Here is a 72,089-nt window from a genome sequence, read left to right on the forward strand (position 1 = left end):
GGCTGGGTATTTGGGCCCGGACTCATAAGAGCACTAATCCTCTGTGGTGTCATGAAGATGGATCAAATGAAAACACAAAAACACCCGTCCTGCCCCCAACCTGAAGCCCCCGAGACTGACAGCAACAGGTTGGAGAGGAGACAGGGGTGACTACCTCAAGAGGCCAACTCACCAACCCCCCACCTCAGCCTGTACCCCCATGATCTGTGTGCTCATGGGAACACGCACACACACACACACACACACACACACATACACACACACACACACACACACACACACACACACACACACACACACACACAGACACACACACATGTGCTCACATACAGAGATAAAAACTGAAATATGCACAGACTTGGAGCACAAACAAACACATGCATGCAAGCGCACAAACACACACACATACACACATACACACACACACACACACACACACATATACACACACACACCCACACATACACGCACACACACACACACACACACACATACACACACACACACGCACACGCACACGCACACACACAAACACAGACATACACAGTCAATTGTGGTAACAGAGGTTAACAAGCTAGTGTCTGCGTTAGTATTGCAGTTTGTAAACCTATGAAGTATTCCACATGGGTTTTTCTATTACTAAATAATAGATATGCACCAAACATAAAAAAGTATGTCTGCAATTTGTGGTTTTCCTTTCACTTTTTCTCTGCCTTTCTTTCTCTCATAAACACAAACACACACACACAGACACAGCACTTTCTCCCTCTCTTTCTCTCACTAGTCTCACACAGAGAGAGAGAGAGAGAAAGACTCTCAAGCACTTTCTCCCTCTCTTTCTCTCACTAGTCTCACACACACACACACACACACACACACACACACACACACACACACACACACACACACACTCACACACACACTCACAGATGGCCCCCAGTAACCACAAATGCTGCCTAACCCCCGGCACCCTGTGGTTGAGCCCCGGTGCAGATTGCCAGTAAAGAAGGGATGCTTCATGGCTCAACTATTCGCTGGGTAAATGGAAAGGATTTCAGGCTGACCTCAGCCTCTTCACGCTCTCACTGGCTCAACACACCGTGGAGGTGAGCCCTCTCCCTCAGAGGAAGAGAGACAGAGAGAGAGAGAAATACTCCATATATGACAGAGAAAGTGAGTAAATGAAGGAGGAGACTAAAAATGAGAGAGAAAGAGAGAGAGAGACAGAGTGTAACAGAGGAAGAAAGGGAATAAGAGGAAAAGAGGTTATGATAGAGTGAAGTGGTTGAACAGAGAAGAAGAGAGTATCAAAGAGAGTAACAAAGTAAGATGTGAGAAAGACATGAACAGAATTAAAGAACAGAAGACCGACAGCCGGACACAAAGATGGAGTATGAGAGAATGAGAGAATGAACGAGTGAATGAGGGGAAAACAGAGAGGTCAGAAGCAGCTTGAGGACAGATTCCCTGAGAGCAGAGCTCAACTCCACTGGCGATTCGTCCGCAGAAACTCGATGTGTTCAGACATAATTCCCACCAACGCAATCAAAACAGACTTTCTCTCCCCCCTGAGCAGTACTGCATTAAGATGAATGTATTCAGCAGCATGATCTGCCTTGCTTCAGCCCCATTGGCCGTGCTGAGCATTTGAGTGGCACGTAAATGGATACAAATCACTGCTGAACCCAGAACAGGCTGATTATACACCAGAGGTCTGCGTAGAGTTATTTGGGAGAGGTCATTCAAGGCCTGTTTGAAGAGGAGGGTGGGGGGATCAGTTTCGGAAGTGAGAGTGAAAAGTTCAGAAAACTGACTGGAAACCAAGAAACATTACTAATGGTCCGTGTCGCACTGATGTGTACTTAACAAAACATTCTGAAAGGCTTCATTTGTTTCAATATTAATTTTGTACTTGACATAAAGTAGGTGTATCACATTTAAATGATTATTTGTAAACAAAATAGTATAATATGTCATTTAAGGAAAGTAAAATAAACTATTAGAAAATAATTTTAATTCATGAAGTTTGGGAATTTGGAATTGTTTACTAGAGTTAGGTCACCTTAACTAAATACAATTTTTATTTTAAAGCTGTTGGTCATGGTATGGTATTACTCACCAGCCCTCTCAATCCATAGTCTTACTAATGTAATATGTTTTGTTTTTTGTTGCATTTTCACTTTCGTTTTGCTATGTGTTTTGTTTCGCTCTGTTTTGTGTACAGTAGAGGTGTGTGAAAAGGCACCGTAGCCTCTGCTCTCCTCACCTTAGAAACACAAGCAGACCACGTCAGCCTGTTTCTGACAAGCTGTCTCCAGCCAAAACACCCCTGACAGACGTAATAAGCCTCCCAGCCGCAGCTGAGTGTGCCCTGACGAGCCAGGTTGGTCAGGCGTGCCACAAGAAACGGGGTGGAGGTTCCTCTAAGTATGTCAAGGCACTGTACACATATGTGACAACAACAAAAAAAAAACAGAAAGGGGCGAGTGAGTGAAAATCACAGGGGTGAGAGATAAAAAAGACAGGGCAGAGGAGAGAAAGGTGAGAAAGAGAGAAAGAGAGATAGACACAAAAGAGCGAGAAAGAGACAGACTTGGAACCCTTCCCCGTGTGGGTGTTCGTTTTTCTATTTTACAGACAGTGTTCCTTTAAACGCCCGTGCCTGGAAATCCCATCAGATGTGCATATAAAATTTCCCTCGTGATTAATAGTAGATGAGGCAGGGCAGGGCTGGGCTGGGCTGGGCTGGGCTGGTCTAGGGCCGGGGCTGGAGGGTACCAACATGTGGCCGGGGCCCCGACGCCTGAGCTCCTCCTCCGCTGGCTCACGTTACACTCCATAAACTTGCCACTCTTTCCCACCTAAGCGTTTAAAAGGGAGGAGGGAGCGCTTGTCAAGGAATGCCTCAGAGCTGTGAAAACAGGCAGCCCAGAGCAAGCCCAGAGAGCGTGGATGTGAGTGGAGAGAAAGAAAAAGAGAGAGTAAGAGAGAAAGAGAGAGAGAGCTAAAAGCTAACGCCTCAGTCTGTGCGTGAGGGAGGGTGTGCTTGTGTGTGTGTGGGTCTGGGTCTGAGAGAAGGAAAGAGGACCAGGGAGGCCGCCTCACACGTCACACCTCAGAGAGAGAGGGAGAGGGAAGGAGGGAGGGAGAGAGAGAGACAAAGTTACACCACAACTGGAGAGTGTGTGCTCATACACTCACCACTCAGGCAAAACTTCAGAGTTCAGAGTCTCAGTCAGACAGGGAGAGAGAGAGAGAGAGAGAGAGAGAGAAATAGAGAGGGGGAGAGAGGAGGAAAAAAAGAAAGCGAGAGCGAAAGCGATATTTCCACAGGTGGACACAAGCTTGCCCAGTGATGTGCGTTTAAAAACCCGATAAGGCGAAGCGGATACTCCCAGCGCTGCATTACCTCAGAGCCACCACCGACCAGCTGATCTTCTGCACACCGCCGTCTCTCTCTCACTCGTCCTTGCACAGAGCCCTCTGGCTTGCTTGCTTGCGTGCGAGCGCATGTGCGTGTGAGAGGGTGAGTTTTCTTGTGCCCCCCCTTTGTCGTCCGCCTGAGCCTGCGTGCGAAAAAAGAACCTGTCTATTTTCCCAACCACCACCACCACCAGCCATGGATCAGCCAGCCAGCAGCTGCATGCGGAGCTCCCACCCGGCCAACCCCATCTGGGGCTGCGTGAGGAGCCCGCACTCGGGAGTGCCGACCGGCGGGCTGCAGCCCTACCAGCAGGCCCCCTTCTCCCTGCACCAGAAGCCTGACTTCCTGGCCTACACAGACTTCTCCAGCTCCTGCCTGGTGCCTTCGCCGCACGCGTACCCGCGCGACGACAGACTCTACCCCGAGGCCCACGGCGGCTACCAGTCCAGGCCCGAGTGGCAGTTTGGGCCCTGCGAGCCCAGGGGCCGCGGCCAGGAGCCGTGCCAGGCGGCCACGGTGGGCACGGGCGTGGGGCCCGGAGTGGCAGGAGGCCCCGAGATGGACAGTGCGGGAGGGGACAGGCTGCCAGGCGGAGGGCCTGTGAGTGGGGGTCTGGAGGGGGACTACTCCCCACAGAGCCTGGGAGCAGGAGACACAGAGAAGAAGACAGCCAAGCGGAAGAGGGACATCACAGGTGAGCAAGAGTGTGTGTGTGTGTATGTGCTGACTTGATCTGACATGGCCTGTGATATTGTGTGTGTGAGCTGACTTGATCTGACATAGACTGATATTGTGTGTGGGTGTGTGTGCTGACTTGATCTGACATGGACTGTGATATTATCTGTGTGTGTGTGTGTGTGTGGGATGAAAACATAGAGACAATACAAAGACAAAGTAAAAAACAGAAGAGCAAAAAAATCATTGTCGTGTTTCCATGCCAAGTTCTGGTCTAAGTGTCGTGTTTTGTCTGATTTGCATTATGTACAGTAGCTGTCACAAGGGTGTGTGCTGAACTTAAGACAGCAGGCTTTCCAACTGTGTGTTTTAACACTTCATAAATGTCTTGATTTTGGACTGGTGTGAGAGTTGATACAACATAATTAATCACAGACAGTGAGTGCGCCTCTGATTGTGAAGTCACTTCATCTGCCAAATCCTTCTGCTTTCATATTGAAACAGATTAGTTGCTGAGTTCTGCAAGCCTATTTGCAGAGCGTGCTGTAGATTTCTCAATGCAGATTCCTATTCAATATTTTTTCCCTTAGAAAACAGAATGTCATTTTAGTGGGGTAACGATTTTGGATTTTGTTCCAGTGAATAGTGATAAAAAGCCCACAAATTATTTCAAACGTGAAAAATGTTGCACTACATAAATGTAGATTTTCAATTACTCCACTCTGAGACAAGTGAACAGGCATAAGATATACACACACTCAGACACATGCATTCACTTACACGTGCATGCATAAAGGTACGCACACACACACACACAAACACACACACACAGACACACAGACACACGCACACACACAGACACATAGAGACACACAAACACGCACACACACACACAGACACACACACACACACACACACACACACACACACACACACACACACACACACACACACACACAGACTACAGCAGTTGTTTCCCTCTATTGTTTTTAGCCTCTTAAAAGCTTCAAATAAATGAGGTAAAATGTGATTACTCACAGCGTCCTCTGCCCCACTTACTGTAAGTCAAACTCTATTGTGTTGAAAGAATGTTGCTCATCTCCACTTCCAAATCCAAGGGGGCCGCTGTGTCAACTCAAGGACTTGCCTGTTTGCGACTGAACTTTTCTTAAAGAACAAGCAAATCCAACAGCACCCATTTATGACCCATAAGTTAGTAACTAGTGAAAGAGTCAGCGAATGGGTGAGCGGTATACTATTTTGAAACAGGGAGATGTAGCGGATTTTATCAAATTTAATGACTTCACATTTAACTACACTGGAGTCGCTGAGGCCATCAGCCCAATACTGTAAAGCCCAAATGAAGTATCTAAAAAATGAAATAGTATTTACAGTGAATTGTGGACTAGATTTTGAAACGTGTATATAAACTCAGTATAGTATAAAATAACTATAACGACGTATGCAATAGCGCTTAAGCGTACGTCAAAACCTTAAGTTTGGGTCGAGTTCTGATATACCTGAATCCATTTCACACCATGAGCACTCTACACAAAACCGTAGAATTTGCGACCCCATGGGATTACGATATTCGCACAGTTGTGTGTCCTAACAGACCTGCAGCCTAACCACCCCTGCAGTTTGGGCTAATGGTCGCCGGAAATGATTAAATCACTATAATAGCTATAGATCCATGCTCTTTGCATACTTCCAATTTCATGCTGCTCAGAGCAGAGGAAAAGTGAACCTCCAGTATTGTGGGACATCTGGTGCATGCATTAATTTCCAGCCCTCCGCCATGCTATGGAAACTGAGCTCGCTTTTTCGCCCTTGCTGGGATGGGGGAGAAACATTTTCTTGAAGATAAATATATTTCCCCCAATAGTGCTTGAGTGGGCTTTGTGTTTCAACATCCGAAAACGCGAATATTCACTCGACGCAAAAAAAAAAACTTTCTAAATTGTAGTCTCAAAAGAAAGGACCAGACAACCATGTCTCTCATGAGAGGTTGTTATTTAAGTGCCGCACACACACACACACACACACACACACACACACACACACACACACACACACGCCGAGAGACCTTCATGCTTAATTAGGGAAACATATACGCCTATATATGTCCATGCACGGTTCATTTTCCTGCTTTCTTTGGGTTACCTTATTGTAACCCTCACCCACTTGTGGGGAGAACATGCCAGACCCCAGTCTGTAATAGAGCTTGCCTGCGATCCCACTCTCACATTCTTATCCATTGACATTTTCCTGTTGTTAAGCGGTAACAAAATCCCTGCAGATCAATGTGTTATTCCTGCTGGAAAAGCTGCTGATACAAGCGCAGGAGAACCCGAGGCCTTCAGCTGCGAGCCCAACAAGCTGAATATGGAGCAGATAGACGCATAACTTGCGTGTAGAGAAAATGCCTTGGAGACGTTTGCCTTAAAAAAACACTGCAGTGAGGGTGCATTGGGCGAAAGTGTTGGGTGCTGACAGTCTAATCGGGCCCAACTGCATTCACTCACACAGGCCTTTCACCTGGAGCTCGGAATATGACTAACACGTAATAGTTATTGTCGTGACAATTATGGATAATGGTTAGCAGATAGGATGGTCGCTGCCAAGGGAGATTCAACACAATGCGAAGGAGCCCAGTTGTCCAAACCTTACATGACAAAAGCAAGGCCAGAAAAAAAGCTGATGTCTTTTTCAATGTTTGAGTGCGATTTTGAGATTTATCAGTGTTGACCAAGCCATTTTCTGGTTTGCAGAACTGCAGGAGAAAAACATTTCAGCCGTCCAGGTTTCTTTTGTTTTTTTTATCACACAAGACAAACAAAATTCATCAGGTTTTTTTTTCTCTCCCAAAAATGAATACAGCAGGTCAGCCATATTACAAAGTAGCATCATCTGAGTTTTATTATTATTATTTTATTCAAAACAAACAAGTGAACAAAAAAAAACAACATTAGGTTTCCAGACAGGCTGAGGCCCATGTGTTTGATTTAACGCGGGTGATGGTGTTTGCATCTGTGTTTTGTTTTTGTGGTGGCTAATTTACATACGGTGCGACATAATAGCTGACTGGTTTTGGCGAGTAAATTAAGACAAATGACTTTAGCACCCCACTCTGAACATGCCAAATGCTGTTTGTGTTCCAGACACCCCGCTGGGCACAGGAGTTGCTCCCTTAAAGTTTACGGGCTTTTGCTGGAGATATTTATTGGGGCCTGTTTTGAGGAAGCCTGTGCACTCGCTCACACGCACACACACACACACACACTTTCTCTACTCACACACTCACAAACAGTTTGTCTGCAGTGCCAGGTGTTTCACCCTCAACCTGCCACCACCTTGCCATTTACAGCATTCTTCCAACGAGCTAAAATGAATGGGAGTTTAATGATGATTATATTCAGCTTTCCTCCCTCTCTCTTTTCGTCATCACTCTGTTTCCCTATTTCTCTTCCTGACACTATCTTTCTGTCTCTCTTTTTATTCTCTTTTCATGGGAATCAGACCACAGGTTGTTAAGTGTGAATGAAAAAGGGTTTCTCCCTCTCCCTCTCCCTCTCCCTTTCCCTCTCCCTCTCCCTCTCTCTCTCCTACACACACACACACACTCACGCACACACACACACACACACACACACACACACACACACACACACACACACACACACCCACACACACACAGCTCTCTCTCTCTCTAACTCTCCAATTCCCTCTCTCTCTCTCTTACAACCCCCCACCCCCACCCACCCACACACACACACACACATGCACACACACCTCTGTGCTCTGTGCTTTGCATGAAAACTGTCTGGACCTCACCACACATCTGGCGCAGTGATCGCCGGCCATTTCGTAGCCTGGCTCGGTGTTCTGGCGTCCGCCACAGAGAAATTCTCACTTTGACAAATTATAGACATTTCACAGGGATTGCATCAGCTGTCTGTAGCTCTATTGATAGTTTGCTCGCTGTGCTCAAAAAGGCCCTCCATTAATTGGTGTGTTTAGAAAGAACGACCTGTAATTTTGAAACGGTCAAGCATTTTTCAAAAGACTAGGCAATGGCATTGGAGAATGGAGACTATCACGCAATGATAAAAAAGAGTGTGTGAGTGTGCCTGTGTGTGTGTGTGTATGTATGTAGGAGAGTAATGTTTGGGGGTGCTGGGGTTGGGGTTGGGTTTGAAGGAGACGGAGATGTGACAGTGTTACAGGACAAACTCCAGTTGATTTCTGATCTGTGGGCTGTCAGGTTGAGTTACAGTGGCAGGAGCCTTGCTTCCTCCTCTGAGAGCACCGGGAGAGGAGGAAGTCTTCCCAGACACACACACACACACACACACACACACACACACACACACACACACACACACACACACACACACACACACACACTTCAGCTGGACCAGGCTGAGGCCTTTGTTCTTTTGTTAGCGGATTTAACGATGTTCCGCCGCATTCCTGACTAACTCAAGTCCTCTGTGGCCCATTTCAGGACCTCCAATCCTCTCACCCCCCATCCCTCCATCCCCACCCTCACCCTCACCCCACCCCCCCCCACCTCTCTCGACCCAAAGTATCACTGGGGGCTAGGGCAGCCTCTGATCCGGGCCACAGCTCTGTGCAAGTGTGTGTGGCCTGCGAGACTCACAAAAAAAAAAAACACAGCAGTAACGCTGTAAAAAAAATGTGGGGAGACTTTTAAACGTAACACGCCTGGGAACTGAAGCCTAGGAGGTGTTGGATGAGAGAGGTGGCAAGGGGCCGGAGATCGATGTCGCAAACGCTGTTCAGAGCCGAGCTCTGGTGTATGAGGGAGGTCGATTTCTTCGCAAGAAAAAGTTGAAAAATAAAAAGTTGGAAAAAAATGAAAATACTAATGCAACAAGTAACATCAATGCAACACGACATATTCCATGAAATCAATATTTTCCCTTCGTCTCCACCCTTGTGGCCTGCAGAAATCCAGGACTCCAACTTCAAGGCCGACTCCAACTGCAAGGCCAGGAAGGAGCGCACGGCGTTCACGAAAGAGCAGCTCAGGGAGCTGGAGGCCGAGTTCACCCACCACAACTACCTGACGCGCCTGCGCCGCTACGAGATCGCCGTCAATCTGGACCTCACCGAGAGACAGGTAACAGCCACAGCCACAGCACTACAGAACAACATGTTCGAAAAAAAGGAAATGAAAGATGACTCCATCAGTTTAGAAACAACACTTTTTCTATCTAAAGAAGAATACCTTTTCGTTGTAAAATGTCAAAAGGACAGTACATTTCTATCTAAATTACATAGAGACCTATCTCATTTTTCTATTTTCTATTTTTCGCAATCTAATATGTGAGCTTGTCTATTCCCCCACAAAAAGTAAATCTGCTCTATTTTCTTATGTTCTTTACAAACGTCATCTTGTGCGATTAAGGAACAACATACTTTGATTGATAAAGTAAAACAATGAAAACGAGACTAAGGCAGTGTTGTCATCGATGCTTAAACCATTTGATGCAAGTTTACAGCACCATAGCTTTCAGGATACAGCTTAACTCATTCAAAAATTGTCATTGTAATTGTAACCATTTTAACATGTGTGTGACATCCGACATTTTTACAGTTACAGTAAATTATTTAAACATTTGTATCGAATTTGAACGGGATGTGATGAACATTACTGTGATCAAGGGCTTAAACCCACCGCCCCGTCTTGCTCTACGCTAATGAGGCCACAGTTTCACAATGACAGACCTTAGCCTGGTCGTAGATGGATTTCCCAGGCCCAGCACCCCCAACCCGCGCCAGATCTCAGCCCTTCCCGGCTCTCCACCCCAGTCCCTCAGCTACTCTGTCTCGAGTTTTTCCGTTGCATCCTACATATCTTGGCAGCCGGCCTCTCCAAGCGCTGACGTGAGTGGCAGCCCAGAATCAGAGCTGGGGACGGGCTTTTAAAAATAGTGTGGGAACAGATTGTCTGCGGTCCCGCGTTGCCTTGGGGAATACAGAGAGGGATGCACAAGGGGTCACACGTTTGTCCTCCCTGGTGATTCGCTGCCGCAAGAGTTACTGCCCCGAGTTGCACAATTTGAAAATCGCCCGGAGATTTAGACGTGAAATTGCATTTCAGCAAGACACCAACTTGTAAAAAAATCACTTCTAAATCATATGGCTGAAGATCATGCAGTTTCCAAGTTGGCTTTGCTTTTAGCTTTTGTTAGTAGCCAGCGCTGTGCTGACCAAACCCTTCCTCTCTTTCCGCAGGTGAAGGTGTGGTTCCAGAACAGAAGGATGAAGTGGAAGAGAGTGAAAGGAGGACAGCCTGCCTCCCCCCACGACCTGGAGGCCGATGACCTTGACTCGGCTGCCTCACCCAGTTCGGAGTAAAAATGGGCTTCCACTACGCTTCTTACCCCCCCCCCCCCCATCCCTCCCTCCATCTCTCCTTCCCGTGCCACCAGAGACACACCCTGCACACGCTTGACTGATTAGACTGGGATGCCACGATGGCCACGAGGAACCCTTGGTCACGTTTCTTCTCTTTTGTTGTTAACCCCAGTGTGGACCTCCTCCTGTGGCCCATGTGGAGGCTCTGGCCTGAGCCTTGGAACAGTCTGAGAAACCCCCTAGCCACCATCCCCCCCCACCCCCTGGTCCAGCCCCGTCCTATCCTATCTCCTCCGATCTAAACGTTCATCCCCTTTTTCTCCGGGTCAGCTAATTTCTAAGGAACTATGACTAGCACACAGACTGGGAAAAACTTGGACTAAACCAAACGAGTTCCGGCTTTGGGTGTCAATGCTCGTCAGCGTTCACACACGTTACCCAGTGAGCTCTTCTCTTCGTAACGGTGTAACAGCTTTCACCCCCTCAGTGAGGGATACTGTGGCCCTGTGGTTGAGACTGGCTCACACAGCTGATGTGGGTTGGGAAGTCTGGAAGCACCCACCTGCTGAAGGCTTAGACCCAAAAGACTGCCTCAGGATCCCATCAGCATTACTAAACCATGAGTGCCTCAACATCCTCTCCTTCTTGTTTGTCAGGTTCTTAGAGTATACTTTTTGCGTTTCTTTGAACAGTGATTTAGCATATATTTGTGCTTCTTTCTATTGTTTTTTTTTTACATTTGATGAAACTGATAAAACACAGATGTTGCGTATTGAAATCTGCAAAAAAAAATGAATAAATTCTCGAAAAAATAAAATATCAATATGGTGAATTTTTTTTTTGCCTACCCAGACCTCAAATGTTTGAGTTATGAGGTGAAAGAGCAAACAGCTACAGTTTCTTGGCTCGCATTAGTGCCTTTGTTTTTGGCCTCTGTGTACAGCATGGTCCAAAAAGCATGACAACACAGTCCAGAAATGTGGACATAAAAATATATATACTCCCCCAAACCCTTATTCTAATTGGAACTCTCATCTTTCATTTAAATAAATTTTTTTAGGGCTACCCTAATGGTGTGTCAAGGGTATATTGAATGTACTATACGGCAAAGATTTACTTCCATTGTCTGGGTTAGTGTGACTAATGGCCCTCGATTGTGATGAACAACTATTGATTGACCTGGTCCTCTCTCAGCAGAGCCTGGCTTTGGGCAGGTGGACACATAACACCTCTCTATAAAGATAAGCAGGAAGAGTTTTCATCGATTCGCCCATAAATCACGTGTCCATTTGCCTATAAATCACGTGGCACATTTTAACGATGCGCATGCATGCAGCTCAGCTGGCTCAGAAAAGAGTCATGTTTAATATGAGCAGTATGTGAAACAAGTGTGTAGTGTGTTTAAAGCCCACCATCCTCCTTGATCCCGACTCCTTTTACAAACTACTCTATGGTACCTGAGCTCCGAATGGCCGGGAGCTGCAAAATTCGGTGCCAGTTATAGACTTGGCCCCCAGAAGTATTTTTGACGGAAGCATCTGGACGGGTACAAAAATTGATCTCAGCCCCCCCTTTTTTTCTCGAATGGAGGTCCGGTTGGCCAGCGTGTGGGGGCCCCCATCGCCGTACCAGAAGTCTGGAGGCTGACCAACGGCATGGCTTTCGGGAGACGGGAGGAAATAATAGGTGGGTATGGGTGAAGAGACGACTTCTCAAGTACAGGATGTTGTTGTAGCAGGTAGCCAGTCATCCAATTTCCTGCTTCCCAAAGAAAACAGCGGTAAAGCATCCAGGAGTCCGGGGACTCACAATGGCGGGCCTATGTGCTGGGGGGCCCGGGGCGGCCAAACAAAGCCTGGAGAGGTTACTGCCCTCGACGCTGGACCTGCCAGGGAACCGTTCCACACACGCCCACGGCAGGGGTTAAGTCTTACTGTACCACTGACCCCAGCAGACCACAGCTGCTCCAAGCCCATCCTTCATTACTTCCTTTGCATTCCATAGCTATGAGGGCCTATTATTGTATTAGAGGTAATGGCTGTAAAAATAAACCCAACATATAAAACATAATGATGGTATTAGTGCTGCTGCTAATAAAAAAAATGGGCACTCCAGGAGCTCACCGTTCATTTACACCTAAGACATTTAATAAAATATACAAGCTTAACCCCAAATTACATATTGGATTTCATTTGACCGGGATATTAAATTGTGTTTATGGAAGGGATGATAAATTTGTTGATTTAGGGTCAGACTCTGGGAAATCCTGCAAGGAATGTTGGGATTTTGGGGTTCTCTTCTGTCAGTAGATCTTGTCTGTCTGTTCACCTTCGTGACAGCTGTAGGCAGCATCTTGAAATCGGTGAGGTAGACAAGCTAGACAAGGTAGACAAAAAATTCAAAAACAAAATGTATGACAAAATGTATCATCCAAGGGACCACAAAGAACCTCTACTAACAATTTAGAGAACAACAACACAGGCCAAACCTGAGTGTTATGAAAACAGAGAGACATCCCTCAGTGTTTGGCATCCCTCGGGTAGGCAGTGGAAGTGAACTGAAGAGACCGGCAGAAGCTTCCAGAAACTCAAACATAACGAGGGTTGCTCCATCACCCCGTAGCAAGCTTATGATTATGAAAGCAGATTTCACTTTCGGACATTCTTTCAGAAACACATTACTTTGTGCTTTGAGAATATGACCTTTCTGTGGGCAGTTAAATGAATGTGAAGCACAAAAATACAATTGTCAGCGGTTGGTTGAGGAGCTTGTGATGTTACAAATGCAACAAGAATTCTCTTTAAATGGCTCTAGATGCATGGAGAGGAGATTGCTCTTGAAAGCGACGATTAACAATAAACTGAAATACACTTGTGAGATTAAAGGCTCCATTTAAACCTATTGCCAAAATAATGCATATAATGTTACCGTAAAACGTTTATTAACTGATAACAAAACATTTATAACCATAGCCACAAGGGCGCATCAACATTCTAACACTTAGAACTAATGTAAACTCTTCTCACTTTACGTGTTTAATTAACACTTTAAGTGTTTAATTAACACTTCTGTCAGTACCTGGCTAAATACAATGATGTGGCCTGCCTATTTGTTCTCATATGGTTTCTAAGGCTTTGCAGGTAAACGTCAGAGGTGGGAGAGGGAGGGCTTTTACTTTGACACCCTTCCTCCACTAGTCCAGGGCAGGGACAGGCCAGGTCCGGGGGGAAGGGGGGGGTTGATGGATAGCCGGAGGTGTGGAGGTCATGACTGCGAAGCGGCCGTTGAAATTAAAGCGTGTCCTGCAGACCCCCAGCCGGTAGAGACGGCCCATCTGCATGCTGTTATTGTTTACTGAAGCAACATGTCACCATGACATCAAAGCACACAAAGACTTCATTCTCTCTCATAAGGAAAGTTATAAACAGAGGATTTATACTGTCCCAGAGATCCATTTATGTAATTTATTTCCCTTTTAATTTTTCTGCACAATAAGGAATAATGCCTTGTGTCATGTTTGATAAACTGTGGGCCATATAAATCTGATGCTCTGAACTATTAAATCAACTTTGTAAATGAGATTAGTATGTTGTTGTTCATGAACAAATCATTACTTGACATTCAGAATCGTATAGTAGAATCATGGGCACAGTTTAATTAATACCATGACAAATCCAGGAAAGAAATTGAACCAGGCAAAATGTTGAATTGACTCGTTGCAAAAAAAAAGATGGAACAAAATAACAGGAAAAGATGATGACCCTTCTATCTGTCTTTGATAGTATATCTATATTTCAGACAGTTTCAGTAAGTTAAACTGGAAAAAAAGTGAGTGGGTATTAATTTTACAACCTTTACAAGCATTAGCAGAGAGTAATGGTTTTCTACCTCAGACAGAAGGTTTACCAATTTTTGATGAATCAAAAGCCAAGTCACATATTGCACATATTGAAATAAAAAAAAACATTTCACTCAGAAAGAGCGAGAGAATCATGTTTAGTGTGTGCACTCGACTTATAAATCACACAGTGCACAAACAGCTTTGTACCCACTCAGGTAGCAGCCCAGTCATACATAATATAAACATCATTTTGGGACATCCGGCTACAGGAAATCATTTGTTAATATGAGAAATCGCATTACTTGCTATGAGCTATCATTAGGTCACATTTGTAACGTCTGGAAAAGCACAAGCTCTAACGAGTTGTTCATGGAGATTATAAGTCTATTAAGAGTCATTGATGAAAATTAAAGGGAGTGTTTTCCAGATCTGCTCGGCTAGGTTTCTCTGGTCTCTCAGCAACTATTAAGTCTGGACTGAATTGCATTTGGAACGAGGAGGAGCCCTATTCTGAGCCAAATTTCTGCTTAATCCAGCCAAGGGTGATCTACTGTATCTCTGTTTTGACAGGCATTTTGGACTCCTCTTGTCAATGAATGGGAATGATATTAAACATCCCCTGGTGCTCCTGCTTCGCGGCCATGATATTTCACACATGGGACTGGCTTGTCAGAGATGGAAAGTGTTAACAGGGCAACACGTGCGTTGGCCTCTCTCTGCACAAGAGGATCGCCTACCCATCCTCCACAGCTCCCTGTCTTGGCTAATCAAAGGTGTGACTCCCAGACATCCATTCATCCCTTCTTCGGCACCCCTCCATACATCCCTTCTTCCGCACCTCTCCATTCTTTCTTCCCCCTTCACCCCGTCACCAACAGCCCAAAGCCAGGGGACGACTGGCCTTCGTCAAGCAAACGAACAAACCCAAGGGCCATTTTTTTTCTTTTCTTTTTTTTTTAAATGTGACTGGCCTGAGCTTTTCCAAGCCCTCTGCTGAAGCCTAGACACATCCCCTCTTTCTTTTCATCCTCATTGTTGTTTTAGGCCACCTGCAAATTTATTCCTCCTCCTCCTCCTCCTCCTCCTGCCCTGCGCCGTCTGCTTTTCGCCCTCTCACGCTGGAGAAGAGAGGAGAGGAAATGTGCGATGTCTTCCGCATATCCTCCCAAGACAGTAGTTGCAGCAAAGAGGGGATACAAGGGGAAAAAAAGGTAAGAGCATGTCTGTGTGTGTGTGTGTGTGTGCTGGTGTGTGTCTGTCTGCATCTGTGGGGGTGGGTGTGAGTTTCCCTGTGTGTACATGTATGTGTGTGTGTGTACGTGTGTGTGTGTGTGTGTATGTCTGTGTGTTTGTCTGTGTTTGTGCGCTCCTCTTTGTGGATGTGGCATGTTGCAGGCGCAGATGTGCGTGATTCAGTGGAAAACAGAGCCTGCGCGTTTGTGTAGGATGTGGTCAGTGAAAACCGTGCCTCCCCCCCCCCTCCCCTCCCCTCCCCACCCCCACCCCCACCTATTCCCATTCCCAAGATTAGCGGCCCCTCCAGGAGGAATAAATCTTCCCTCTCCATCCTTTCCATTGCACAATCAGTCAAGATGGGCCTGAGCAGCGCAGCACGCCTCTAAATTATCCAGCACTTCCTGCAAGCCTCCTTTGACAGTTTCTGAAGAGGAGCTGAGCGGAGCTGCAACGGTTAGCACGCACCAAATAGACAATGTTGCTCCCTGCGGTCAGTGGAGCTGACCAGCCCTAACCTTGACTGGAGAACAGCGGGTGGAAGAAAATGGCTGCTCTCGTACAGGTGCATCAGACTCTGCCACGCCTGGGGACAGAGGAGGTCCACATGGATCCCTGCTTGACATTAAAGGAGAGAAGGGATGACCCAGACCATGTGGGAATAGTTTCTTCTTTTCTTTTTTTACAAAGACTGCAGATTTGACCCTTGCAGTTTTGCACATAATCCTTCACAGCTCAGAGACACACACACACACACACAGAAAACCTATATTTTTTCATTAGGTCTGGGTAACATTCTTTCTATCTCTAGCTCAAATAGAGGTTTTCTTGCCATATAAAACTCTTGAGGAACTGCACTGCATGTTGTAATACTCAAAACCATACAAGAGTTCTGAGTTGCAGAAAATGATCTTAAAAACCAAACATTACCATAGGAGAGAATTCGTGGACAAACTGTGCTTACAGTGAAGAAGTTCAATACATTAATCATTATTAATCAGCACCATCATTCCTGGAGAGTCTCATTCAGATGTTGTTGGCCGTAACTGCATCCCTGATCAAGATGAGCAGCTGTTTTAGATTTTGATGGTAATAAAAGCAACTGATGGCTTTGCACTCGGGTATGTCAGAGAACCGCAGACCAAAACACTTTCTAAAATTAGCATGGCGAATCAGAGTAAATATGAGGCTTCACAGAGAAAATCAATTGACTTAAAAAGAAAAGACACTAAGAAGCCTAGCAGAGGGACAATGTATTATCAGCATGTCTGTGATTGTCCCTGGTTAATTTGTTGATTTTTTGTTTGTTTTGCTTTGCTTTGCTTTGCTTTGCTTTGCTTTGCTTTGCTTTGTTATGTTTTGTTTTGTTTTGTTTTGTTTTGTTTTTTTGTTTTTTTTGTTTTTTATTTGTTTTGTTTTAATCTTAAAACCCAGGTTTGCAAGGGTGACATAACACTACCTGAATGTGTCACATACCCATGGTATGGCCATCTCCATGGGGATAAACATTTTACATGAAGCACAAACAATTCAGTTTTGACAGTCTTTTTATCAACCACAAGGGAATGTCCAGTTTGTGCACCACATGTAAATGGTAAAATGTTGAGAGTTTTATGTCACTGTACATTTATGTACAGTTTTACAGTTTTAGGTTCTCTGCATCTCCACATCAACAACTAGAAAGTGCTGACGGGACTTTGTTACTAAATAGGCAACAGTCTAACCCAAGCATTTTAGATATTTAGAACTTCAACTGATAGTATTGTACATCTGAAAAAAGTTATGTTATGTTGAAATATTACACACATGCAGTTCATGCGTGCTTTTCTCCTTAGAAAAGGAACACTTGACCTTAGACTTGTCAGTCCAATATTAAGCAACTGGAACATATATACACCCAAACAAAAAGGCTCATTGGGTGTATGAAAAAATATTAGGTCGAATGCCAAATATAAAGGATCCTTTGCAGTGGAAATATGTTGATTTTTTGTATACATTTGGGTTCATACCAACATACTGTGCCATTTTGGAAACACAATATTTTTTTATTTGTGGATTTATTTTACACAAAATCTTTTAAAATTGGGTTACAGCTTTTTTTGTATCAATTTCTGTACATAGATCTGTGCGAAGGTTCTGCTCAAAGCCTTCATGGATTTTTCCCTTGACAGTGACCATAAAAAACGTTCCTTGTCTCCTAAGGGGACATATGCTCAGGCACCAAGAGCAGACAGACAGACCCAGAGTGTCCTCCACCGAAGCCCCGCGTCTTGGCGGACTCTGATCCGCTCCTCCTCCGCTCACTGCAGGGCGGCGGAGGGGCAGAAACGGGATCCGCTGGGCCCTGGCGGGAGCAGCTCAGAGGCCATCCATCAGCACCACTCACTCTCCCAGTCTCACCCCGCACCCCGTCTCCCTCGCTCAGGTCTCCCAGTCTCACCCCGCACCCCGTCTCCCTCACTCAGGTATCACGGCTGCCAGACAGTCCTCTCGCCACCCCAACAAAAGCCCTTTTTGTCTGATATTTCTTTAAAAAAAAGAACTGATCCTCTGTCTGTCTGACAGTGGGATTTAATGCACGATACTAACGGACCTGGCACCTGAAGGTATTGCCCTTGGAAAAAAAAAAACAGAATTGGCTCAGTGAAACTGGATCATTGGGCTTTTCCAATGGCACATAGCATATATATCTTTGCTATGCTGGAGCCCATGAATGATCAATAAAAGGTACTGTGAATCACAGGCATTTTATTGGCTGCAATAAATACCAAGCAGCTGGATTTGGATTTCAGACTGAATACTTTCTCTCTTACAACCAGAGGCTCTCGAGGGCCAAAGAGACACTCGGTGCAGATGTGTGACGCACACCACACCACACACTCCAAAAGACGATAGCTGACAGCTAATATCCAACCATTTAGAGATGGGACATAAACTGAGGTCAGTAACATAAAAATTATTCATATTGGGGGGGAAAAGGTATTTTTGTGGAGTCTACTCTCGCGTAGATGTTTGGGAGCAATATGGTTGTGTCTGTGAGGTGCAGGAACTCATGGTTCTGGGTCAGTACTCGAGGCATCACTCGACTCTGTTGAGTCCATGGGAACACTTTGTGCACCGGAAACTGGCTTCACGCAAGACTGCCCTTCAGGGAAAGCGAAGAAAGAGAGCACTGTATCACACAAGGCACAGACTGTGAACTCACACAGGCCTGGTCCACTGCCGAGGGTCAGCACGGGGAAGGCCAGAGGGCTGGTGTGTCGCTCTGACACGCGGTGAGATAGCTGCACGGATATCACTGACAGTACAGGTTTCTTCACACGTGACAAAGGTCAGAGGGGACCCCCCATTGTAAACAGACATCAACATGCAACTTCCAGAGTGCTGAAGAATGCCTGCATCACATACATTGGTTAAAAGACAAAACTTCGTTGTAACAATAACAACTGATGAAAATTTTGGCAGCGTTTGGATATGAGAAACAAAGGGTAGTTAGGTCTAAAAATGGTACGCTCACAGGGGTAGACAAAACAAAGCTGCTACCACAGACTCCGCAACCACAGCTACAGACGGACTTGGTAGGTAGACCAGCTGTCTCGCTCAGGCACCAGCTTTGGCCCTTCAGAGGAAAAGCAGCTGACAGCGAGGGCGAGAGGAGAGTTACGCGTTGGTCTCCGGCACACGCTGTGGCCTTTTGTGTGCGGGTGCTGCTGCTCGCGTGAGAGCTGAAGCCCAGGAGCTCCTCTATTTCAGAGAGCACCGGCCCGGCCTGTGGTCAGTCCATCTGCCTCAGACAAACAGACATAGATCAGGTGTCTCGTTCTCTTCCTCTCGCTTTTTTTCACTCTCCCTTTCTCCCTCTCTCTTTCTCTCCTTCTCTGTCATTCTTCCTCAATCCACCCACACACATACACTTGACTCCAACTCCCATCAGCCCCCTGGGATATGGAAGTGGGTGTGTGTTTGTGTGTGTGTGTGTGTGTGTGTGTGTGTGTGTGTGTGTGTGTGTGTGTGTGTGTGTGTGTTTAGAGGAGGGGGGGGGGGGTTGTGGCGTGACAAGCCTGGATTTCTCGAGCCTCGCTGTTCCAGCAGTGCTCTGCTCCCCACCCCAGACTGTCTTTCATCAGCTCGGGCGCTCCTGGGCGCGGGGTAAGATTTCAGCCCCGCGTCGGTGTCCGCAGCACGTGGGAGGATGATGTTTAACACATGGAGCCCTGATCCCTATCCAGCGACCCCCCCCATCTCACCCCCAACCAAACAATGGAGGTCCTGTCAGTGTCAGCCCCCTGATGGGACAGAGGGGGTGATGATGTCACAGCTTCTGCCCTCACCCCTATTCTGCACCCCCCCCCCCCCCCACCCCCCAAATCCCCCCCACCCCAACCTCCCACCCCTAGCGTTCGCCGCTTCACCCTAGAGCCCTGGCTCTAATTAACACCTGCTTTCACGAGCCTGTCTCTCCGGGTCTACACAAACACCCAGCCTCCACACACACACACACACACACACACACACACACACACACACACACACACACACACACACAGACACACGCAACCCCTTGCCCCAGCACTGCACTCCCATAGAGTAAGCTCTTTGGTCTGGGACAGATTGTTTTGGATTAGTGCTCGAACTGTGCTAATGCCAGGGCTGTGTGTCTCGTCCACGTCCGAGGGACACTGAGACCCACCCCCCCCTCCCCCCACCCCCCTTGTCCTCCAGTTCCTCCATTCCCTGTGCCTGCTCACAGCCTTGGCACAGCGTCTGGGCAAGCGCAGTCAGCAGGCAGCCGAGACCGGGCAAGCATCCAGGACGAGCTGATCTGGGCTTCGGCAGAGCGCCGAGCTTACAGTGGCTATCAAATCTTCACGCCAATGAGCAGGAATTTAAAGCCGTGAAAGAAGTTTAACCATTTCAATTTGCACCTGTGAGATAACATGGAGCGTAATTTCTTACAGATCCCCGTCCCCACTGGATTCAGACTAAATCCAGCCTGAAACTTTATGGATTTACCAAACCTATAAAATGTGTTGGAAATCCTCAAATCTACAGAAAATGCTGGTCACCATAATGACATTTTCAAACCTTTTGATTCCGAATGGACTTAATAAAAAGGACAGCAACCACAAGACTACACGTTTTTGCTTTTGTAAGGCAAAGCCTTGCGGTTACCTCTTTTTAATACCATATAATATTCCTGAATTCTGTGGAACAGTGTCATGGGGATGAATGTATTCGGAGCATTTTGTGGACGTCCTGGGCTTTCTCTGCTTAAGTCATTATTTTTTATTCTTCCCTTTTGAGAACTAATATTTAATACACAGGTCAGGTATTAGGTTTTTTTGGAACTGCATCGCCTCATCGTCTGTCGAAGAAAACCACCAGGACTCTTCACTAATACTGTATGTCTGGGGGTGTAACCCTGAAAATGTCCCTCTTTTGGTACACCCACCAATCCCCGGAGGTTTCGATGAGACCGTGTTCTGGAAAATGTGCTTGATCTCGACAGAGAAAAGAATGTGACCTTTTAAAGCAGCACTTCTAGTTCAGAGAGGATATGATATATGAGCAGGTCCTGTGTTGTCACACTTGTGCTTTTTCCAATCTTTTACTCACTGTTTAACAATCATAATAAGCACTAAGAACATACATTTGAACTAGGACTACAATCTCTAAAAACATGATATGATAACAAATTTAGATTTGGCTCACGCAGTTTTCATGTTTTGCTCATGTTTCTTTTCATTCATGTTTGCTTTGATAAAACAGTGGTATGGCCCAATTCCTCTCCTGAGTTTTCCTTAAACAACACTAGCTCCACATCTGTGCATGACTCAAGCGCTCTTACAACATCCCTCCTGCCTCAAATCCACTGACCGGACAGGATTTCCACAGCCGAGTGGGATCACCGAGGTGTGAGCCTCGAGTCTCCTTCCTCTGCAGTCCTGGCTGAGAGAGCTGGTCGACCGGCTCACTAAAACCCCTACATGACTTAAATGAGAAACAACAGGGCCCGTTTAGCCAAAGACAACAGGGTCCCGGAGTGGGCACGTCCCGGGGTCTTCCTGAAAGGAGGATAGAGGAAGGGGGGAATCTGAGCCTCCACAGAACAAATCTAATTAAGCCCTGGACGTGTCCCACAGGCATGCTCTGTCTGCGCTGCAAGGCTCCCTCTAGCCTCCATGAGAGGGCCGCTCTCGGCTCGGCCTGGCCCCGCGCTCCGCTCCTCTCGTCTCGTCTCGTCGCGTTTGAAACCGGAGAGTCGAAAAATATGAGCGGAGCACGCGGCCGTCAGACGGCGGAGGCGGCGGTGGCGGAATGGGAGCTGTGGCGAGGAGAGCAACATGGAGAGGTCAGAGAGGAGACCTGGGATTTTCTAATGAGTGTTCGTGTGTGTGCGTGTGTGTGTGTGTGTGTGTGTGTGTGTGTGTGTGTGTGTGTGCACTGGGAAAACACTACAGGCTCTGAGGGGTCTGGAAGGTAAACTGAGAACTGCTCACTTACAGAGGTTATTATTGCTTATTTTCATTCTTTCTCTCTCTCCCTCTATCTCATGCATACACACACACACACACACACACACACACACACACACACACACACACCATGACACACCCTATAGACCCTATAGATGCAAACACACACACACACATACCATGTCAGTCACTAGGACTTATCGAAGAGATTCATCACAGGTTAACAGGAGCCGATCAGAAACAATATGTGTGTGTGTGTGAGCATTGTTGGGGTTAGCTGGAGTGTTGTGTTTGCCGCTGGCCTTCCCGCCCTGTGACCTCATGATTAGTCAACTCCTGGCGTCTCCGAGGAGCCAGGGGGGGATAGTGGGAAGTGTCCCACCCCACCTTTCTTCCCTCAGAAATAGACCAGAGCCGCTCGGCTGGAACAGTCAAAACTCCGAGATATCTGTAATGTTGAAAAACAAAGGCGGACGCGAAACACAAAGAGGCCCTGAAATCATTCATGAAAGTTGGGTCGCCTAGGGAGCTCTTGCGTTAGGTGGCAAAGCCACTTTTTAACCTTTTGGCTTTAGTCCCGTGAGACTTCAGTCACTTTGTTCCTTTGCAGCACTAGATGTCTGCAGCCAGAGCCAGAGTCACAACAAAGCACTAAGTATCCACAGCCCCTTCAACAGCTGGCCTCTAAACTGTTGGGCTCACAGTTTGAGTTCCAGCCACTCCCAACCACTAGTGGCACTTAGACAAAATCAAGCTTCATCTTGTCTGCTGTTGTGGTTCCTCAGCCTAACCCAGGGAAACTATAACGCAGAGGAACCCCCCCTCCTCCTTCCTACTTCCACCTCTCCCCACATCACCTGCCTACACCCCACCCCCTCACCCCACCCCCCCCCGCCCCCCCCCCCCCCCAAACCCCAACGCCCCCACCTCCATCCAAATGAACGACAGGAAATCTGCCCTTACAGTGATTAGGCTGAGATTTTGCCCCAGTCTGAGAGGAAGGGCTCATGATCCAGGCCTGCTGGCTGTAAACCGGAGCCTGCAGCAGGATCGCCTTACAGAGCAGGCCTCTGAATTATACCAGATCAACACAGCACAGCACAGCACAGCACAGCACAGCATAGCACAGCCTAACACAGCATTGCATAGCCCAGTATAAGAAAATTGACATGGCTCAGGTTTAACCAGCGCAGGTAGTCCAGAAAAACACAATAGAGAATTCCTTGGCTGTAGTTATCTAATTCCGTCTGATCCAAGCACAGCGAAGGCAAAGCAAGGCAATGCATCAATCATTCAAGATCACGCACAACAGGCTGCTCCAAGACCAGCTCAGCAGAGCGCAGCTGAACACAGTTTCCTCTTCTTCTCTGGCTGCAGAGAGCCGCAGTAGTGGGAGTCAGAGTACAGTACTCTCCTCAGCCCAAACACACTTCACACTGGGCTCGTCCTGCAGGTGTCGAGGAAGGCTTTTTTCCCCTCCCCGCTGACATTTTCTTCTCTCACTCGCTCTCTCCCACTCCCCCACTCCCTCTGTCTCTCTCTTTCACTCTCTACCTCCCTTGTTCAATCTCTCTCTCTCTCTCTCTCTCTCTCTCTCTCTCTCTCTCTCTGTGGTCCTCAGGTCTGACTCAGAGCACACAGAATACTCCAGATTGTTCTCATTTAGCTGGAAAGGTCAGGCCCTAAACTCACACGGTCCACTCGCCCCACTGCAACACCCCTCCACCCTTCCACCCCCACCACACCCCCCACCCCCCCCACACACACACACAACCCTCCCCCCTCCCAACGCCCCCCTCCCACCCCCCCCTCACCGGAGTTTAACGAGTCCGAGCAGCTGCCTGACCACTGGAGCCCTGGGGAGAGTGGAGAGTTCCACAGATATGATGAGGAGGAGTGTGAGTGTGAGTGTGTGAGTGTGTGCGTGTGAGTGTGAGTGTGAGTGTGTGCGTGTGAATGTGAGTGTGTGTGTGTGGGGGGGGGGGGTAAATGTTCACATAAGGGTGGGACGAGGGAATTTCGTAAAACTTCACTTTTTCCTACTTGACAGCATATTCGATCATCCATCATGAACATGACAAGGTCAGAGATGTCATTCAAAAGCTGTTGCAAACAGACCCACATCAGGGCTATTGAGTGATCCTAATCAAAGAAAAGACCAGTGCACCTGAGTAGAGTTTTGCTTTGGTGCTAAAATAATGTCTTGAATTAACAAAGGTCTGGCGCTTTCACTTCCCATTAGTGGAGCTAAAACATTGCCTTAAAGGTTCAGTCCTCAATTCAGTTTGCCTTAAAGGTTCAGTCCTCAATTCAGTCCTCAATTCTAATCCAATTCTAATACACTTCTTATCAAATTCAATTAATTGCTCGTCACAGTCCATTCATCGTGTTCACTCAAAAAATGTGTTTGCACGCTGCCCTGGCTCTGTAAATGGGAAACAAAGTGATTTACATATTCCAGCCAATCAATACACTGCTTCAGGAGCACGGAAGGGAGGGGTGTCATTTGATTGGCTGTTGAGCTCAAACACCATCAACCTTTCGCCAGAACCACAGACCTTACCTGCAGTGGCCCCTCATGATGCAGAAGCCATACAAACAAGTCATTTCTTATTACAATCCCATGTAACGGCGATACCAAGTGTGTTGTAAATGTTGCAGCACCTTGCGGCTTCACACCTGTTTGAGAGCCATCTCGAGGCCCGGCTGGGGCTGAGCAGATTGTTTACGACGTGTCTGCTGGGTGATAGTGGATCGCTGATTACATGAGATGACCTCGGATGGGGAAACATGATGAGTCAACTCCTGCTGTGAGACTGAGCTGAGAGGGCAGAGACAGGGGAGAGAGAGAGAGAGAGAGAGAGAGAGAGAGATAGATAGATGAGAGGAGTGAGAGAAAGAGCAGAGAGGATAGAGAGAGAGAGAGAGATATATGAGAGGAGTGAGAGAATGAGCAGAGAGAGAGAGAGAGAGAGGAGAAAGGAGAGGAGTGAAAGAGGAGAGAGAGAAAGAAAGAGAGGGGAGAGAGGGGCAGAGAGGAGAGAGAGAGAGAGTGAGAGGAGAGAGGAGGCCCTCTGGTTGCTATATGCATGTCCAGTGCTGCACTCAGCAGCTGCTAATAAAAGCAGGCGATGAGATCACAGCCCCGTGGATGTTTACCTCCTGCTACTGATATGGGCTACGCACACACACACACACACACACACACACACACACACACACACACTCACACACACAAACACATACACACAACCACACACACACACACACACACACACATACACCTACACTCACACATACTCACACACACACACATACATGCATACACATACACATACACATACGCATACACATACGCATACGCATACGCATACGCATACGCATACGCATACGCATACGCATACGCATACGCATACACTCACACATACACATACACACACACACACACACACACACACACACACACACACACACACACACTCTCTCTCTCTCTGTCACATACACATATACTCTCTTACAATGACAAACGTACACACAATCTTTCTCTCTTTCGCACAGACACACACACACACACACACACACACACACACACACACACACACACACACACACACACACACACACACACACACACACACAGACAAACACACACACACAGACACAAACACACTGCTGTCTGCTCTCACCGGGCTTGCCACCAGACATGTGGCAGACCAAACAGAGGGGAGAGGGAGCGCCCAGGCTGGCCCGAGTCGGCTGCGCTGGCCCACACCTCAGCGTGACCCCTCTGTGAGAAGCAGCAGACGCATCAGAGGAAACCCGATCCGCAGCAAAAACAGCGATGAAGTCAGATCTTTATTTAAGGAGCCAGGCCACAGACCTCTGATATCCTCAACAGCGAGGAGGGGAAGAGGGGGTTTGCGGGAGACATGAGGAGAGAGGAGGGGGGTGGTTGTGGGGGAATTGGTGGTGGTTTGGTGGGGTGGGGGGATTGGAGGGGGGTGTGCTTCTGGGTGAGGTTTTTTCGCCCGGCTGTTTTCTGTACGGCTGCCAGGAAAGTTTAATGGCTGTGGAATTTGGACAGGAAAAAAGCGGCGGGGCCCTGGAAGTTTCAGAGGAAGCGGGGATCTGCGGCTCACGCAGCACCTCTGTTTGTCTTCTCCCAGCTCTGGCCCCGGACCACGCTCCGCCGAGAGCGCGGAAGAGCGTCAAGCGCTTTTCCACCGGCCCCGCCGGCCCCTCTGGCGATGCACACACACATGCACACGCACACACACACAGCTTCTGTCACGACCCGCTCCGACCTTCAGCCCACACCTTTCCTCTAACTCACATACACCGTCACAATATATCCAGGCTTATGAAAACATGAAAGCATGCACACATGTACATACATATAGACATAAATGCATGCATACGCATACGCATATGCATACGCATACGCATACGCATACGCATACGCATACGCATACGCATACACAACACCTACGCATACGCATACACTTACGCATACGCATAGGCATACGCATACGCATAAGCATACGCATACGCATATACGTACACAAATACATATACATGAATACATCACAGACATGCTGAAAGAAAATGTTCACAATCACACAAGCACAACACATGTGGATCATTAAAATACTGACACACAGAAAACTGAAAACAGTTCATAATATTATAATAATAAAGATATTATAATGTCTATCTCTTTTAAATGCAAAGATCAGGCAAGAAGGTGTATGGTGCGTTATGTATGGCAAACCTGTTTGTGGCTGAACAAAGGAATCCTTTAAGGCAGATTCTATGGACAGCATCATATCAGAACTCTTAGTTGGCTGTTCTTGTATTCTGGAAGACACACACAGATAGACATACAAATACTGTAAAATTGGTTTCAATGTCAGACTCAGACATACTAGTTTAAAAGCCTGAGATGGGGCACTAAAGCAAACTGAAAAGTAAAAAAAACCCAAACAAGCGAATCTTTGATAAAGGGCAACATTTTCTGTGACCTTTTGGTGTAAAGCCTGAAGTCAACACAAACACATTCAGCATTCTCTAACCACAAAAGCAAAAGGTCACCCACAAATAGATTACACCATGTCCAATACAAGATCATTTACAATTCGTCATTACATTTCCTCATTGCTTTTGCAGAACATCGTCTCACCACAGAAATCCTCACCACTTATCGCTCTGTGTCTGCTCTGATTAAACATGATTGCTGTGCTTTCTGTGGTCTGTGCACTCAGTGCGTCTCAATCTGTCTTTGTCTGACACTAGAGGACGTAATGAAAGGGCTGTCAGCAAAACATCAATTTCAAAGAATTTTCTTTAATTTTGTTGTGTGCTTCCAGGCTATTTGTCAGAGGATAGTCCATCATTGTTGCTTGTTCCACAGAGGAGAAATGTAGACACCCACACGGGCTTGCACGCATGCACAGAAAAATACTAACAAATACACTCACACACACACACACACACACACACACACACACACACACACACACACACACACACACAGACAAAACCCTCCCAATAGTGATGACATACAGTCTCAAAAGTAGCTCTAGCCTTTCTTAGTGAAGAGGCAGTCTTTTCTGTGAATATCAAACATTTTCTCAACAACATGCTCACATAGTGGATTAGTTCTTCTTCAGCTACTACAGTAACTATTCAAACTGTTAGCTGACAGAGAAATTTTCCTTAATGTTCATCAGCACTTGCTAACATATGCAGCTCGGGGCTATCAGGCTGAGACAGTGCCACGGTAGTGGGGCCATCTGGATCTTGGTCACATCATGTCTTTGTCGCAGCTGTTTCTCCATCATCTCTCGGCTACATCTCAGCCATGTCTCAGTCACGTCTCAGTCACGTCTCAGTCGCCGCGGTTCCACTTTATGCCCACAGACAGGAAGAGGAGCCTGTGGCAGTTGATGTGGGTGTGTGTGTGTGTGTGTGTGTGTGTGTGTGTGTGTGTGTGTGTGTGTGTGTGTGTGTGTGTGTGTGAGTGTGTGAGTGTGTGTGTGTGTGGGGGGGGTTTGGGGGGGGATGGGGGGTGGGGGTACTCCTGCTTCCTCCAGGCCTGTCTCCCCCAGCTTCAGTGAGACCCGCATCTGCCCATGTCTGTGAGCCTCTGTCAGTGCCAATTAGAGGTCTTCGGCCTGCTCCCCATCCCTCAGCCCACACCTCCACTCACACGGGCCTCTGCCCAGCCCCCGGAGCCCAGTCGCCATATCCATTACGGCTGGTCTCTCTCTGTCTCTCTCTTTCTCTCTCTTTCCTTCTCTCTTTTTCTATGTCTCACTCACTTGTTTTTTCTCCTTCTCTTATCTGGCCACATTGTGCCATGGGCCTTGAACGATGTCCCTCACACTCACCACCACTGTGTCCATACACACACACACACACACACACACGCACACGCGTGCGCACACACACACACAGAGGCACCTCTATCCTTTCCCAGCCACATACACATACTGAGGGAGGGGGCTGTTGGCCAACTAGAAGAGCTTTCATCACTCCAAGATACATTCCCTAGGAGCAAACCAACACGAAAGAGAGAGGGGGAGAGAGAGTGCAAAAGAAGCCCTGCTGAAAAGATTGGATTAAACTGAAACTCTAGTCCACCAAACAGTTGCAGTTGCCATAAGAGTCCATTAGAACTGGAGAACCAGAGAGAAACCTTGTACCTGCCATTTTGGCTCAAATTCAATATGTTCACTTTCAGTCACAGATAACCAGTCAATTCCTGCGGGACTGGAGAGTGAAAAACTGCCCCGTTCCTCTAAATCAGTCATGTCCACAGTCAGCCACATCCATGGTGCTGTCTGGTCATGACACCATGTCCCATTTGGGTGAGAGAGGTCCCCGTAAAAAGGGCTTTAGCACCTCTGTTAGCGCTCTGCCAGCGGCTTTAGCTTTAGAGGCGTGAAGCCAGACACCACAAGAGCAAACAGATGGAGGAGGAAATGCCCACTAATAAATGGGTCAAAAGCAGGTGGGGGGTAGGGAGGTTGGAAATAAAAAAACCTGTCACGTTACCTGAGAAAGAGAGAGGGAGAAAGAGGAAGATATAAAGAGTGACATGAAGTCAACGACTACCGTTAAGTCTTAAGTATACTTCCACGGAAGCTATGTTTAGGAGGTCCATGCAGAGTGCACATGACGCTTATTTCGTCACCAGGATGGTCCGAGCGGACCGTCCTCACATTACCGAAATGTTGTGTCCGGGTGGATTTGTACACGTTGACTGCACATGTGCATGCAAGTTTTAAAGCACTGGCTCAAGGTCAAGAGAAAACAAAAGAATGTTTATGCTATTTATTCATTTAGCAGACGCTTTTATCCAAAGCGACTTACAGTACTAAAACTGCTGATAAAAGTTTTGTTTATTTCATGGTTCAGAAAATCATAGCTGATTAGATTACCAGAAGCAGTATTTTAAGGTAGGTAGCTATCGCTATTTAGAGAGAGGATCAGAGAATGAAGGGGCAGAGAAATATGTTGTCTTTGCTGTATATTCACACAACATAGAGATACCATTTCCAACACTGTGATTGAGCTTGTGCTCTGACATATGTGTCTGCAACAGCAAAACTAGTATACCTTGGAAACACAAAGGCGCACTTACGTGCGAACACAGATGTTTTGAAGTATACTTAAGCTAGGTCCAGTTCCAGGGCCTCCAGCATGGAGAGCAGCGTCCCTTTTCACATCAAGGATTTGAATGAAGAATAAACAGTTGGCACCCGCGAGCTTCTGAAACAGACAACTCCAAGATCCCTGGGATTTGGCAAACATGTGAACTCACTTGACTCGATACCTAATGTTTTGCTCTAATATTTCAGACCTTCCAGGAGAAATCGAAGAGACACAAACAGTTTAGAAACGTCAATATGAAACAGTTAGAGACTGTTCAAGACCGGAAATCTTAAAAACATCCATCTGGAAAAAAAAAACACTCACTATCTATAAATAACGAGACAAATCCCTGTCCAGTTGGCTCTACTGCCCAACTGGCTTGTTTTCACAAAGGCAAACAAAATTATATTTGTACCTTGATATCTATCTTGTTAAACAGCATGTCAGGCCACAGCAATGTAGTAATCAATCTCACACTGTCCTGCCATATGAAAATCTGCATGGAAGCCTGGTGTTGCGTAACTACTGTGAAACACTGGGACTGAGGCTGCCAGACCAGCGAGAGCAAAGCGATTCAAAAGATGACATTCAAGCGCAGCGAAGGAATTTTTTAGCGCAAGACCGACAATGAGAAAGAAATTATTGACGTTGAAACTGAACACCTATAGTATATCTGAAAAACAAGTGGCAAGTGAAAGTAAGGGGATGTGTTCACGTGTGAGACGGAAGTCCTGGCCCCTTCGTGCTCATCATCACCCTCAGCTTTCCGCGCCACAGGAGGGAGAGGCCTGCCCTGGGGGACTGGGTGGAGGGGATGGAGCAGTATATGTGTGTGTGTGTGTGTGTGTTGCTATGCATATGTGTGCCTGCGTGTGTGTATGTGCATGGTTGGGCGATTGCAAATGTGTACATGTGTGCATCTGTGCATGTGTGTGTGTGTGTGTGCATATGTGTTGGGGGGTTTGGAGGGCTGGCGTGGTGGGGGGGTTAGAGTTGGGGGTGGGGGTCAGGGTGAGGGGCGGAGGGGGAATTTGGCTACCTGTAGCTGTGCTCCCAGGCCAGGCTGGACTGGAATAACGTTGGCTGTTTACTCAGCTGGTCGCGGGGAAAGAGGATGTGTCCTGGGCCTCATTAATCACTCGCACCAGGGAAGAGATAAACAGCCAGGCCCCAGCAGGGATGCTGGCCATCCAGCCCTGCCGTGGAGAGGGGGGGTCGGGGGGAGGAGGTGGGGGTGGGGGGGTTGGTGGGTCGGGGAAGGGCGTCCTCACTACAGGGGGCAACGTCATAAGACTGGATGCCAGGCCACGTTGAGCTTGCCTAGTCACTTCTGGCTCGACATTTGCATCAAAGATGTTTGTTTCCCACCCATTATTTATGGAAGCAGTGGACAAATTGTATTTACTGTGTTGTGGGGTTTCTTTATTTAGCCTGAGAGTAGTTTTAGACTTGCTTCAGGATAGAAGATGCAATACCTTGCAAATCTCTTAAATTTAGGAATAATTTAGAAAAATATGTAAAAACATTTAAATTTAGGAAACATTTAAACTGGAGCTGTGAGGCATTGTGACACCACAAAATCAAATTTTAATTCCTGGGATTTATCACTCGCATACCACTACACTGTGTATATTACATCAATATTCCAGCCTCATTTGCAAAGAAAGCTCACCAGACACCAGTCCCAAAACACATATGTCTGCTTTATATTTACATTTGACACAATACTTACTGTCACTTAAAAAAGAAAGCTTTTCTCACACCTAAATAACCCTTTGCACCTTTTGAAACACAAATATTTGGTCTCGCACCAAAAGCCTGAGAAAATGACACTAAATATCCTTGGTCTCCAACACCTGAAGGTGAGTGTTAACTTTGACAGACAACAAATAACACTGGATAATTATGTCCCTTAAGCCTGGTTAGATGTAGAACTTTGCACTGTATAGAGTTACTCTTAGACAACTTTGTGAAGGCTGGATATCTGCAGTGGGGTCTTATCTGGCCAGCTCAGATGCACCAGTAAGAAAACAAGGCTAAAATACATCTGATAGAATCTTAACACACACCAGAAGAAGGAATCACGTTACCAACCCTTACATCCTTCCACTGGATTTGCATATTCACCTGTATTTATTTCAATTTGGTGCCATTAACATTAATTAACTGCCACAGTGAAAAGCACTAAAACGGCAAAACTCGCAGTGGCTTATTTACTTAGTATTTACAGAACATGTGTTGATGCCAAACTTGGCTCATTTATTCACTAAAGGATCAAATATTGTGACTTGTAAAGTACAATTCACAACCTACCTATAACTCATTCTTTACCTATCTTTTCCTCGTTATTTAATATTTCTTATGGCTTATCAATACTGACATTCATTATTTGTTTATTTTAATTGATTAATTAACTAAAGTCAGTTAAAGGATCTTTATGTAGAAGGATTGCAAAGTGTCTTAAGTGTCAGTCTGTACTTTATAGATATAACTCAAGATAAACGCCATGACTCGAATCTTCCAGCAGTAACCTGTTGGTGACCCTGTCACTGTTTTAGCCATTATGGGGATTCCTCGCCAAACTACCTGAGAGCCGCAGTCACTGAGGAAAAAGCCCCTGGAGACACCCTTGCCTACCCCTGCATTTCATACATTTTATTCTTAAAATTATTCTTTTTGTTTATGCGATTCATTTAACAAAGGTTTTCTTCTGTGTTTTATTGTTATGATGTTTTATTATTTATTTTCCTTCAATTCCCTGTATCTTACTTTTCAGTGATTGATGATTTTTATGAGGTCTCATTTGTAATCTGTTGTCAAAAAATGCTTCATCAATAAAGTTTATAATTACACAAGAAGTGGAAAAGACCAATAATCATCCAGAAAATTCTACTTACCGTATGGATTTCAAGGAATGTGTTTATTTTTGTTTTCATACTGTGATAATGTCAAAAAAAAAAATTCTAGCAGCTACCATCACATTTTTATGTAATATTTGCACACTTTGAAATTATACAAGATTATTCTAGTGAATCCAGAAAGCCAAACACAAGCCCTTTTATAGAACTCTGTGGCTCAGTATGAGGTAGAGGGAAAAGGGATGTTTTGATTTTTGTATTGACTTCAGAGGCTTCAGAGTCCCGTGGAAAGCACTCTAAAGAAAACAAACAACCTTCACAATGAACCGTGAAACATAACACCTATGGACCCAGCCTGGCCACGCCGATTCAGCTTCTTCTTCTCGAACGTGACTCTCACTGCTGTCGATTTGTATGAATCAGAAAACAGTGAAATAACTCCAGTACTGTTGAGTCAAGATACCCAAATGGCCATCGAATGGAACTCATTAGTCAGTGTATAAAGCAGAAGGCTGTATTTAAAAGGGAATCTTTGCCTTGCCTTCTAAAGTCCAATAGCACTGACATGTCTGCCTGACAGGGGCCTCGTTGTAAAAATGACTTTTGCAGAGTTGGGTTATTTCGGTATTCTTTTTTCCCTTGAAAATGGAGCAATGTTCCATACACCAGCAAACAGGCAGGAAGAAATACAGAATCTGTCATCTGCTTCAGACGCCTGGCCAAGCGTGGGTTACTCTACACTTCCCAACCGTCTGCTCTTTTTTTCACTGAGGGAGAGAGAGAGAGAGAGAGAGAGAGAGAGAGAGAGAGAGAGAGACGGGGAAATGTAGGGGGAAAAGAGAGATGGGGAAGGAGCAAAAAGAATAGGAAAGAAAAGAAAGGAAAACAAAAGAAAGGAAAGAAAAGAAAAGGAAAGAAAAAAAGACAAGAAATGAGAACGAAAACCTCACACCACAGAGGAGAAATCCAGTGGCCTGGCCAAAAAAGCCTCCATTATTACCTTGCGGCCTTCCCACTGCTCCCACAGCCCATGTGTTTCACAACAGGCAAGGTTTTACTCATCTTCCTGCTACATATTTCACCAGGGACAGAGAGGGGAAGAGAAAGATGGGGGAGAGGGGGAAGAGGAGAGAGGAGAGAAAGATCACAAACAGAAGGGTAGAGGAGAAGAAGAGGGGGGGTCTATGCAGAAAAATTGAGAGAGATGGAGAATTAGGGGGAGAGAGGGTGGAGAGAGGTAGGGGAAAGAGGGAGAGGAGGGAAAAGAACAGGGCATAGAAAAAGTGGGGAGAAGAGAGAAGAGAGGCAGACTGAGCAAGTGCACAAATGTGCAGCACTGATTGAAAGAGCTGACAGACACAATAAAGGATCACTCCTTGTAAATGGCTTTTTAAGATATTATATTTCTCTGTTTATGTTAGATTATGTCTGTGTTTATATAAGCTTATTTTACCAAGGCCCGTGTGTGTGTGTGTGTGTGTGTGTGTGTGTGTGTGTGTGTGTGTGTGTGTGTGTGTGGTGTGTGTGTGTGTGTGTGTGTGTGTGTGTGTGTGTGTGTGTGTGTGTGGTGTGTGGTGTGTGGTGTGTGGTGTGTGTGTGTGTGTGTGTGAGTATGAGTGTGTGTGAGATAGAGTGTGTGTGTGTGAATGTGTGTGTGCATCTGTCTGTCTCTCTGAGTGTGTGCACACATGTGTGAGTGTATATATTTCTGGGCACATTGATTATTTCAGTGCATGCTCGGCGCTAATTGTTCTTGATAGCCTTGGAAAAGGACACACCATTACTAGTCTCCCTGGATTTGCCTCTGTCACTGGTATAAATGGGCTTGGACCCAGAGCTCAGCTGCAAAACGAGTGCCTGATTATACAAACTTTCACAAAAGACACAAACTCTCATACACACACATGCACACCATGTGTATACACACATACACATACACCTACTCACACACACACCTACACATACACACACTCCCACACACACACACACACACACACACACACACACACACACACACACACACACACACACCCACACACACACACACACACACACACACACACACACACACACTTCCTGAGTGATAGATCACTACACATTTTTCCCTGAATGACCATGCTGTGCGACTGAGGTTACGACAAGTAGCGTAGGACAGGGTGATAGATGAGAGAAAAGCAGGAGCTTATTAAACAGGAGGCAACAGGAAGGGCCCTCTGTTCCTCCCCGTTGTATCCGCACTAGCCCCGCTCGCTCACACTAACTCCCACTGGTGCTAACCACTCTTTCGGGAGGCCTCAGGTCTCTCGCTCTGGCCCCCCTCCCACCCCCACCCCCACCCACCCCTCTCTCTTCTCCCACACCACAAGTGTTCCTATTTTCCATGAGGCACTGTTTAAGAACTGTGCTTTTTGGTCAACAGTTAACAAGATCAACAAGCTTGATTGGCCAATTTCATGGCACTTTGCTTTTTATGGGGGCCATTCTTGCTATTCGGTGGGCGGCGTATGTTTCCATGGCCTCATCCTCCGCCATGCGCTGTGGTTTAGAGGGAAGGTAGTGGCTACTGTCTTCAAGACATTGCTGCCACCTTTAGGGCTTAAGCAATACACACATGTAGCTTTACTTTTTCTTTTTTTTTCAGGAGCAATGTGCCTTCATCACAGGTTAGACACATCAATGTGAGAATGAGCCATTTGGAATCACCCTGACAGTTTTTCTCTTTAAGTCTCGTCTGTGGCTACGTTTCCTCTTCAGAGACGCTGCTGCCATCTACTGCTCAGTGCAACAGAGTCACAGTTCAGGTCAGCTTTCTGAACAGGACACCCATTTAGGGACAAGAGGTGTAGAAAAAGACACTTTATTGCCAGAGAGATTAGAGTAGTACATGGAGTAAATTAAATGTATAAAATTGTATTTCAAATATGTTCCTTCTAATATATATTTAAATAATAATAATAATAAGTACAAGAACCAAGTACAAGAAAAAATAAGGCGCAATGAAAATGGACTGTGCTGTAAATTTCACTTTCACTGAAATAATACTCTACATTCTCTGTGAAATGTGCAAGCAAATTCAAATACCCTCAGGTAGTAATTACTGTAACTCCTATTATCACCACAAGGTGGCATCTCTCACCACAAAACCAAAGCAGCCCAGTACGGAAAATGTCATGATTTACCAGCAGCTCAAGATGTGATTTTGCCCTCCCCCATCTAAAATAGCTGGGAAATGAGACTTTGTTATGACTTGAAATTATGTCTTTTTGTTCATTTATACGGAAGTTATGCGTCAATGCTTAAAGCAAATATTTAAAAGCTGGATAAGACAACACCATAGCATACACGTGCGCTCCCACACAAACAAACACACGGGCCAGATTCTGAGTACCCCTTTACAGCGTCTTTCCTCCGACGTCACCCTAACAGGAAGCTGACTTGAATTGTCCGTCTGTGCTCCACAAACACAAATCTCGTCAGGCACCCTGGGCGCTCGGTGTGTCAGGTGCATCACTTTGAAACATCTGAGCTGTGAGAAATATTTACCTCCGGCAAACACCTCGCGCCGTTTGTTTTATTCTCACTCTGTTGCCGAGAGATACAGCAATAAAGCTTATCAAAGCGCCTCTCTGAAAGACCCATATGCTTAAAGTGCCATCCAGCGTCACACGTGAACGCTGCCGATTAGCTGCGGCTGATTGCCACGCACCGGGCCTAAAGACAAGGCTTCAAGGTGTTTGTCTGTTCCTCACAAATATTTGCGGCGTGACGCAGTGTTTTTGCCTCATTGTCCGTGAAAATGGGCCACCGTGGCACCAGCCACACGATGCCCACATGTTGGTAACTGGAGATGCTCCACTACTGTACCACACAGACCAGAGCTGGATACTACCTGATAGCCTGACTGAAACCAGATCTGCACTGCCATGCTAATCTGGGTGAGGAGGACAGCAATGCAGAGATTTGCCTCATCAGATAGAAAAGTAGCACATGACAGCAGGGTCATTTTTTTTTTTTACTTTGAAAGATCCACAGCAAACCCTTTGAGAACATATACACTGTCAAAAAAGCTACAGGCTTCCACATGTGCTCTTGTATGTCTCACGAGTAGGTATGCTCCATTGTAGTTTTCACTAAGTTAACAGTTGCATCACAACTGTTGTTTTTCATATTGTCTGAGAATTGAAACCGGAGAGGAGTTCATAACAAGGCCGGGCACTTAACTTCGCCTAAAGGTGAAATAGATACTGTTTCCAGTATTCTCATGCATTTTGATCTGCCACTGAGAGAGAGAGAACAGGACAGGTTTTCAAAGAGCTTAAGTAACAACTGGCTAAGTGACCTCTTTTGAATTACCCTTATTATGTAATAGCAAATGTAATTGGATAACATTTGGGGGGAATAAATCAAGGTTTCATCCAGCTAGCCAGCCCCACCCACCCTCTCACCACTCTGTCCACAGCACTCCGTGTCCCAAACAAACACGAAGGAGAAGCAAAGATAAGAGTCAGCTCTCTGCAAAAGCCCTTTTTCTGTAAGAATTTCAAACATGCACTCTCCCTGGGAGAATCACAAGAGAACTTCACCGTAACAACAGAAATTTCAAGGAAGTTCTGTGTCTGAGATGAACTCGGTGACCAGGGGTGAACCCTGCAGGTTCCCACAGAGAGCTGAGGTATTTTGTTCCACCAATCATCAGAGATGGCTAATTAGGTCCTGTCTTCACCCAGATCCAGATCCAATCAGCTGATGCAGTGCATGGGGTCGAGCCAATGTGTCCTGGTGCTTTGTGCCAGTGCATCTCTGCGGAGCATCTCACCCATTTTTCTTAACCCTGCTCTGGGTTGCATTTACCCTTGTGACTAAGCAAGAGAGAGAAAGAGAGAGAGAGAGAGTTCAAATTAATACTCTCTTTATCATATCATCATCATCGGTGGCGGTTGATCATTGATCGGAAATGCACCTGTATCACCCCTTGTGCTGCATATGTTTGGCCTCCCTTTGCCCCTCAGCCCACCAATGATAGTACTATCATCATCAGAGTTCCAGCCGGATTGTGGAGCAGAGATCGGCCTGAAGCGACGGGTCTCTAAGTACAGAATTGACAGAAAGCTGACCTTGATGATAAGGTGCTTAAACAGGAGGGTTGTGGTGGACTGTGGTGCTCAGGGGTATCACATGCTGCCTGGTGTGACTCATGTTGCTTATCAGCCATGAGTAAGACTTTCATTTGGTCTCGACATGGGTCAGCAGGCAGCAGAGCGTTTGCATGCAGGGTGATGCAATGGTTGGAAACTGGATGGTGGATCTAAATATACAATTAGATAGATTATATCTTTGTGGATTTAAAAAAGAAATGACAGGTTTATAGGACCAGTTACTGTAATCTCTGTCGGTGAGAACAATTTTATTTGCAAAATGGTTCTTCATTGTAAATGTAGAGTCTGGCCTCAGGTTCTATGCTGAATTATAGTTGGCACATAAAATTTTAATGCACTTGTAAACCCTGTCTTGCTGTCATAGGTAATAGCATGTATTATAATCGCCTGAATTTATGAGATGCTTTGACATGAAATTTTCGAACAGTATTGCGTTAAAGCAGATTATGTCATAGAAAGGATGTATCTTGTGCTGACAGTGACGATGATTGTGAAGATGATGACTGTAATGATAATGAAGACAATATACTATCCTGACAAAGTGTCTGCTCAGCTTACATTGATAGGAGATTTTACAACCTCTTGATAGCCAGAAATGCAGATCAATCTGCAACTGATTATAATTCCGACACAAACAAAATGTTACTGGACATGTTGGGAAATGTGAGCAGAGAAGCTGTTGTCTTTTGACCGTTTTCTCCTACTGTTGAGCCCTCCCCTCAGTCTCTAGGGCACTGAGGGACATTCCTTCCAAACTGTTAACAGATACTTGATTACCAGCCATCATTTCCTCTCTGGTGAGGAACCCATTTTCTGGGTCATTGGGTTTTGCCACAGGGGTGATTGAACCTTTAAAGTCACTCCCTCAAGCTTGTACCTGCTCACCCACTTCCTTAAACATGCGATGACAACGACAGCGCCCGAATGTTTCAAGTTTCAGACAGGTTTTGCACTGAAATGTGACAGAACATTATGATCAGCACTCTTGAGGGTAATATTCTTCTCACAATATTCAGTTGCACACCCACACAAGGAGGAGTGCGAGAGGGAGACAGAGAGAAAGGGACTATGAGAGAGGGGGGGCATCCCATGTTTCTACTCACCTGCTTTGTTTTTTTCCCTCTATTTTTTTGGCTTCGCTCATCTCAATTAAGGCGAAGAGGAAGGGAGGGATCCATTGCTCCGTGTAACGAGATTCCAGGGCTAATCAGTGACTTTCCTGCCTTATCTGAGCCATCAGGACACTAGGGAGGATGTGTAACAGAGACAAGGGCTGATGTCATGCTGTGATTGATAAGCTGTGTGTGTGTGTGTGTGTGTGTGTGTGTGTGTGTGTGTGTGTGTGTGTGTGTGTGTGTGTGTGTGTGTGTGTGTGTGTGTGTGTGTGTGCGCGCATGTGTGTGGGTTTGGGTTTGTTTTTGTGTGTGTGTGTGTGTGTGTGTGTGTGTGTGTGTGTGTGTGTGTGTGTGTGTGTGCGCGCATGTGTGTGTGTTAAATGGAACACATTCTAGATGCCACATGTGATACTGGCTGATAGTGCCTCTGCTGGCCCTACTGTGAAAGGTGTGGAGTGTGTGAGGAAGAGGGTGGAGGTGTTGGACGGGCCCACAGGATAGGTGGTCGGGAAGCCGAAGGTGTGTAGGAGAGAAGAGAAGAGAAGATGTGTATGTATGGTATGTGTGTTTGTGTGTATGTGTGTGTGTGTGGTGGGGGGGGGGGTGGTGGTAGAGATGGTTGGGTGGGGGTGGGGGGAGTGCGGTTTCGGGAAGGTGAGAAAACATTAATGGCGAGTGCTCCTCTAATGATCCAGATTGAACCTGATGAGCGTCTCGCTCTGCCTCTGTGGCTGACGGTGTCCCTTACACTGGCCCACTATGCAGCGAATGGAAAAATGAGCTCACAGCTCGGAGTGCCACTGACTTCATCCACCCGGAGCTCGGTGCGACGCCTCAGTGCACCTGAGTTTGCTCTCCGAGTGGGACAACGACGTCTCTGTGCCACTCATGTAGACACGAGCCGTGGACAACCCAACACCTACAAAAGGTAGCGTGTTAAATCATTTCTGACCATTTCTAATCGTTAAGAGAACATTCTACGCAAAAACATATCAACAAACAAATAATAAACAGAACTCACAAATAACGAAAAACAAAAACAAACAAATTAAAAACAGTTTTGACCAACAATCTTCATAATATGCATGAATGTTCATGATATATTTGATGGCCATGTAAACATAAAAACAATAGGAGTCCAAAACAATCACGTCAATGTTTGCTGTAATGTATATAAGCCTCATTCATCAATAGTAATCCCATCTGTTTCCATCAGGCAGACACAGACTTACAGGCATTACTGACCCTCCTATCCAACCTCAAAAAGCTTTACATTACATTACAGCAAAGCGTTGCTTAAATGTCACCAAGCTTTGAAGACATCATTGATACCCCTTAACTCCCACCAGAGTGTTGAGTGAAGCTAAAGCATGCTCTTTCTACTGCATAATTCCCGTTAGACGTTTGTCCCTCACTGCTAGCTGTAGTTTCTCCCCGAGGACGTATTTCATTACTGAGAAGCGGTGACTGTGGAAGTCCACCCGAGGCCCAGGATGCGGCTCACGCGCGGGCGCCCCTTAAACCATTTCCACACCCGGGTGGCGTGCCGCGAGCCCCTCATGCCGCGGTGATCACAAAGGCCAGGCGTGTGGATTCCAGCCATCCCCTTCTGGCCCACATGGGAGCAGAGGATTTTAGGGCCTCTGGCGCACGGGGGGTGGGGGGGGGGGGGGGGGTCATGTTACCCGTGGCACTCCAGCAGAAGCAGAGCTGAGGATTCACACCATTTTTCACGTGGGCCCTCCAGCGTTGATTTACAGGCCTTACGAGGGCCCAGGCTGGGTTGAGTGGGGACCGTAGTAGATAGGAACAGGCTGCTGTGCTTGTGGCAGAGAGGAGAAAGAGAAAGGGAAAGAGAGGGGAAGAGAGAGTTTCCCCATGGTTTCTTAGGCAGGATATTTCTGTTATTACTGAGAAGCCTAATGCGAGCTGGCCATGTTATCGCAGTAATAATGTTTGAATTATTATGTACACATTGCCATATATGATGTGATTTTAGTGATTTATGGGCTGCTTGGAACTACCCATTCTGATGGGCCTGAGAACTCGGCGTTCACAACAGATTAGGGGGAATGTTTCTGTGACATTTTAAAGTCTGCATGAGAGAATGTTTTAAACAAAATAAGGCAAAGCTGCACAGTTTGAGAGATGGGGGGGGGAAGCTACACTACTTTCGGCCAGGACATAAAGTTCCCTCAACGCGGTGAGGGCGTTATGTTGTACATCTGCGGTCAAGCCGAATGACCTTGTGTTATCAGGTAACACATAACCGGATAAATCCAAGCTAAACACACAGACCCGTTTGTTTGGAATCCCAAATGGGCCTGCGTCGCATTGGTGGAAAGTCCGGGGACGTTGTTTACACAGCTCAGTTTATAAGGATTCGGACTAATTACAACACGGAATCCAACTAAATTAGCAATAATCTCTTGAGAAAACATCATAGTGGAGCGCTGTGGAGTTGGTCAAGCATGAAGCACCACAAAAATGAACAGGAAAAAAATAGAGAGAGCTGAAAAGCGTGACCACATCTGTTGCTATTTTATCTGTGACAGACTACTGTCTCTGAGAGAGCCTTTATCTCACAATTGAAATGCCCCCGTTATTATTAGCAGCCTTTTTTGATCGTTTCTGATCACATATTAACAGCCATACTGCTCCTCACTAAAACAGTTGAATTGAGGCAAATGCATTCAACACATTCCCCTCGCACAGTGATACACAAAACTGATAAAATAAGGATTTATGACACAGCGTTACCATGGAAATACACATTAGACCAGAACGAGCCTGTGTCTGAGTTGCTTTGATACACTTTATTTGCACGCTGTCGGAGTTCTACCAAAACCCTTTCTGCTGAATTGCTGTCCCTCCTGGGCTAAAAGTCCCACAATTTTGTTTTACTTCCTTTTCACTCTAACCCAGATGATACAACTGGAATTACTAAAAGCGTCGTACATGTGATTTTGCTTTGTCCTCGAATTAGCATGGAAATGAACTGGAAAATGGCATATAAATGGAACCATCAGCCGGACCAACAATTGGCTGTTTAAACAAAACCAGCACTGTCGGGGACGCTAACAACGCTCCACTGTGTCTCTCCATCAGAGTGATCCACACTGATTTAGAACAAAAAGAGGGGGAGAAAGACAGAGAGAGAAAGAGAGAGAGAGTTAAACCCTCCCTGTGGGCCTGTGCTGATATGCTGCTGGCTGGAAAAGAAAAGTTGTCAGACTGAAAAAGGGGGGTGGGAGTGGGGGGTGTGGGTACTGGAGAGTGGGGTGGGGTGGGCTGGGCTGGGTGTCTGCATTGTAGCCCTATCTGTAGATTCAGCTGAGTCCTGGCGCAGCTGCCTGGACACCAGGGGAGGGGGGTAAAGAAAGCCTCCCAGTAGAAGGAGCTGCCCCATAAACGAGACAGGGCCATTATGCCAGCACCCTGATTGATCTTTCACAGGACAGGGCTCACAGGGAAACACTGAGCGGCGCTGAGAAACGCCAGGGGAAAGGCTTGTTGACAAACAAGCTAGGCTCTGTTCGGTGGCGGGAGAGAGGAGAGAGAAGCTGCAGGTGCAGAGAGAGGGGGCACACTTGGACCGACCCCGCTCCTGTTGGCACGCCGCGTGCCAACGCTGACATTTCCTGCCCATGGCCCGCACAGACTGGCATCCTGGCAACAGCCACACGCCGCTAGGGAATGAACAAAAGGTTAGCGCCGCTATCACAATGCAGCGCCACACACACGTTTGTGTGTGTCTGAAGTACACTGACGCACACACACACACACACACACACACACACACACACACACACATACACAGACAGATCAGGACACACAGAGTACATGCACTGCCACATATGTGCAGCTCGCTCAGCATGGAAGGAGCGGCCGGTCCCTCGCCTGGGCTTTTAGAATCCCATGGAGCCTAGCATTCCACTAGGCCTGGTGGGAAATAATTTTTTTTTTTATGTGGACTGGCCCACGCCAGCAGACAAAGACAATGTGACTCGGGCCGAGGGCCAGAGGCTGTAAATCTGACTCCGCGTTTGCCACCAGGCCGAGGGATGAGTTATTGCCGCTGATGGCAGGCGAGAGGGAGAGTGCTCTGGTAAATGTTTTCAATCTCTGGGTATGTATCAAGAAAATGTGCACGCTATTCAGGTCTGCTATTTTCATAGTGAGATGAAAGATAATAAATCAGATGAAAGAAACCGTGTGCCCCATTCCTAGCGTGTTGCTTACGGTGCCAATAAACTAATCAGACCACATTATGATCCCATAATAAGGACTAGACCAAATACCACGTTGCTGTATTTGACTTATTTAACCAAGTGACCTTTTTCAATTCCGTAATTCAAATTCAAAAGTATGGAACTCACTCAGTCTCATTCTATTTTAAACCGCATTTACAAGTCCTGGGTCTATGGCAAATGTGGGTGTTTCCTTTTTGTTGTTGTTTTTAGTTTAAGATCTAAATAAAGACATCAAACATTTCCATGAATCAATTCCCTCGTGCTGTTGTGGCGTGTACTCTGTGTTCTTGGCCTTGGCTCACACAATGGGCTTTTGTGGAGCCCTTTTCCCCTCAGGTGAGAGTGGAGTGACAGTCCGAGACGAGGTTACGAGGAAACAATCTAACATGGGGATGGGCATCAGCAGCCCCAGCAGAGGATCCCAAGCAGCCTCAGATCCAAATTTGGCAGCCAGTCCCAAGGAGGATGTCAGATAAAGCAGTCAGGCACTCAAACGCGCTGGAGGCCTTATTTTTAGTCGCTGTATTTAGCTGTGGTACGTAGGAAGACGAGAGGAGAGGAAAGGACAAAAAAAAAAAAAGGACTGTACCCCGCCCAGTGCACGCTGTCTGCTCGCGAGTTTCACACGATCCCTGTTTTCACTGGGAATCACCTTCCAGTTCGCATGGCACGGGAGAGAGAGCGCTGCTCTTCCTCGCAACCCTGGGTCCACTGTAAACAAGCTCGGGGTCAGCATCTTAGACAGTACCCAGCTATGGGAGGGAAGCACGTCCTGTTTGTTTAGAATGCCAAAATGGCTGCACCCCACCCCCCCACCCCTCACAGTGTGAACAACTGTCACTGCGAGGTCCCAGTCTCCACAGAGGGGTCTGTGTATTTTCTGAGCACCAAAATAAAAAAAGGATTTTGTGAGTAAACAGGATTGGTAAATATAGGCTAGTGGTTTAATGGCACCGACAATTTCTGTGAAATCATGTGATTGTTTTTGGAATGCAGGCAATCAGGGTGTCTATTTTTACCTCCATTTTACAGGGTTAATGGGCGAAGTGGGATTAATAACATGCAAATATGTGATTAGACTCACAATTCTCCATGAAAGTGAATACAAAATGAAAATGTATTTTTGATAAAGTTTTAAACTGTTTTTTTTAATACATTAAAAAAAATGTGTCACACAATCAAAAATAATTCCTTCAAAATCAAAACTTAAAGACCATTATATCGATATATAATAATATCCCTACGTACTAAATAGATTAGTAAAAAATTCTGTGGATTTCTATTACAGTGCATTTATTTGACTTAAAGTAAAGCTACTGTAAATATCATCCTGTAAATGTTAACATGCTCACTTCAGACAGCATGACATTGATGTCTGTGCTGAAGCTTAGCCAGACAAAAAGGCTTCAGAGGTTTATTGCATGCAGGTGTTAGTCTCTAGTCTTCCACTTCAGCCTTGACCGCTGAGAGATTCGAGCCAGGAACTTCAGCCTTCTAATGTATCATCACACTACAAACTATGAGACTTACAGGCACACGCTAAACATATTTAACTGGTATTTTCTGTATTTAAGTTTATTTTTAAAAATCAGTGTACAAATGCACAATGTACAAATCTCCCATATGTAGAAAATGCTCTGGACTGTTCTCAGATACAAGCATGTGTGCTTGTGTGGTTTGGCTGGCACATCTTGTCCAGTGTGCATATGGCTTGGCACTAGAATGTGGAGGAGATACACTAATTACAATCTCAACAGGGAACAGGGGTGGCATGTGACATCCCATTGAGTCAAAATATGTGTTACAACCTGGAACGACTTAAGAGGCACTGTCTTACAAATTATCTAACAAATGTGAATATTAACATTCTATTCTAGATATAAATGTAAGGCCTATGATATATATAAGGAATATGTGGGAGAGAAAGACAAGGGAGAGGGGCTAAATGGAGTCCCCGTATCCCCACCAGCGCGAACACAACAGCTTGATATGTCTTCAAAAACCAGCTTGCACGGTCAAATCTCTTTGATCAATAGGCTGAACAATCCCTCTCAAATAACCAAGTAGTCAACTCCCTTCCGCCATTCACTGAAATTGAAAATATCCAAAGGGCAGTCCGACTTGGAACACACGCGTTTTTATGGTCAATTCAGGGCAAACACAGATAAAGTTTATAGTACTTTTTGTGCGGAGATGTTAATTTACATTCGTCAAAATGATGAGGATTAGGCTTTGACGGATCCAATGAGGATATGCTTTATAGCCTATGTATCCTAAAATGTCCGCCACAACCAAGTCAATTGAAAATGTCACTGAGAGAACATCGCCTTAAAATAAAACAGAAAAACTGTTGAAGTGAAACTTGAAGTGACATGTGAAACATGTACGCACTTTACTTGAAATCTCTTAGAACTCGACCAAACTACAAAAAGTTACGCAGTAAGAACTAATTCCATTTGTTATGCTTGTCTTTAACCTTCTTTGAGTCTGTTTTTGTTTATTTTCTGCAGACATTCAGTGACAATCAAATTAAACATGCGTGGCAATCATTCTTTGCCGAAGTGAGGGCCTAGAAGGTACAAGAAACACAACATTTTTTATGTCCTAGACTGTCTGTTGTTAATTCACGACCGGGGAAAAACAACCCATGACATTCATGCCAGGGCACGTTTTTATGAATGGAAGTTTTCCCCCAACTTTCACCGTCCTTTTTGTGAATGAAAAACAACTGGAAAATCTAGTAGGAAACTCTCTTGGGGTCTCAAACTCTGATTGGTCTGTTATTTTGAAGCTCCACCCATGGTTGCTAGGCTTTATGGGGTCCTCTGATTTGATTGGTTGAAAGACGGAGCTGAGGATTCATTCATAAGTCAGGTCATTCATTTGGACAAAAAAAAAAGAAATCTGAAACCCTGAAAAAGGAAATCGACCAATCACCAATCCCCTTGACCGAACGAGCTTTCGACAGCAAGGAAAGCAAGTCTCACTAAAATCAACACTCATGGCTTCAAGGAGGGTTCACAGCCCTTAAAGCATTCCTGTTTGCAGTGAAAATACTGTGTTGAAAACAAATAAACCATGGTTTTAAGTCACATCCAATGGTCTCACCCATGGACTCGAAAGTTGTCAGAGCATGCTTTAGTATAGTAAAACTACGTTAAAAGTTTAAACAATCATTTTGAACAAAATGGCACACAGGTCCCACCAAAGTTTCGCGTGTTTGAGAAAAGATAATGTAGCCTAGAGCACCCATGAGCTTTACATCATTAAAAAACAGGAAATTGAGGTTGCATTTATCTTTCGTTTCATTTCACTTGGTAATGCTTATAGTAGGTTAATAACACTATAAGGACTGTTGTCAACATTCACTGACACTGTATAGACTTAAACTGTGAAAAACGGGGAAAAGTGAATGCACTAGGGAAACAGAGAACAAGCTGTCTGTAGTTATCTACATTCTAAACGGTGAGTGACGGCGTTGCGCTGTAGGCTATACGGTCGTTCGCCATTGATTTCCTTCTCTGCGTTTTTTTGTGAATGGTAGAATGGAGCTCATTATGTATGCAGCTTTCTCCCCGCTCCATTCACAACTACCGCTGCCCCTGTCCTGTTCCCTCTCCCTCTCTCTCTCTCTTTGCAGGCTGCGTGGATCTCATTCAACACAGCCTAAATGACCACAAACGGTTAACGGATGGATTATAAAATGGACGGATATTTGGACCAGCAAGTGCCTTACACTTTAGCTAATGTACGTATGGATCAGTACACACGTATTTTCACGGTTTGCAATGCCTTCCTCTCCGACGTGTATGCTTTGCTGCGCCTCGGTTTCTGCTGCATGTGAAATGTTTGGAGCAATCGCCTTAACGGTGAAAACAGTTTTAAGTTTGGTTTAATGCTACATAGCCTTATGCCTGTCTCAGCGAACCACTTTCGGATGATTTTAAAGTACGTAAATAAACTGTTACACGTGACAAAAGTTACTGTGATCACTGGCGTAGGTTAAGTGTTAGATCCTGAGTGTTTATAGACTGTGTTGCTGCTCAGTCTTAGAGTATTTTGAAAGCAAACTGTCCTCACAACCTGTATGCATACTAACATTTTTTCATAGCCTAGTTTATGTGTAGCTAATTATCAAATTCAATGGAGAAGACATAACCCTAATGCACATTTGCAAAATATTTATTCTCGACCTTGTCAAAACATGTTGTCAATATTTGAGTATCGTTGACAATGTTAAGAGTGCCAGTATGATTATTTTTGACAACATTAGTTTACATTTTAGCTTAAATTTAGGTCTGTGTTAATGCAATTATTGATCTTTTTAAGTATCATTTTCAGCATAATTTTAGAGTTACCGTAATGCGTATTTCATAACAAAATATTTTCCAATTTGCCATCTTTTTTCTTATTATCGTTTTTAAGGTAATCGTTTTCTCTCACCCAATGTTTTTTTCAGAAGACGCAAGGAAATGGGCCCCTAAATAGACTGTTGATGGCTGCGAAAAGGAAATACATGGACACCGAATTACCCCCTCAGGAATCAGAAGGTAAACTATCAAACGCGTGGAGATGGCCTCTTAAAGTCTGTGGCTTTTGAAGACAGATGAAGACTGTCATTTTTTTTTTTTACTTCAGCTACAATAGCCACAAATGACTTTACAAGGACTTACGTGCAGACTTCTGTGTGTAGCATGATTTATACTTCGACTTGTTTGTTACAGCTTAAACTAGGTACAGTACTTTTAGAGTTCTTGTATCATTCATCCGTCTCTTTCTCTCTTTCAGACCTCTTTCAGGATTTAAGCCAACTTCAGGAGACGTGGCTCACAGAAGGTAAGACTAATTTGCCTTGTGTATATCTCTCGCTGTATGTTTTGTCCCTCTAGCGGTTGCAACAAAAGGTCAAGTGAATCAACTGTACGTCCATACAAAACAGAACGCATGTTAATTAATTGAACCTCCGGAAGGTCCGCTTTTTAATATTATTTCAAGGAGCTCAACGTGTCCTGTTATTGCTGCTCGTTATTGAACTTGCTGAACAATGTGTGGTACTGCAGTATAATCATGAACATGGAATTTATTTGCCGTCTCAATTTGATACCTAATACGATGTTTACAACACAAGCCTGGTTTATATTTTCATTGCATTGGAAATTACATTGGCCTTAAATACCTCATGCACTGCCATTTACATTTATAACTTTGCATTTGTGCCAGATGAAAAACAGTAATTGGTTCAATAATATGACAAATTAATCTAAGTCTCATTGTATAGAACTGGGTTGCATGGTGTATCTTGTTTCGGCCATGTTGGCATAGGTGTCTCCAGCCAACACACACGCACACGCGCACACACACACACACACACACACACACACACACACACACACACACACACACACACACACACACACACACACACACACACACAGACAGCCTGAAGAGACTGGTACTCTGGAGGGGAGGTGGTGAAATGAGGCTCGGCAGAAACAATGCTCCGTATTTGGAGCTGAGAGCACACAAGTGTTACAAGCCTACTAGAACTAGCTGCCTGACCTATGTATGGTGATATAGGAACAAAGTGAAGCCTAACTTCAGAGCCTTTTTTTTTAGGAGTGGAGCCGTAAAATCTTGGTTTTTGGTTAACTGTTTTTGATGTTGAAGTTTTTTCTCAATATAATCCCTTATGTTTTGGTCTGAGATAAAGAAACAGAGTTTGAATTTAGTTTGACAGTTGAATAGGACACATGATAAAGCACATACACAGGATTTATGGGTGTTAAGCAGATGCGGTACTGGGGCTCTGTTAACCCCCTTGGTCCTCGAGTTCCTCAAGTGTCTTTGACAAAGGACTTCAAAGGGGATACGGGATGCAGTAGCTAGGCAGTTCAAGGTCATTCTTGAAGTGTTGAAGTGGAGCCATAATTGGCATCAGACATAATGGATGCAGAGGAATTCAACAATTTGCCTTCCTGGAAAACTGGCGTCACAGCTGCCTCACGGCTCACAACGTGATACTCCACTGCAGACAGTCAGACGGCCCGAGATACAACGTGAAACTCACCACTGCCACAAGTGCTGTAGGTTAATTACATGGTGACAACCACTGCTGAAGGCGAAGGCCATCCTTTCACAGTTTGTTCCCTTTGACATCGTCATGTTTGCCTCTGGAGAGTGTGTGACTACCAGTGGGCCTTTCTCCATGGAAGTAAACACAGGTTTATGGGGCCATTCTCTAAAGTACAGACTTATCACCCATTATCATGCAGTGTGGACCTGTGAATTTCACACATCAGCCCAAAGGCGATGCGAGACAATGGCCATAAAATGGCAACAGTAGGGGAAGCTCACAGTACTTGATTACCTTATAGGCTTGTGTGTGTGAAGTCTTCAGGGAAGGAATCCTATGAGGCAATAGCAAATTGTGAGAATTATAAATAGAGTGAGATACAGATTTATAAGGAGTGTGTGTTTGTGTGTGTGTGTGGTGGGTGGTTGTAGGAGCTATCAAAGAAGAAAAGCATTAGTTGTGCCCTAGATGAATGCAGTCCTTTGTTCTGCTTAGTTTGTGTTTAGGGTATATAATCAAGTGATGGATGGTAGAGTGATTCACCATATTGTAAAAAAAAAAAAAAAAATGCTCGAGGCATCGTAGAGTTTGAAGGAGAGGAAGAGAGGATGAGACAACAGGAAAGTCTCCATTGAAGGAGCTTGTTCAGTCTTGTCATTAGTTTTTACTTTTAAGACTGGGACCTTTTGGCTCCGCCCAGGATCTATTTGACTTTAAAAAAAAGAAAAACTAGTCATTGAGTTTTCCTCAGAGAAAAGGGAAACATGTCTCCACGCACTCACAGACGCACTTCCAGTCTTGTGCTGACTTGCATTTCAAAGCCCCTGACAAGACGTTCCTGAAAGCTAGCTGACTGCTCACACACACACACACACACACACACACACACACACACACACACACACACACACACACACACACACACACACACGCCTGTGTTCCAGTTAGCCCAAGGGACTTGTAAGCTAGAGGCACTGAGTCTCAGACTATCCTTAATGTTTTTTTTCTTCCTCTACTTCTATTTTTTTCTAAGGCACATTGCATGTGTTCCATTTCAGACATGTTGAAACTGGTCTGAATGATTTAGTGTTTGATCTGGAGGACCAAACACACTGGCCTGTGCTCTGTCCCATAAAAAAACGGCCTTATCCTATTCCTCGGGGCAGAGGAGAGGAAAACTTAAATGGAGGTAATAGAATTACTGTATAGCGAATGGGGACAGAACAGCATGTAAGAAAATCAGTGTGATTTATCTGACTGTGCTCAGAGAGAGAGAGAAAAGAAAAAAGACACAGGAAACGGAAGGACGGTTTTAAAAGAAGTGGATTTGAGAGTCTCTTATTTCCTCTCTCCTGGTACTGTGCGTCATGTAAGGTCTGGTGCCTAAGGAAAGCGAAGAGGAAAAAAAGAAAGTCTGCTTGGGTGCAAACACTGGGCTGGGTCCTGCCTCTTAAACTGGCCCCGCTGATGTCATTGGCACTGGCATTCACGCTGTCTGTGTGTTGGGCCACTCGCATTGCATTGTGGGAGGAAGGTCCGGGAGTAGACTTGAGTCAGAGTGAAGGACATAAAAAATAATAATAATAAAACTGCCCTCTCGGAGGTACAATCACGCTGCACAAACAAGTGGAGATTATGGGTCATTCTGCCTCTACGCATTCATTTCCTTCACTTCCTCATGAGTGCATCCCCTGTGAAAACTCAGCCAATTCTTTCAATTAATCTGATTTTTTAGGCTAATATTTAGTCAACAATCTAAGTTATTGTGGCTAGTTCTTTCTCAGGTTTTTTATTGCAGCTTTTGTTTGTGGTTGACTTAGCACTAGTCAAATCCAGTGATTGTGAGTGGTAGTCACTGATTTTAACATAGGATGGTTTGATTTTTCTATATGGCATGTCCTTGCTCATCTATCATGCGACTGTTACCATGCCAACGGGTTGGCTTGCCGTCGGCGGGCTGCTAAGCCCAGTCCCACCTGGCCATAAGCCCAACGGGTGAACACTGGGCACTAGTGTGCTCCAATCCCAGTGGGTCAAGATGGCCTCACCCCCCTCCTATTCCCAAGGTTGGCACACCAGTGCAGAGGGAGGCACAACTGATCTTGCAGCCCCCATGGAAATGGCAAGTGGAGTAAGACAACACCATGTGTCAAAGTTGCACCTGCAACCACCACTTGGGTGGGTTTGCATAACGACTACTGAATGCCTTGGTTGTGGTTCTATACGGTTGGTTGTGGCTCAGTTCATTGTAAATGGTTCTTGTTTAAAAGGGGACTTTGTCGATTGGTGGATATGGAACTCCTCGGTGAAGGGGACGTGACTAGCGTTGATTTCAGTAGCAGTTTGAAATGGTTGGTTCTCCGGTTCCTGCTGAGATTAGCTGGCTCAACATCGGGTTCAGGGACACAAAAGGGAGGAGTGCACATTTTGTTTGTGTTGGAGTCGTCTCCTTTGGATGGCTCTTATTTTAGGCGTTTTTTTTCCCCTCCATCTTGGTTGCTACCAACATTCCAAAGTAAGCACAATAATATGAGGTCCCTTCTGGAATGACTTTGGGATGGGCAACCGTTTTAAAAGGTCACAGTGAGTTCACAGCCTGTTATTAACATTGTGAGTCAGTCCTTTCAGTGACAAGTTATTATGTTGTGTTTACACAGTCCGAGTCAGGCAGCATTGTTGACTGAGTACACTCCATTCAATACTCAACGTGCAAAGCAGCCTAGCATTAGAACTCACTAACCCTCCACGTAGGTGCTAGATGCTGTGTGTAGCATTCATGCATATATCCGCAGGGCTTTGTCGGCCAGGGCGAGTGGATTTGTTTCAGTGAGAGAGTGTCTGAGTGTGCTTGATGTTGACTTCACCCTATGTGGCCCTTGAAACAACTGAGACAGTAATCATTTTGAGGTTCACCAGAGAACTGATCGGAGTCCAACTTCTCTCTCCCTCAAATTTGGAAGGAAAAGGACAAAAAGTGCTGGATAATTGCCCCTGGGAATGGCATATGCAAAACACTGCTATATCAAGTTCTCAATCAATCAAAAACATCCACATATTTAGCTGTGTTGCTGTAAAAAATTACTTGAGAGCGCAGTCATATTAAATTATGTGCCGCACCATAGCGTTGGCAAAGCCGTAGCACTCACTTACCAGGCTGTCAGGGCTCTACTTCATAAAAGACAGACCTGAGAAGCTCACATCACATGATTGAAGTTCAAAAGGGGAAAAAAAAGAAAACTCATCCTGGAATCCTCCTTGCCCTCCACCTCCACACACACCCACACCCACTCCCACACACACACACACACACACACACACCTCCTTCTGCCTCCTCTGCTGTCTGTCTTTCTCGCTCATTCACTCGCCAACCACTTCTGGCCTGACCTTAAGCAGCGGCTCATCAAAAGGCCTCTGGGCAGGTGATGAATTCCAGAACACCTCTGCGAACAGCGCACATCAAGGCAGGCCCTGGATGGGCTGTGGGGTGCTCCAAGAACAGAATGAGAGAGAGAGAGGGAGGGAGGGAGGGAGAGAGAGAGAGAGAGAGGAAAGAGGTAGAGATAGCGATAGAGAGAGAGGGAGAGAGACATGCCATGCACTCCAGTTGAATGTCTGCATTCTAGTTTGCCTACATTTTATTTAGTTAACATTTATTCATTGATTTACAAAACAATCATGCAACGCATCTCTAAAATGTACCAGGATACACTCACAGTTTCTCTAAACCATGAGTGTGTGTGTGCAGTGATTGCGGATGTGTTGCAACCCACATGTTAAGTCCATCCTTAGCTGAAAGTCAGTATATGGCGAAAGGGAGGAGGAGATCTTTTGGCCGCCATATTGATCTGCCATGGGTTGGTTCAATACACATAGTGTGCAACTGACATTCACTCACATAAAGCCCAGTCTAAAGGCTTTAAATCACAAAGAGCAGTGGGTCAGGATGCCACTAACACAGCCATCAGTTATCCCAAGCAGGGATACATTCACTAAGACTGATTGCCAGCTTTTGTTGTAGCAGGGCGAGGTTTTTTTGTCAGTGGTGTCTTTGGACTTGGACCCCTGTGATGCACATTGGGGCTGGGGGGATGGTGTGTGTGTGTGTGTGTGTGTGTGTGTGAAGATGAACTGCATGAAGAGAAGTGTAGCTTAGCATCCACGCTTACCTTCAAGGGATCCAGCAACAATCAAATTCCCGATTCACACTTACATAGCCACACACACCCACCCAGACCCACACACACACTTGCGTGCACACACACCACTCTGTGATATTGATCCGCTCCTCGTGGAAAAGTGCTGGCACATAGAAAAAGAGGAGGTGAAGGTCGCCGGGCCGCGGCCGAGGCAGTAACTCAGATTTCAGCGGCTGGGGGCCGGGAGGCGTGCAGGGCCATTAGAGCTTCAGGAAAGATCAAAATGACAAACTCATTCAGAGGCCCGCTCCCCGGCCTGATCATCAAACAGTAGTTACAGGAATATTCACGGCTCATAGGAGACACATAACGGGGCTCTCGCTGGTCCGGTGCCCACTGTGATGGACGGCCAGGGGATCGGTGCCGAGGCGTGGAAGAATGAAACATTTCAGAGGCCACTTTCTGAAAGGCAGAAACTAGTGCTGGAGACGGAGTGTCTTTATACTGAACGATCTCACTGGGGTGAAATGGGTGACACTTGCCTTGGAGCCTAAGACGGACATTAACCATAATTATCTGTAAATACTACTGTAAAAAAATGTTGGCAATTGGCAAAAAATGATGTCACAAAGATTTTGGACACATGTTTTCCTAGTGCAAATGTCCATGACCATGCACACAATGTCCATCCTTTGTCCATGGAAGTGTGACATAGATCCAATGAGGTATAGCTCTTATATAAGGTACTCTCACAAAAAAAACTGAATCCATGGAGTTTAATGTGTGTATTTACTATGTGTTCTTTGTCTCACCACTTGCCCTCTTCTCTGTTGACTGCAGCTCAAGTTCCTGACAGTGATGAGCAGTTTGTCCCTGACTTCCACTCAGAAAACTGTAAGTACAGTCTGGAGCTGTTGATCAATAATGTTGCCATGTATGCATGTTTATGATTGGGATAGACAGAGAGATGAAAAGGGTTGATGGATGACGAGAGACAGAGAGAGAGAGAGAGAGAGAGAGAGAGAGAGAGAGAGCGCAAGGATCTGTTCCTGGCGTGGGCGCAGTTGCTGCGTCTCCTATAGCATGGGAGTGTAGCCTCTTCCATGACCCAGAAGTCTCTGACGTGGTTACATTTGGCTGCCTGTGTTCTACCTGACAGGTCCATTTGCATGCGCTTGACAGAGTGAATGGCCCGACTCAGGAAACCAGTAAAAGATCATTCAGGCGGCCAATACAAAGATTGCCTTTTGTGCCCATCAGAGGTGTAAATGGACAAGCAAATTCCACTGGCCCACAAGCCCAAGGCTGCCTTTTCAACAGCGGTGTTCCTTTTTTATGTTGTTGTGTCTTCACACAAAGGTGTCTAAGGCTTTGTGGTGGTATAAGTGGCTGGGTGTGTGTGTGTGTGTACGTGTGTGTAAGTGTATGTTTGCATGTTTCCCCCAGATTCTTTGTCATCCCTTTATCAGATCCATAGGTTGGGCCTGAACTATGTCTGTGAAATGAAATACACACAAAAAGCACAGTACCTGTTGGGAAAAACATGTGGGACACAGTGACGAGGTTAGGGAGTTCATGAGATGAGTCACCTCATGTTATTTTGGAGTGTGCCAGAGAACTGCAACCTGAAATTGAGCAGCCTCAATTAAATGGGCCGCACGGACGCTACCACAATTCTTAAAATGTCAATGTAACTTTCCACCACCATAGCAACATCTCTTCCTCAGTGTGTGTGTGTGAGTGAGAGAGTGAGTGAGTAAGTGTGAGTTTAAGTGAGAGAGTGTGTGAGTGAGTGATTGTGTTGGTTTCTGTGTGTGTGTGTGTGTGTGTGTGTGTGTGTGTGTGTGTGTGTTGTCTATTTGTGTGTGAGTGTGTGTGTGTGTAAACAGCACAGTGTTTAACCCTATCACTGCACTGACAGATGCGCCCACTAACATATTGTTCCTGTCTGCTGTCCGACAATACGTGAGAGGAAGTGGGGCTGAACTCGGGGGCACGCAAAGGTCATGTCTACTTAACCCCAGCGGGGCGCAGCCAATCGCTAATCACATCACCGGGCCTTAGCAGTCACAAAGCCACTAGGCATTCAGCTTGACAGACCCTTCACATTAGTGGAGTGCAGCGGAGCTTTGATTGACAGCCACACCGATCCTTTACCCAAGCGCTGACCAGAGGTAATATTTGTTGTACCGGGTCAATTTCGCCACCCGTGGAGCTGAAGAAAACTTCAACTTTGTGTGTCTGTGTGTGTGTGTGTGTGTGCTGTGATATGTCTGTGGTTTTAAATGTCCGTGAAGTTAGGCTTCTTGAGAGAAATTTAAAGTGAGGCATTTCTGTCCCTGTGAACTCTTACCTCTCTTAGCCTCGTGACCCCCTAGCACCCCCCCCCCCCCCCCTGCTTTTGTGGCTTCGGTAGTTGTGACATCTGAGGAGGTGAGTCAGACCAAATCAGCCCTCTGAATGGTGCCAGCCAGCAGGATACCTCACAACAACAATCACCAGTCTCGTCTGTTGTCTGCAAACAACATCTGTGAGTGGCACAGAAAGAAAGAGAGAATGAGAAAGAGACAGGGAGAGAGAGGGGGGGGGGGTGGAGGATATGCGTGATATCGCATGAAATGCCGCCGCGTTGTCTGTCGAGCCAGTTGCCCGTTGGGGACATGAGGCAGAGTGCAGCATTGGCCTTTTGGTAGAGCAAGCAGGAATGTTGGATGGGGAAAGAGGGTGGGGGGAAGGGGAGCTCGGGGTTTTAGCGAGTGGTTGTGCAACACCTGCACATCTGGCAAATCTATCCTCGCCGAGGTTCGGCTCGTCCCTCCTCTCCTCAATAACAGCTAACAAGCCCAGCCCCGGCCACATGATTAAACAACAGCACAAAAAAAAAAAAAGAGTGGAAAGGGGAAAAAGGGGAGGATGACCTTTCCTTTCCTCCGTGTCTTAGGCAGGTGGAGATTACCTATACTGGATAGTATGGACATTCTGTACTGTACTAATGAGCTGAGCAAGAACAGTCTGACCAGTGCATTCCCTTATGGGAAAAAAATATGTGTTTTATGACGTGTTACATCCCGTTGATTTTCATTTGCATGCTAAGATCTTGACATAAGACATGATAATAATAATAGTTAATTTAGGACACTTCACTGTGCGCTCTTTTTTAAACCACTGTGAAATATTTGTGCATTACTAAGACAGCGCATGTCCTGGAGGACTAATGGATGTTTTTGTCGAGCGGACACAAACAATTTTGCTGTGCGATTTGTGATGGTGGTGGCGGGGGAGGGGGCACCTGAGGTTTTTTTTTCTTGTGGGGGTTAGGGGGGGCAGGTCAGGGGTTAGATTGTCCTTTGGGGCTTTCGTCTCCGTGGGGACAGAGCCTCAGCAGAGAGCTCTTTGTCTTGCGTCTGTCAGCTGCGCCGCTCTGTCGGTTGAAATAACGCATGTGCGCTTTCTCACCTTCCTCCGACCTGAGTTCAGAGCGCTTATTAGACGCTTATCTTATGAATGGGGAATTAATAAAAAGTGTAAATTCAGGAGAGAAAGGCCTGACGCACCTTATTTCCGTTTAAGACTGATACATGTGTTTCTCATGACACGTCTAGGTGTATATCTACTGTATATTTTGGACTGATAGGAGATAGGGAAGGGGAAAAAAAGAAAGGTGGAGGAAAAAAACAACAATGGGCTCGCTTGTGAGCATTTCTCAAAGCAAGGGCTTTACTCTCAGTCTCTCATTCATGAAAATGTCTTACAGTCAGGCAGGCTCCACCCTCATTCCTGCTTTTTTCTGAATGGAGCCTCGGAGTCCTCCCCCTTCCTGTCTGTCCACAAAACTAAGCTGAATTTAAAAACTCCACTAGCCCCCCTCGTCCCTCCTCTCTCTCTCTCTCTCTCTCTCACTCTCTCTCTCCTTCCCTCTCTATCTCTCCCTGTCTCGCTCTCCTTCTCTCTCTCTCTCTCTCTCTCTCTCTCTCTCTTTTTCTCTTTCTTCTTCGTTGAGTGTTCCAAGATGTGAGCTAATCCAGCAACTGCAGTGTTGTGTGGGCTGATTGTTTGGTTTTGTGCCTTGTAGTAATTATATAGGAAGTTGTTGCTCTAAATCCAGTTCCAGCTCATGAGAAGAGCAAAAAAAAAGACTTAAGAGTGTAAAGAGCCAGCAGGAATGAAAGACAAAAGGAAAGAAAGAGAGAGAGAGAGATGGTGAGATACGCAGACAGAGAAAGAGAAACAGAAAAAAGCAACCAACAGATTAACTCAGCCTGGCACAAAACTCTCCCTGTAGGGAAACTGTCTTCTGTTTTTGGCACAGTGCGCCTTTGCATAAATGTGCCGTCTGGGTGTAGTGTCATGTTATCCAGCTGTTTGTTTGGTGAGCTGTCCTGTGGACCGTTTGATGGACTTATCACCAAGCTCTTCCATTTCATCAACCCCCCCCCCCCTCACCTCCCCTCTGTCCCAAAGCAAAATATGTAGTTTGAGGACTCTCAACTTTCCAAAATACAGCTGCTATGCAACAAGTCTGCAAAAACATCCAGCCGACTGCCAGAAACACATGGATACCATTCGTCCTATCCTGTGGAAGGGGCCGTCCCTCCAAAGGAACTTTTTTTCTACTGAGAACTGACCCGTACATACGCACACACGCACACACACACACACTCACACACGTATGCACACACACACACACACGTACACACAGACGTTTTTATGAATGGGCTGGTTGTGAGGCACTGGCTGAGGCAGCACATTGAGCGCAAACGGAATCTCCATTCATGAATCGGAGAGGGTGAGCATGAAGGCTCAGCACTGCGGAACAGTTCCCCCCCCCCCCCCCCCCCCTTCACCCACTTCCCCTTTCAGCAATAGGTTTCGTAAACAAAGCAAGCAAGGTAGCTAAATTTGACGTCCTTCAGAAGTCTACTTCTACTTTATTCTGTGCACTTCTCCTTTGGAGGACTACTTTTCCTTCTAACCCTAATGAACTTCAGAGAAGTCCAGGGAAGCTTACTTAGTTTTTGCCTTCCAAGAAGTGTCCCCTGTGTGCACTGTTTTTTTGGATACTTTTGTACCACTGAGTTGCCACTGAACAAATAACACTCTAAACCAGCTACCCCACACAACAATCACCCATCGGGAAGCTTTTGTAGAACCAGGGGGAAGCAGTGTCCACTCCTGTGCTGTGCTGTGTGTGTGTGTGTGTGTGTGTGTGTGTGTGTGTGCGTGTGTGTGTGTGCGTGCGTGCGTGCGCACTGGAAGCTGGATGTGGGCTCAGTCAGCTCTCGTCCAGCCAGGCGGAGAGGTATGGCCACTGGAGCGGTGGACGAGCACAGTGAATGGACAGCAGTGTGTGTTTTACTGCATCGCTGGGGCAGGGGGGAGAGAGGAAGAGAGAAGGAGGGGAGGAGAGGGGGATTTGGACGGTGAGGGGGGAAGGGAAGGGAGGGTTTAAATACGAACCAGCCCAGGACATCGTCTGCTCGCTGCGTCCTCTCTGAGGAAAGCTATTTTTCCCTCTCTCTTCATTTCTGTTGCTCCCCCCTCCTCCTCCTCCCCCCGCACCTCCTCCCGCACCTCCTCCTCTCTCCCTCTCCTTCCCTCCTAAGGGCTCCCGCTGAAAGAGAGGGAAGTGTGGGGGGAAGGACGACTAATGACAACAAGTCAGCCCATGTGTTGGGCAATACTCAAAGTCCAGAAGGGCGATATCCTCAGCACTGAAAAGAACTCGTTGTAACAAACAGCCCTTTGCGTCGTCCATATCATAGAGCTGTCATTGTCTTTCAGACACAGAGATGATAACTGTGTTTATTCTGGGAGCCCTTTGGCTGCCTAATGGGTCCGGTCACCGGCCGGACCACGCTACGCTAGGTTGTGTTTGCCCCTCAACCCCGGACATCTGTTTTGTCCATTCGTGCCGTTGGTTCTGCTGACACAGGGCTCTCCGCTGTGCCCCGACGGGCCTGAGCGGTGGTGGCTCGTCTCCATCGCCAGTTTGGGGGTGGGGTGGGGAAGGTGGTGGTGGTGACGGGGGAAGGGTGGGGGTGGGGGCAGGGTCTGTGCGAGAAATGAAAGGTTAAGTGTTTCTGTACTCTCACACCCATTCTAATTAAGATCTCCGATGAGATCCCTCAGCTGAGTGAGTGAGTGAGTGAGTAAGCATGACCAACGGAGAGAGAGATATAGGGAGAGAGACTGGGAGAGAGAGATAGAGGGGGAGAGAGACGGAGGGAGAGAGGTGGGGGAGAAAATGGCAGGCGGCAGGCCTGGTAGAAATGTATTTCTTGCTGGCTTGAGGGAAACTCGATGGGCACGTGTTATCTCCCTCCTGAGATGAGCGAGAGTGCTCCCCTCCCCCTCCGCAGCTCCTCTCCCTCCCTCCCCATCTCACCCCTGGATGGGTATCAGTACAGTGGGAGCTCATTATATAATTTCAGTAACGGCCAGCAAAATCAATACGTGCATTAAACATTAAGAGGGGACAGCTATATTGGGGGCTGAGGGATGCGAGGTGGGGAGATTAATTATCCACATCCTCTTCACAGAATCTCTCTTTCTCTCCCTCTTCCTCCACACACTCTCTCCCTTTCTTTCTCTCTCTCCTTCCCTTTCTATACCTCCCCTGCCTCTTTCCCTCTCTCACACCCTTTTTCTTTGTCATAGACACCACTCACCACACACACACACGCACACTTTAACAAAAGATATTGTAGTCATCCCTGCCTCTTATTGTGTTGCTCGGTATTACATCATTACCGAGAGCTAGTTCAGTTGTTATCCAGTGTCACTTTGCAAACAGGGTGTGGATGGTCAGACGGTGTGTATTCTGTGTGAACTGGCTCCTTGTAAGATCTTGCCGGAACAGCTGGTAGGGTCAAACCAAACCAAAAGCAGAAGTCACTTCTCCAGAAAGCGGAAGAGAGAGTTCTGTGATGACCTGTTTCTCATCACATGCCCTCGGTTTCAATCACCCTCCTCTCAGCACGCGAAGCCCACACTTATTAACACGCTGCCACAGCCTAACGATGCTGAATCTGCACGAGTGAGAGGGAGGGAGAGAGAGAGAGAGAGAGAGAGAGAGAGAGAGAGAGAGAGAGAGAGAGAGCAACCACACATGAGCTGCATGCTGTCTGACAGATAATTTCCTGTCAATGCAATCAATTTTTTTTTTTTACCTGTCAGATCCCATTCGACTTGTTTGTCAACATTGTTCTCAAAAGTCTTGAAAGAGGAATCTCCGAAGCCGCCCTCAGGCCACTCTTTAATTAGATCAAAACGGCCCGGGGAGCTCACTGGCCTGCTGGGCAGCTTTGAACCGGGCAGATAGCCTGGCAGAGGCCCCATTTTGGCTCAGAGAGCTGGCTGGCCCCTCTCATTCTGATTGTGCAATGACCTGAACGCCACATGTCCAGCACATGTGTCCGTCTCCGTGTCCGTGCGTGGCAGAAACGGCCAGGCTGTTTCTCTGAGGGGCTGCTGCCACAGCGGAGAGAAGCCATTTCCTTTCTCTGCGTGTCTCTCCCTTTTCCACTGACCACTTTTCTTATTAAAGCTTATGTTACACACTCACTCACTCAAACTCGCTCCGCGCGCGTGTGTGTGTGTGTGTGTGTGTGTGTATCTTTCTCTCTCTTTCATACACACACTGCAATTTGAAATAGTTTCCCATTTTTCATTTATAACAATACAGACTTTATTAATAAAAAAAACTTAAAGTTAAAAGTTTACTTATAAAATAAAAAATTGCTTCCATTATAAGGAGACCATTAGCAAAAATCAGTAGTTTTTTCAAAGAATATGATAAAAAGTCTTACTTTATTGGTTACTGTAAAAAAGAAGGATCTCTCCTGACAGGGAGAAAGGCATGGCAGCTTTTAGGAGTGGTGGGGGGTGTTAAATGGCATACCAAAAATCAATAGCCTCCTTTTTAACCTTTAAAGCCATTGTGACATAATTGGCATCCTTGTTGTTCTCATTGATTTGTCACTACTGGAATCAATTGGCCAATGGAGAGAGCCAGGTGTGCAGCCCACACACACACACACGTTCTTTCTCTCTCTGTCTCTCTCTCTCCCTAGCTCTCTTTCTCGCTCTCACACACACACACACACACACACAAGCTTTCTTTCTTTCTTTCTCTCTCTCTTTCTCTCTCTCTCTCTCTCACACACATACACACACTCACACACACATTTTCTGTCTCTCTGCCCATGTAAATTGCCTGTTCCTTACATACAGCATGCACACTCATTATGGTTGTCGGGGCCGAAACCTCAGTCCATCACATCAGAACAGGTGGATTATGTGGTTTCATTTGTTTACTTAACCCAAAGTAGTGTTTACGCACTCACTCTCACGACCTGACTAGAATGGTCAGGTGTTCCCTTGCGTGGTGCTCCCGTTTTCATGGGGATGTGTTTACGGTCATGTTATATTATTTTACAAACCCACCTGAATGATTACATACGTTCGCGCGCGATATTGAGGACTTGGCTGCGAGCGAGGGCCGTGGCAGGTTCCAGGGTTCCAGGAAACGAGCGGGACATATAAACACGAGCCTGGTGTAAAACTATCCAGATCCTCAGCGCTTCTCAAGTTTGACTCTAGAGGTGAACTATGGAGAGGCACAACCACATAATGTGCAGATAGCTGGATGTATTGAGTTTTAATACTGTCCAGGGAGAACAGTGCCAGGTTTCTGGAAGCAAACAGAAAAAAAATCTATGGTCAGACATTCATTGGTCGAATATGTATTGGTCCTTGTATATATAGATTACATAAATGAGTTAAATGACATGATTGTATTGGTCCTTGTATATATACATTACATAAATGAGTTAAATGACATGATTTTTTCCCCCCAAATATTTAAAAAATTTTCACCAGATGGTGAATGGGCTTGTTTTGTTTTGTATGTGCGAACAATCATGTGGACATTTTGGTTTCCAAAATAGGGCCACCACTATTTCCATCTGTTACAGCTGGTGAGTGGTGTGTCTGTGTGTGTCTGTGTGTGTCTGTGTGTGTGTGTGTGTGTGTGTGTGTGTGTGTGTCAGGGGTCCCAGGATTTGTTTGTGGCGGGAGCTGCCTTGAATGGCCGTCCATAATGATCCTCCACTTCCTAAAGCACTCAACCATGACCGTCACCTTTCACCCGGGCCCATCCTTTCCTCTCAAGCACGTTATTTACATATGTAAAGTCCCACCACCACCACCACCTCCCACCCTGGGCCCAGCCTGCTCTGTCCTGCCCAGCATCAACAGACCCTCCCTGAGTGGGGGATGCTCCCCCGATCAATAGCTCTCACACACACACACACACACAAACACACACAAGGGCTTTTTATACAGCCTGTTCAAGGCGCCAATATTGCACCTTCAGTCCACCTCGCCGTCCAAAAGTATGAAGGGGGAATGGGGGGGGGGGGAGCCGAATCGACGTTGGTGTAAAAGGGACAGCCAGCGTGGCAGAACAGGAGTGTATAGCAGCTGACTACTGTGTTGTCAGAACACACAAATCCGACATGATAAGCACTAACGTGTTGTATATGATGCACGCCAACTTTGCTTGAGTCTGAACACTGCTATAAATGCGCATGGCTGGCAAGAGCCCGCCAACACTAAGTTCACCTGTCATGCATCTTGTCACGCTTTTAAAAAGGGTTTTAACCTTTGATATAGTCACAGTCTCTGTAAGGCTCTGAGGTTCATCGCCATGTTGATAAAGTCAAATTGATTCAATTGAGTCAGCGCTCCGACTTCAAGTGACGCTGTAGTGCAATTTTCTGAGTTGGAAGTATCCGAGTTCCGAATGGTCTTGAATGCAGCATTATAGGTCAAGCTATGATGCTGTGTTTAACGCCACCCCTCTGGTTCCGGAACACTGCCCTGCTATCTAAACGCACACTTGCTTGGGCAGCATTATGCCACTTCTTTTTGGTTCAGTCTAAACAAGCGAAAGGACGCCATAATGAGGGCTCTTCTTCACGGCAGTATAGGCGGGTTCACTGTTTTAAAAAAGGAAACAGACACACACAATGGCCTCAGGTTTTTCACACCTCCGTGTCTCTCTAGGATAGAGGTGTGAACGCCAGTGAAGTCTCTGCATGTAAATGGGGGCAAACAGACAACACTGCCAAACAACAACAACCACAACAAACGGAAAAGCAGGAGGGACAATAAGCTCTGGCCTTATGATAAGGTTTATGACTGCGTCTAGGAGGAAGCGATGAAAAGCAGAATGAAGATGTCATCCTGACTGTGGTTTCCCGCCCACCCCCTGCGTGAGACATCAAAGAGGGCAGGATTGAGCCTCAGGTGATCCTTTTGCTCATGAGGGTTCAAGTCATCTGAAAATCTGAGGAAGTTCCCATTTATCAGGAGTGATACCACCATTCCACCCCCCACCCCCCTCCTCCTCCTCTCAAAACACCACCTCTTCTTCTCAAAATGGACCTCCTGCCTATTCTCAGTGCACAACCCCCCATCTCAACACAGCCCACGCTCTGTGTACAGTATCTGACAGGGAACATCTAAACAATTCGCTCAGATGGTGCACGCCACATCCACAAGTTCACGACCCCCCCATCGAAACAAAACGATTCGATGAAATATGAGAGGGGGGATGATGTAACTTTCAAATGAATTTGCACAAGAGAGAAACCAGAAACGACAAAGTTTAAAAAAAAAAGAGCTGGGTTTTGAATGAACGAGGGCAAAAGAGAGGGATGGAGGGGGAGAGAGAGAGAGAGAACATGGAGTACCTCAGCCTCACCTCAGCGTTTACTCCACTGCCACGGCGGTGTAAACTATGGAGAGGGAGGTTAACGGCACTCGGATGCGCCTTGACGTGGTTACATTTTCCCGAGGATTTCCTCTGGCTGCTGGCAGAGATGTTTCACAGCACTTAAACCACATCTTTAACTATTTTCAGAAACCATCATTCATTCCACTCTAATTTTCTCTCTCTCTCTCTCTCTTCTTGTCTCTCCCACTTCAATATTCTAATTTCACACAGCAACCTGATTGGATTTTCACTGAAGTCTTTTGAATGTTAACCTAAAATTCAGAACATGTAATTGATTAAGAGTTCATTCCCCCCTCCAAAAAAACACTCCAGCTCGCTTTTTAATCCTTGACCTGGTTCTACAGATTAATTACTTGGCATTCGTCAGTGATAGGGTCAGGAGAGATCGGCTAATTGGAAACTTAGTGCCAGGAGTCCTCACGCAAGCGTCCAATGTTCTTAAAAAAAAAAAAAAGAACCAACGGAGCATAGAGCTCCTGGCACAGACACCGGCCATCCACACCCACCGAGGACGTATCGCACACGGGCCGCTTTTTTAACCGCTTGAAAATGGTCGACATGTGATCGTGTTACCTTGACACAGTTCCGCCGATCCCTCTTTAGATCCTAGACTACATCAGAAAGAAGGAAAGGAAGAAAGAAAGCGACGAAGGAGACATCTTAGGCCTTGGCTCTCGGCTCGGCAGCCTGACGACACATAATACACACGGGTTCCATCAGATCTCTGGCCCGCTCAAACACCCAGACGCAGACATACTTAGACAGTCGCACATTCTTCCAGTGAAGCACTTTGATATCTATATGCAGGTCTAAGCCCCTGCTCTGCACATGTTGGGAATAGACTGGGGGGGGGGGGGGGGGGTTGTGTGGGATTAATGGGCTTAAATCCCATTGTCTCTCTGACCGTGGTTACATGGATTCGAATAACTGCCTTAGTCGGACTGAAATCGCATTATCCGTTTCATGTAAGCACCTTAGTCGGATCGTAGTCGGACCGCACATAGTCGGACTAACACCCCTGGATAACTCGATCCGATCCAGTTGATAGTTCGACTATTGCGGCATGTAACGGTGAATTGGATAAGGAACTGGACTTTGCGTCTTTGCGCATGCTTGAGATCCCGCCGCCATCCTCCCTCCCTCCCTGCCAGGTCGTGACCCGGAAGACGAAAGAGACGATACGTTGTCTCAGCTGTTCATACTAATGACACGTTTATTTATGAATATCCTGCAGACTGTCTCACAAGCTTATTCTTGTTGACTATGAACAAACATAACAGAAGAGGTCCGAAGATATGAGTACCTTTACAACCCCTCCTTAAAAACGTATAAGGACGTTCAAATTACGATACTTATGTGGTGCCAGTGTTGACAAAAACGTTGACTGCGACTGTTTGGACAGAGCGCGCTAATTCACCGAACAAATACTTTCATATTAATTTCCCACCACTTGTTAGTCATGTCATCCATTCATATCGATGTGAATCAATCAATACTAATACATCTTTAACTGTGATGTGTTTTTGTTTCATTTCACAACGTATTTACTGTATAATCAACGATAGCAGGTGCCCGCTTGTAAACAGTCCACATTTTATTTGCTTAAAACACACAGCAGTACTGTCAAATCAGAAAGCAAATCAGCTGTTAAAGGGCTGTTACCTGACCAAATACCTTTCAAACTCGGTGATAGTATTCACAACTAATTTGTTCTTCATTCTATCAAATATGATGAAGTGTGGTCCGCGACGGCCACAAGTAAATTATTGCGACATTTCTAACATACAACTCAGAACGAAGAGAACAGCCAGTAGTAGCCTAATCTAATAAAGAGTTGTCTAATCTATTAACAAGGTCATGGATTGGTGGCTTAAGACAGGAACTATGAAAAGAAAATTAAATGAGAAAGCCTCAAACATAGACAAGGAGAAAGTGATTCAGCCTCATAGGGCATTATCTCGTCGCGGAGTTGCATTCAAAACACTGTGTTTTTCTCCCGCTGAGACAGCAAGATGATAACTAGGCTATATTCTGTGTTGTGTGACGTTGGATAATGACAGCTTTTAATTATGAAAAGTTGACTACTAGGATGGCTGTATTAATGCCAGTGGGCTAGCCTACTGTTGGTAGTGAAATACTGCGGTCAGTATGCGCATCGTTGTGTTTTGTGATGTCTGTCTGAGTGTGTGATGGGAGTATGAGGCTGTGAGCGAACTAGTTTGTAACATAACCAAGTCACGCATGGAGCAGGGTTCCAGATGCTTTGCCTTGCGCATTGTCATATCTATAACTAGCCTACTGGTACGTACAAAAGGAGAGCCCGCGAAAATCATATGTGCGCTAACAATTGTCTGGCGCCAGGTCTTGGGTAGGAGGCATGTTGTTCCGGGGATATTTAGTTAAATGGTCCGCGAATTTTTATTGGCTAAGTGGTCCTTGGTCTGAAAAAGTTTGAGAAACACTGCTTTATAGACAATAACGATCATACACTCCCATTGCACTCAAACAACCACACTCAAACGAGGAGATATTGTATCAATTAGCCTATTAAGTACTGTATTTATTGATTGCAAAGAGTTCAACGTTACAGCAACATAACTTTGCTCCGGTCGCTAAATCTGATATATCCGTGTGCATCATCGCTCTCCCTCTCTCTCTCTGCCACACCCACCCTGTAACCCACCCTGTAACCCTGTTCACCCTTGTGAAATCAGCTGTCACTCGACTATTACCTGACCAATACCTGTCAAACTCGGTCATAGAAAAATATCATGAATGCATATTTATTACGATGGGGAAACTATAAAATCGGAGTACGGACAACTAATGCCCAGCGTTGACGATGCAGATATAGAGCTGGAAACAGCTAAATGAGCTACAGCCCAAATGCAGTGAGCTTTATCAAGCCCTGGAAAGTTCGGCACATTTGCCCGTTTCCACAGCGTCTGCTGAGCGGTCATTCAGTACAATGGGGCGTCTTAAGACATATCTTACGAAGTACGATGACTGACAAAAGACTGACTGGACTTGCTCTTATGAATATTCACACAGATTTGGAAATCGACAGCGAAGAAGTACTTAAACAATTTGATGCAACTTGCAGAAGGGCAATGCGTTTTGGCTGTAACCCATTATTTGCGCGCGTGTGTGTGTGTGAATGTGCATACGTTTCTCTCGCCTTTTATCTTTCACCTTTGAATAATGTAACTTATAAACACATCGGCCTGGCAGAAACAAACAAACAAACAAACAAACAACCCAAGAGGCAACACGCATTTCTGGACCGATGAACAGACGCAATTCATGCTCAATCAACTGTTGTTGTTATTGGTAGTGGTGAAGAGGTCAAGCGGAAAGGGCTGTATCACCACTAGTTGTAATAAAAACAGCGCCACCTATCGTATCGGATATGACATGCTTTCGGCCAATGATTCGATTTATTCACTGCCATGTACATTGGGATAATAGCACCTACCCTCGAAAGAAAGCATAGTCCGACTAAGCAAAGATTCGAATTATACCATCATGTAAACACACTGTCTGTGAGAGATTTAGTTTAAATACTCTCTAATCCATCAGAGCTGCCAACTAAGCCAACACTTCCTCACTTCTGTGTTTAGCACCCTATGGGGTGAAGAAATCTGCGAGATTAAGTAAATGACGGTTGTCTGTCGTTTTCTTCCCTTTTTTCTCTCCCCCAAATGCTTTGTTTCCGACACTTTTTTTCCCCTCATAGCTGCTTGGGGGGTTGGGTGTGTGTGTGGAGGTATTACTGTAACAGGAGGCACTCTCTTCCTATTTTTTTCTCTTCCTCTTCCTCTTTCTCTCTCTCTCTCTCTGTCTCTCTCTCTCTCTCACTCTTTCACACTGGGCGAATGAAATCTGTAATTACCTGGGAGTCGTGTTCTCGGGCCGTGCCTGTTCTGTCAGGCCCTCCTCGCCCACGACAGTCGGCCGCGCAAACAGCCGTAAACACGAGCGTCTGGCGCATAACGAGGAAAGAGAGAGAGAGACAGACAGACAGACAGAGAGAGGGAGAGAAAGAGAAAGAGAGAGAGAGAGAGAGAGAGAGAGAGAGAGAGAGAGAGAGCAGCTGCTCCTGTTTACTCTACGCCGCCCAGAAAAACATCCTGTGCCGCGCAGCCAGCGGAACGCTTCACAGGGCCCAACAATAAACAGCCGCAGCAGCAGCCAGCGCCGGCCCCGCGCTGGAGCTCCAACTGGAGCGTGAGCAGCAGGCGCTCCACATTTAGCCCGAGCCGGGTGGCAGACGTCTGGGGGGACACAGGCCTGCTCTCGGCCCCTAGTGAATACATATCACCACAAAAGGTTATAGGAAAGATAAAGGGGAAAACACAAAGGTTAGAATTGTGAGGTATAGAGACAGCAGCGAGTACACAGCTCTTTGAGTTAGTGTGTGAGAATGTATAAAAGGAGGATGCCCCACTGCCTTACTGGTATATGGTTTGGCATATATGTCATTAGATGATGTCTTCCCTGTCTTACAGTTCATATTTTGTTATACATCCTTTTGAACTGTTTTTTTTTAACTGTTTTTAAGTATGGATTAAAGCCATACCTGGCTGTGCTTGAGAGGAGGGAGACAGGGAAAGGCGTCGAGTGTGTTTGCTGCAACAGCTCAGCAGTGAAGGCTTGACCGCGCCGTAACGGCTGGCATGTGTGTTTAGACAAGGCCCTCTGACGACAGCAGAGGTTTCGGTTGAAGGGAGTTTGCGCTGCGCTGGGCACAGAGGAGCTCCACGGCTCGTGTTGTGTCTGCCCTGGCAACACATAAAAGTGGGTGAGGACAAGAACTGCCTCCCGACGGTTACTGGAATGTGTTTGTGTGTGTGAGTATTGGTGTGTGTGTGTGATTGTGTGTGTTCTCATCTGCTGTGTTGTTTGTTTGTAGTTGAGTGTCACTGACATGCCTAGGTACTTCCAGTGCAGACAGACGCATTAGAGTTTTTTGTGTTGTCAACGGGTTTGTCAGGAGTATACAGGAATGTTCATTAGTCACACAGAGTTCTCTCTCTTTCTCTTTTGTCTCTGTCTCTCTTTCTCTCGCTCCGTGTGGTTGTCTTTTTGGCCTCCACTTTTTGGCCTCCACGTGCTATTTCCATCGGTGTCATTTTTCTAAGATCCCGCTTTCTCAGTGCAATATCCTCTCATTTTCTTTCTTTGAATTAGTTCATCTTCTCATTTTTTTCAGTTTCATCATATTGGTTACTCTTTCACAACTTCTTCTGTTTATGCTCATTTCTCGCTCGTGAAACAGTTTCGCTCGTGAAACAGTTTCCTCACTGTCTATCACTCTTTTCACATTTCTTTTTCTCCGTCTGTTTCCCTTCCAATTTCTTTTTCTGTATCTCTCTCATTTCCCTTCTCTTTCTCTGTCTTTCTTCTCGTCCTCTTCTCTCCTTCCTGACGTTTTTGTTCTCTCTCTCTCTCTCTCACTCTCTCTCTATCTCTCTCTCTCTCTCTCCGTCTCCCTCCAGCTGTGGCGTTTCACAGCCCACCGGTGAAGATCAAGAAAGAGCCGCAGAGCCCCGGCTCCGACCCCAGCCAGTCCTGCAGCCACAAACAGAGATTCAACTACCCCAATGGAGGAGAGCAGTGCCTTTACGCCAGGTGCCTGCCACACACACACACAAACACACACACACACACACACACACACACACACACAAACAGAGATTCAACTACCACAATGGAGGAGAGCAGTGCCTTTACGCCAGGTGCCTGCCACACACACACACACACACACACACACACACACACAGAGATTCAACTACCCCAATGGAGGAGAGCAGTGCCTTAACGCCAGGTGCCTGCCACACACACACACACACACACACACACACACACACACACACACACACACACACACACACACACACACACACACAAACAGAGATTCAACTACCACAATGGAGGAGAGCAGTGCCTTTACGCCAGGTGCCTGCCACACACACACACACACACACACACACACACACACACACACACACACACACAAACAGAGATTCAACTACCCCAATGGAGGAGAGCAGTGCCTTTACGCCAGGTGCCTGCCACACACACACACACACACACACACACACACACACACACACACACACACACACAAACAGAGATTCAACTACCACAATGGAGGAGAGCAGTGCCTTTACGCCAGGTGCCTGCCACACACACACACACACACACACACACACACACACACAAACAGAGATTCAACTACCCCAATGGAGGAGAGCAGTGCCTTTACGCCAGGTGCCTGCCACACACACACACACACACACACACACACACACACACACACACACACACACACACACACTCCAAGAAACACGCACACACACTCACACACACACTCTCTACACACTAACAATCTCACTCCTCCCCCTTCACATACATACGCATACAAACACACACACACACAGACACATTCACTCTCACGGATACCCACACTTACTCCCACACACCCACACACTCTCCGCCAGATTAGATGAAACCGCATCCTCCTGATTAGCGAGGAACGTTGCTGCTTTGTTATCAGCAGAGAGGAAACACACAATCAGGCATTTTTTTTTACCATGATCTACAACAAATGGGTTCCTCAACACTATACAAATACAGGCTGATAATGATGTACACTTACAAGAGTATGGTAGGAACCTAGGAACACAAGAGTGTGGTAGGAACCTAGGAACACAAGAGTGTGGTAGGAACCTAGGAACACAAGAGTGTGGTAGGAACCTAGGAACACAAGAGTGTGGTAGGAACCTAGGAACACAAGAGTGTGGTAGGAACCTAGGAACACAAGAGTGTGGTAGGAACCTAGGAACACAAGAGTGTGGTAGGAACCTAGGAACACAAGAGTGTGGTAGGAACCTAGGAACACAAGAGTGTGGTAGGAACCTAGGAACACAAGAATGTGGTAGGAACCTAGGAACACAAGAGTGTGGTAGGAACCCAGGAACATAAGAGTGTGATAGGAACCTCGTAGGCATGATTCTTAGTATTGTACTCTAACATTCTGCCTTAGCCACACACACTGTGCACATTTAAGACAAGACAATGAAAGGGTTAGCTGCGCTACAAATACACCACATGAAAGAGCAAAGACAAATGAAATATGTGTGCGTACTGCATACTCATGCCGTTGTCTGTGTGGTGGCTCCTGCAGTGGTGCCTATGAGCAGAAGAGAGCCGTGGCAGCAGCAGCAGCAGCAGCAGCAGGCGGGTCCAAGAGCTCCTGCCCAGGAGCCCCAGCGGGGACCATGTCCCCCATGCAGCATTACTCCCCCAAGCCACCACCCATGGGGGCCCGGCCTGAGCAGGGCTACATGAACAACCCTGCGGGCTCGCAGCCTCTGCCTGGCCACAGCCACAACCACAGCCACAGCCACAGCTACTCTATGAACCACAGGTAAACCCCCCATCTCCATCTGGAACACTTAGAGCAACGTGACCTACACATGAAAAACACACAACAATTACTTTACATTTTTTTTACATTTAGTCATTAAGCAGACGCTTTTATCCAAAGCGACGTACAAAGGAGAGAACAATCAAGCTATGAGCAATAGAGACCTAGTGTAACAATAAATACTACTTTACATAAGAAATAAAAAGTGCAGGAATGTACCACTATAGGGGCCTGAATTAGAATTATGAAGCCATACGATATTTTGGGATCAATGCTGCGTTAATCTATACCATTGCATTTTTTGGCATTGGCAGTGAACTGATACCTTGACCGAGCATGAATGAAATGAAATCGGCACGGGAGGGAATCAATATGGTTACTTATACTCTCAGTCCTCTAGCTCTGCTCTCCATCTCCACCTGTGGCCTAAGACTGTGGTGTGTTTGCTTCCTTCTCCCTGCTCCAGGTATCAAGGGGGTCACGGCCAAGGGGACATGTGTCCTCAGTTCCCCCCTCAGAGCCAGCATCTCCCCTGCATGCACCCTTCAAACAGTGCTGGGCAAGCGGGCAACG

At 46.1% G+C, this 72,089-nt stretch overlaps 2 protein-coding genes across 6 annotated transcripts in view; both read left to right on the plus strand.

The window, feature by feature from the left end:
- Nucleotides 1-2,008: 2,008 nt before the first annotated feature.
- Nucleotides 2,009-11,473, plus strand: meox1 (mesenchyme homeobox 1). Its single transcript, XM_012814467.3, has 3 exons — nt 2,009-4,118; nt 9,073-9,245; nt 10,364-11,473. The coding sequence occupies exons 1-3, from the start codon at nt 3,620-3,622 to the stop codon at nt 10,484-10,486; spliced, it is 795 nt and encodes a 264-aa protein (XP_012669921.2). The 5' UTR covers nt 2,009-3,619; the 3' UTR covers nt 10,487-11,473.
- A 35,185-nt stretch (nt 11,474-46,658) lies between these two features.
- etv4 (ETS variant transcription factor 4) overlaps nt 46,659-72,089 on the plus strand; it is a 33,359-nt gene continuing 7,928 nt past the window's right edge. For 2 of the 5 annotated variants that reach the window (XM_031561568.2, XM_031561570.2), the window contains exons 1-7: nt 46,659-46,822; nt 47,534-47,624; nt 47,863-47,910; nt 54,124-54,177; nt 69,583-69,715; nt 71,274-71,516; nt 71,983-72,089. The exon at nt 71,983-72,089 is cut by the window's right edge and continues 243 nt beyond it. In XM_031561568.2, the coding sequence (XP_031417428.1) occupies nt 46,766-46,822; nt 47,534-47,624; nt 47,863-47,910; nt 54,124-54,177; nt 69,583-69,715; nt 71,274-71,516; nt 71,983-72,089 (733 nt within the window). In that variant the 5' untranslated portion in view covers nt 46,659-46,765. The other 3 variants (XM_031561566.1, XM_031561567.2, XM_031561569.1) reach the window with 2 other exon arrangements.

Source organism: Clupea harengus, chromosome 23 (genome assembly GCF_900700415.2).
Source record: "Clupea harengus chromosome 23, Ch_v2.0.2, whole genome shotgun sequence".
Taxonomy (NCBI): domain Eukaryota; kingdom Metazoa; phylum Chordata; class Actinopteri; order Clupeiformes; family Clupeidae; genus Clupea; species Clupea harengus.

What these genes read in the sequence shown, in the direction of transcription:
- meox1 (XM_012814467.3), top strand. Translation starts at nt 3,620, where the DNA reads ATGGATCAGCCAGCCAGCAGCTGCATGCGGAGCTCCCACCCGGCCAAC. An exon ending in GCGGAAGAGGGACATCACAG is followed by an intron (nt 4,119 to 9,072) that starts GTGAGCAAGAGT and finishes TGTGGCCTGCAG; the next exon opens with AAATCCAGGACTCCAACTTC. An exon ending in TGGACCTCACCGAGAGACAG is followed by an intron (nt 9,246 to 10,363) that starts GTAACAGCCACA and finishes CTCTTTCCGCAG; the next exon opens with GTGAAGGTGTGGTTCCAGAA.